This window comes from Gorilla gorilla, chromosome 4, assembly GCF_029281585.2.
Source record: "Gorilla gorilla gorilla isolate KB3781 chromosome 4, NHGRI_mGorGor1-v2.1_pri, whole genome shotgun sequence".
NCBI classification, from domain to species: Eukaryota; Metazoa; Chordata; class Mammalia; order Primates; family Hominidae; genus Gorilla; species Gorilla gorilla.
Genome location: NC_073228.2, coordinates 186406254 through 186478342, shown reverse-complemented (window position 1 = coordinate 186478342; position 72089 = coordinate 186406254).

The following is a 72089-nucleotide window of genomic DNA, read 5'->3' as shown; positions in this document are numbered from 1 at the left end:
AACATGGAAATATCTACACCGCTATCTGTATGAACATGGAAATATCTTCACCGCCATCTGTATGAAGATGGATATATCTACACAGCATTCTGGATGAACATGGAAATATCTACACCGCTATCTGTGTAAACATGCATATATTTTCACCGCTATCTGTATAAACATGGAAATATCTTCACCGCTACCTTTATGAACATGGAAATATCTAAACCGCTAACTGTTTGAACAGGGAAATATATACACCGCTATCTGCATAAAAATGGAAATATCTACACCGCTATCTGTATGAACATGGAAATACATACACCGCTATCTGTATGAACATGGAAATATCTACACCGCTATCTGTATGAAGATGGAAATATCTACACCGCTATCTGTATGAACATGGAAATATCTACACCGCCATCTGTATGAACATGGAAATATCTTCTCCACCATCTGTATGAACATGGATATATCTACACAGCCATCTGGAGGAACATGGAAATATCTAAACCGCTATCTGTATGAACATGGAAATATCTACACCGCCATCCGTATGAACATGGATATATCTACACAGCCATCTGTATAAACACGGAAATATGTACACCGCCACCTGTATAAACATGGAAGTTTCAGCACGGCTATCGGTATGAACATGGCAATATCTACACGGCTATCTGTATGAACATGGAAATATCTACACCGCTATCTGTATGTACATGGAAATATCTTCACCGCCATCTGTATGAACATGGATATATCTACTCAGCCATCTGGATGAACATGGAAATATCTACACCGCTATCTGTATGAACATGGAAATATCTACACCGCTATCTGTATGAACATGGAAATATCTACACAGCCATCTGGATTAACATGGAAATATCTACACCGCTATCTGTATGAACATGGAAATACATACACCGCTGTCTGTATGAACATGGAAATATCTACCCCGCTATCTGTATGAACATGGAAATATCTACACCGCTATCTGTATGAACATGGATATATCTTCACTGCCATCTGTGTGAACATGGATATATCTACACAGCCATCTGGATGAACATGGAAATATCTACACCGCTATCTGTGTAAACATGCATACATTTTCACCGCTATCTGTATAAACATGGAAATAACTACACCGCTATCTTTATGAACATGGAAATATCTACACCGCTAACTGTTTGAACATGGAAATATATACACCGATATCTGCTTGAAAATGGAAATATCTACACCGCTATCTGTATGAACATGGAAATACATACACCGCTATCTGTTTGAACATGGAAATATCTACACCGCTTTCTTTATGAACATGGAAATATCTACAACGCTATCTGTATGAACATGGAAATATCTTCACCGCCATCTGTATGAACATGGATATATCTACACAGCCATCTGGATGAACATGGAAATATCTGCACCGCTATCTGTATGAACATGGAAATATCTACACCGCTATCTGTATGAACATGGATATATCTACACAGCCATCTGGATGAACATGGAAATATCTACACCGCTATCTGTGTAAACATGCATATATCTTCACCGCTATCTGTATAAACATGGAAGTATCTACACCGCTATCTTTCTGAACATGGAAATATCTACACCGCTAACTGTTTGAACAGGGAAATATATACACCGCTATCTGCATGAAAATGGAAATATCTACACAGCTATCTGCATATACATGGAAATATCTACACAGCTATCTCTCTACACATGGAAATAACTACACCGCTATCTGTATGAACATGGAAATATCTACACCGCCATCTGTATGAAAATGGAAATCTCTGAACCGCCATCTGTATGAACATATAAATATCTACACCGCCATCTGTATTAAAATGGAGATATCTACACCGCTATCTGTATAAACATGGAAATATCTACACCGCTATCTGTATAAACATGGAAATATCTACACCGCTATCAGTATAAACATGGAAATAGCTTCAGCGCTACCTGTATAAACATGGAAATTTCAGCACCGCTATCTGTATGAACATGGAAATATCTACACCGCAATCTGTATGAACATGGAAATATCTACACCGCTCTCTGTATGAACATGGAAATATCTACACCGCTATCAGTTTGAACAGGGAAATATATACACCGCTGTCTGCATGAAAATGGAAATTGCTACACAGCTATCTGCATATACATGGAAATATCTACACAGGTATCTCTTTACACATGGAAATAACTACACCGCTATCTGTATGAACATGGAAATATCTACACCGCCATCTGTATGAACATGGAAATATCTGCACCGCCATCTGTATGAACAGATAAATATCTACACCGCCTTCTGTATTAAGATGGAGATATCTACACCGCTATCTGTATCAACATGGAAATATCTACACCGCTACCTGTATGAACATGGAAATATCAGCACCGCTATCTGTATGAACATGGAAATATCTACACCGCTATCTGTATGAACATGGAAATATCTTCACCGCCATCTGTATGAACATGGATATATCTACACAGCCATCTGGATGAACATGGAAATATGTACACGGCTATCTGTGTAAACATGCATACATCTTCACCGCTATCTGTATAAACATGGAAATATCTACACCGCTATCTTTATGAACATGGAAATATCTAAACCGCTAACTGTTTGAACAGGGAAATATATACACAGCAATCTGCATAAAAATGGAAATATCTACACCGCTATCTGTATGAACATGGAAATATCTACACCGCCATCTGTATGAACATGGAAATATCTTCTCCACCATCTGTATGAACATGGATATATCTACACAGCCATCTGGATGAACATGGAAATATCTAAACCGCTATCTGTATGAACATGGAAATATCTACACCGCCATCTGTATGAACATTGATATATCTACACAGCCATCTGTATAAACACGGAAATATGTACACCGCTACCTGTATAAACATGGAAGTTTCATCACGGCTATCGGTATGAACATGGCAATATCTACACGGCTATCTGTATGAACATGGAAATATCTACACCGCTATCTGTATGTACATGGAAATATCTTCACCGCCATCTGTATGAACATGGAAATAACTACACCGCTATCTGTATGAACATGGAAATAACTACACAGCCATCTGGATTAACATGGAAATATCTACTCCGCTATCTGTATGAACATGGAAATACATACACCGCTGTCTGTATGAACATGGAAATATCTACCCCGCTATCTGTATGAACATGGAAATATCTACACCGCTATCTGTATGAACATGGAAATATCTTCACCGCCATCTGTGTGAACATGGATATATCTACACAGCCATCTGGATGAACATGGAAATATCTACACCGCTATCTGTGTAAACATGCATACATTTTCACCGCTATCTGTATAAACATGGAAATAACTACACCGCTATCTTTATGAACATGGAAATATCTACACCGCTAACTGTTTGAACATGGAAATATATACACCGCTATCTGCTTGAAAATGGAAATATCTACACCGCTATCTGTATGAACATGGAAATACATACACCGCTATCTGTTTGAACACGGAATATCTACACCGCTTTCTTTATGAACATGGAAATATCTACAACGCTATCTGTATGAACATGGAAATATCTTCACCGCCATCTGTATGAACATGGATATATCTACACAGCCATCTGGATGAACATGGAAATATCTGCACCGCTATCTGTATGAACATGGAAATATCTACACCGCTATCTGTATGAACATGGATATATCTACACAGCCATCTGGATGAACATGGAAATATCTACACCGCTATCTGTGTAAACATGCATATATCTTCACCGCTATCTGTATAAACATGGAAGTATCTACACCGCTATCTTTCTGAACATGGAAATATCTACACCGCTAACTGTTTGAACAGGGAAATATATACACCGCTATCTGCATGAAAATGGAAATATCTACACAGCTATCTGCATATACATGGAAATATCTACACAGCTATCACTCTACACATGGAAATAACTACACCGCTATCTGTATGAACATGGAAATATCTACACCGCCATCTGTATGAAAATGGAAATCTCTGAACTGCCATCTGTATGAACATATAAATATCTACACCGCCATCTGTATTAAAATGGAGATATCTACACCGCTATCTGTATAAACATGGAAATATCTACACCGCTATCTGTATAAACATGGAAATATCTACACCGCTATCAGTATAAACATGGAAATAGCTTCACCGCTACCTGTATAAACATGGAAATTTCAGCACCGCTATCTGTATGAACATGGAAATATCTACACTGCAATCTGTATGAACATGGAAATATCTACACCGCTATCTGTATGAACATGGAAATATCTACACCGCTATCTGTTTGAACAGGGAAATATATACACCGCTGTCTGCATGAAAATGGAAATTGCTACACAGCTATCTGCATATACATGGAAATATCTACACAGGTATCTCTTTACACATGGAAATAACTACACCGCTATCTGTATGAACATGGAAATATCTACACCGCCATCTGTATGAACATGGAAATATATGCACCGCCATCTGTATGAACATATAAATATCTACACCGCCATCTGTATTAAGATGGAGATATCTACACCGCTATCTGTATCAACATGGAAATATCTACACCGCTACCTGTATGAACATGGAAATATCAGCACCGCTATCTGTATGAACATGGAAATATCTACACCGCTATCTGTATGAACATGGAAATATCTTCACCGCCATCTGTATGAACATGGATATATCTACACAGCCATCTGGATGAACATGGAAATATGTACACGGCAATCTGTGTAAACATGCATACATCTTCACCGCTCTCTGTATAAACATGGAAATATCTACACCGCTGTCTTTATGAACATGGAAATATCTAAACCGATAACTGTTTGAACAGGGAAATATATACACCGCTATCTGCATGAAAATGGAAATATCTACACCGCTATCTGTATGAACATGGAAATACATACACCGCTATCTGTATGAACATGGAAATATCTACACCGCTATCTGTATGAACATGGAAATACCTACACCGCTCTCTGTATGAACATGGAAATATCTACACCGCGATCTGTATGAACATGGAAATATCTTCTCCACCATCTGTATGAACATGGATATATCTGCACAGCCATCTGGATGAACATGGAAATATCTAAACCGCTATCTGTATGAACATGGAAATATCTACACCGCCATCTGTATGAACATGGATATATCTACACAGCCATCTTTATAAACACGGAAATATGTACACCGCTACCTGTATAAACATGGAAGTATCAGCACCGCTATCGGTATGTACATGGCAATATCTACACGGCTATCTGTATGAACATGGAAATATCTACACCGCTACCTGTATGTACATGGAAATATCTTCACCGCTATCTGTATGAACATGGAAATATCTACGCCGCTATCTGTATGAACATGGAAATACCTACACAGCCATCTGGATGAACATGGAAATATCTACACCGCTATCTGTATGAACATGGAAATACAAACACCGCTATCTGTATGAACATGGAAATATCTACACCGCTATCTGTATGAACATGGAAATATCTACACCGCTATCTGTATGAACATGGAAATATCTTAACCGCCATCTGTATGAACATGGAAATACCTACACAGCCATCTGGATGAACATGGAAATATCTACACCGCTATCTGTATGAACATGGAAATACAAACACCGCTATCTGTATGAACATGGAAATACAAACACCGCTATCTGTATGAACATGGAAATATCTACACCGCTATCTTTATGAACATGGAAATATCTACACCGCTAACTGTTTGAACTTGGAAATATATACACAGCTATCTGCTTGAAAATGGAAATATCTACACCGCTATCTGTATGAACATGGAAATACATACAGCGCTATCTGTTTGAACATGGAAATATCTACACCGCTTTCTGAATGAACATGGAAATATCTTCACCGTCATCAGTATGAACATGAATATATCTACACAGCCATCTGGATGAACATGGAAATATCTGCACCGCTATCTGTATGAACATGGAAATATCTACACCGGTATCTGTATGAACATGGATATATCTACACAGCCTTCTGGATGAACATGGAAATATCTACACCGCTATCTGTGTAAACATGCATACATCATCACCGGTATCTGTATAAACATGGAAATATCTACACCGCTATCTTTCTGAACATGGAAATATCAACACCGCTAACAGTTTGAACAGGGAAATATATACACCGCTATCTGCATGAGAATTGAAATATCTACACAGCTATCTGCATATACATGGAAATATCTACACAGCTATCTCTTTACACATGGAAATAACTACACCGCTATCTGTATGAACATGGAAATATCTACACCGCCATCTGTATGAAAATGGAAATATCTGAACCGCCATCTGTATGAACATATAAATATCTACACCGCCATCTGTATTAAGATGGAGATATCTACACCGCTATCTGTATAAACATGGAAATATCTACACCGCTATCTGTATAAACATGGAAATATCTACACCGCTATCAGTATAAACATGGAAATATCTTCACCGCTACCTGTAAAAACATGGAAATATCAGCACCGCTATCTGTATGAACATGGAAATATCTACACCGATATCTGTATGAACATGGAAATATCTACACCGCTATCTGTATGAACATGGAAATATCAACACCGCTATCAGTTTGAACAGGGAAATATATACACCGTTGTCTGCATGAAAATGGAAATTGCTACAAAGCTATCTGCATATACTTGGAAATATCTACACAGGTATCTCTTTACACATGGAAATAACTACACCGCTATCTGTATGAAAATGGAAATATCTACACCGCCATCTGTATGAACATGGAAATATCTACACCGCTATCTGTATGAACATGGAAATATCTACAACGCTATCTGTATGAACATGGAAATATCTACACAGCCATCTGGATGAACATGGAAATATCTACACCGCTATCTGTATGAACATGGAAATATCTACACCGCCATCTGTATGAACATGGAAATACCTACACCGCTACCTGTATGAACATGGAAATATTTTCACCGCCATCTATATGAACATGGATATATCTACACAGCCATCTGGATGAACATGGAAATATCTACACCGCTATCTGTGTAAACATGCCTACATTTTCACCGCTATCTGTATAAACATGGAAATATGTACACCGATATCTTTATGAACATGGAAATATCTACACCGCTAACTGTTTGAACATGGAAGTATATACACCGCTATCTGCTTGAAAATGGAAATATATACATCGCTAACTGTATGAACATGGAAATACATACACCGCTATCTGTTTGAACATGGAAATATCTACACCGCTTTCAGTATGAACATGGAAATATCTACACCGCTATCTGTATGAACATGGAAATATCTACACCGCTATCTGTTTGAACAGGGAAATATATACACCGCTGTCTGCATGAAAATGGAAATTGCTACACAGCTATCTGCATATACATGGAAATATCTACACAGGTATCTCTTTACACATGGAAATAACTACACCGCTATCTGTATGAACATGGAAATATCTACACCGCCATCTGTATGAACATGGAAATATATGCACCGCCATCTGTATGAACATATAAATATCTACACCGCCATCTGTATTAAGATGGAGATATCTACACCGCTATCTGTATCAACATGGAAATATCTACACCGCTACCTGTATGAACATGGAAATATCAGCACCGCTATCTGTATGAACATGGAAATATCTACACCGCTATCTGTATGAACATGGAAATATCTTCACCGCCATCTGTATGAACATGGATATATCTACACAGCCATCTGGATGAACATGGAAATATGTACACGGCAATCTGTGTAAACATGCATACATCTTCACCGCTCTCTGTATAAACATGGAAATATCTACACCGCTGTCTTTATGAACATGGAAATATCTAAACCGATAACTGTTTGAACAGGGAAATATATACACCGCTATCTGCATGAAAATGGAAATATCTACACCGCTATCTGTATGAACATGGAAATACATACACCGCTATCTGTATGAACATGGAAATATCTACACCGCTATCTGTATGAACATGGAAATACCTACACCGCTCTCTGTATGAACATGGAAATATCTACACCGCGATCTGTATGAACATGGAAATATCTTCTCCACCATCTGTATGAACATGGATATATCTGCACAGCCATCTGGATGAACATGGAAATATCTAAACCGCTATCTGTATGAACATGGAAATATCTACACCGCCATCTGTATGAACATGGATATATCTACACAGCCATCTTTATAAACACGGAAATATGTACACCGCTACCTGTATAAACATGGAAGTATCAGCACCGCTATCGGTATGTACATGGCAATATCTACACGGCTATCTGTATGAACATGGAAATATCTACACCGCTACCTGTATGTACATGGAAATATCTTCACCGCCATCAGTATGAACATGGATATATCTACGCAGCCATCTGGATGAACATGGAAATATCTACACCGCTATCTGTATGAACATGGAAATATCTACGCCGCTATCTGTATGAACATGGAAATACCTACACAGCCATCTGGATGAACATGGAAATATCTACACCGCTATCTGTATGAACATGGAAATACAAACACCGCTATCTGTATGAACATGGAAATATCTACACCGCTATCTGTATGAACATGGAAATATCTACACCGCTATCTGTATGAACATGGAAATATCTTAACCGCCATCTGTATGAACATGGAAATACCTACACAGCCATCTGGATGAACATGGAAATATCTACACCGCTATCTGTATGAACATGGAAATACAAACACCGCTATCTGTATGAACATGGAAATACAAACACCGCTATCTGTATGAACATGGAAATATCTACACCGCTATCTTTATGAACATGGAAATATCTACACCGCTAACTGTTTGAACTTGGAAATATATACACAGCTATCTGCTTGAAAATGGAAATATCTACACCGCTATCTGTATGAACATGGAAATACATACAGCGCTATCTGTTTGAACATGGAAATATCTACACCGCTTTCTGAATGAACATGGAAATATCTTCACCGTCATCAGTATGAACATGAATATATCTACACAGCCATCTGGATGAACATGGAAATATCTGCACCGCTATCTGTATGAACATGGAAATATCTACACCGGTATCTGTATGAACATGGATATATCTACACAGCCTTCTGGATGAACATGGAAATATCTACACCGCTATCTGTGTAAACATGCATACATCATCACCGGTATCTGTATAAACATGGAAATATCTACACCGCTATCTTTCTGAACATGGAAATATCAACACCGCTAACAGTTTGAACAGGGAAATATATACACCGCTATCTGCATGAGAATTGAAATATCTACACAGCTATCTGCATATACATGGAAATATCTACACAGCTATCTCTTTACACATGGAAATAACTACACCGCTATCTGTATGAACATGGAAATATCTACACCGCCATCTGTATGAAAATGGAAATATCTGAACCGCCATCTGTATGAACATATAAATATCTACACCGCCATCTGTATTAAGATGGAGATATCTACACCGCTATCTGTATAAACATGGAAATATCTACACCGCTATCTGTATAAACATGGAAATATCTACACCGCTATCAGTATAAACATGGAAATATCTTCACCGCTACCTGTAAAAACATGGAAATATCAGCACCGCTATCTGTATGAACATGGAAATATCTACACCGATATCTGTATGAACATGGAAATATCTACACCGCTATCTGTATGAACATGGAAATATCAACACCGCTATCAGTTTGAACAGGGAAATATATACACCGTTGTCTGCATGAAAATGGAAATTGCTACAAAGCTATCTGCATATACTTGGAAATATCTACACAGGTATCTCTTTACACATGGAAATAACTACACCGCTATCTGTATGAAAATGGAAATATCTACACTGCCATCTGTATGAACATGGAAATATCTACACCGCTATCTGTATGAACATGGAAATATCTACAACGCTATCTGTATGAACATGGAAATATCTACACAGCCATCTGGATGAACATGGAAATATCTACACCGCTATCTGTATGAACATGGAAATATCTACACCGCCATCTGTATGAACATGGAAATACCTACACCGCTACCTGTATGAACATGGAAATATTTTCACCGCCATCTATATGAACATGGATATATCTGCACAGCCATCTGGATGAACATGGAAATATCTACACCGCTATCTGTGTAAACATGCCTACATTTTCACCGCTATCTGTATAAACATGGAAATATGTACACCGATATCTTTATGAACATGGAAATATCTACACCGCTAACTGTTTGAACATGGAAGTATATACACCGCTATCTGCTTGAAAATGGAAATATATACATCGCTAACTGTATGAACATGGAAATACATACACCGCTATCTGTTTGAACATGGAAATATCTACACCGCTTTCAGTATGAACATGGAAATATCTACACCGCTATCTGTATGAACATGGAAATATCTTCACCGCCATCTGCATGAAGATGGATATATCTACACAGCATTCTGGATGAACATGGAAATTTCTACACCGCTATCTGTGTAAACATGCATACATTTTCACCGCTATCTGTATAAACATTGAAATATCTGCACCGCTATCTTTATGAACATGGAAATATCTAAACCGCTATCTGTATGAACATGGAAATATCTTCACCGCCATCTGTATGAACATGGATATATCTACACAGCCATCTGGATGAACATGGAAATATGTACACGGCTATCTGTGTAAACATGCATACATCTTCACCGCTATCTGTATAAACATGGAAATATCTACACCGCTATCTTTATGAACATGGAAATATCTAAACCGCTAACTGTTTGAAAAGGGAAATATATACACCGCTTTCTGCATAAAAATGGAAATATCTACACCGCTATCTGTATGAACATGGAAATACATACACCGCTATCTGTATGAACATGGAAATATCTACACCGCTATCTGTATGAACATGGAAATATCTACACCCCTATCTGTATGAACATGGAAATATCTACACCGCCATCTGTATGAACATGGAAATATCTTCTCCACCATCTGTATGAACATGGATATATCTACACAGCCATCTGGATGAACATGGAAATATCTACACTGCTATCTGTATGAACATGGAAATATCTACACCGCCATCTGTATGAACATGGAAATATCTTCTCCACCATCTGTATGAATATGGATATATCTACACAGCCATCTGTATAAACATGGAAATATCTACACCGCTATATGTATAAACATGGAAATATCTACACCGCTACATGTATGAACATGGAAATATCAGCACCGCTATCTGTATGAACATGGAAATATCTACACCGCTTTCTGTATGAACATGGAAGTATCTTCACCGCCATCTGTATGAACATGGATATATCTACACAGCCATCTGGATGGACATGGAAATATGTACATGGCTATCTGTGTAAACATGCATACTTCTTCACCGCTATCTGTATAAACATGGAAATATCTACACCGCTATCTTTATGAACATGGAAATATCTAAACCGATAACTGTTTGAACAGGGAAATATATACACTGCTATCTGCAAAAAATGGAAATATCTACACCGCTATCTGTATGAACATGGAAATACATACACCGCTATCTGTATGAACATGGAAATAATTACACCGCTATCTGTATGAACATGGAAATACCTACACCGCTATCTGTATGAATATGGAAATATCTACACCGCCATCTGTATGAACATGGAAATATCTTCTCCGCCATCTGTATGAACATGGATATATCTACACAGCCATCTGGATGAACATGGAAATATCTAAACCGCTATCTGTATGAACATGGAAATATCTACACCACCATCTGTATGAACATGGATATATCTACACAGCCATCTGTATAAACACGGAAATATGTACACCGCTACCTGTATAAACATGGAAGTATCAGCACCGCTATCGGTATGAACATGGCCATATCTACACGGCTATCTGTACGAACATGGAAATATCTACACCGCTATCTGTATGTACGTGGAAATATCTTCTCCGCCATCTGTATGAACATGGATATATCTACGCAGCCATCTGGATGAACATGGAAATATCTACACCGCTATCTGTATGAACATGGAAATATCTACACCGCTATCTGCATTAACATGGAAATATCCACACAGCCATCTGGATTAACTTGGAAATATCTACACCGCTATCTGTATGAACATGGAAATACATACACCGCTATCTGTATGAACATGGAAATATCTGCACCGCTATCTGTTTGAACATGGAAATATATACACCGCTATCTGCATGAAAATGGAAATATCTACACAGCTATCTGCATATACATGGAAATATCTACACAGCTATCACTTTACGCATGGAAATAACTACACCGCTATCTGTATGAACATGGAAATATCTACACCGCAATCTGTATGAAAATGGAAATATCTGAACCGCCATCTGTGTGAACATATAAATATCTACACCGCCATCTGTATTAAAATGAAGATATCTACACCGCTATCTGTATAAACATGGAAATATCTACACCGCTATCTGTATAAACATGGAAATATCTACACCGCTATCTGTATAAACATGGAAATATCTTCACCGCTACCTGTAAAAACATGGAAATATCAGCACCGCTATCTGTATGAACATGGAAATATCTACACCGCTATCTGTATGAACATGGAACTATCTACACCGCTATCTGTATGAACATGGAAATATCTACACCGCTATCGGTTTGAACAAGGAAATATATACAGCGCTGTCTGCATGAAAATGGAAATTGCTACACAGCAATCTGCATATACATGGAAATATCTACACAGGTATCTCTTTACACATGGAAATAACTACACAGCTATCTGTATGAAAATGGAAATATCTAAACCGCCATTTGTATGAACATGGAAATATCTACACCGCTATCTGTATGAACATGGAAATATCTACACCGCTATCTGTATTAACATGGAAATATCTACACAGCCATCTGGATGAACATGGAAATATCTACACCGCTATCTGTATGAACATGGAAATATCTACACCGCTATCTGTATGAACATGGAAATATCTACACCGCTATCTGTATGAACATGGAAATATTTTCACCGCCATCTACATGAACATGGATATATCTACACAGCCATCTGGATGAACATGGAAATATCTACACCGCTATCTGTGTAAACATGCCTACATTTTCACCGCTATCTGTATAAACATGGAAATATCTACACCGCTATCTTTATGAACATGGAAATATCTACACCGCTAAGTGTTTGAACATGGAAGTATATACACCGCTATCTGCTTGAAAATGGAAATATATACACCGCTAACTGTATGAACATGGAAATACATACACCGCTATCTGTTTGAACATGGAAATATCTACACCGCTTTCTGTATGAACATGGAAATATCTACACCGCTATCTGTATGAACATGGAAATATCTTCACCTCCATCTGTATGAAGATGGATATATCTACACAGCATTCTGGATGAACATGGAAATATCTACACCGCTATCTGTGTAAACATGCATATATTTTCACCGCTATCTGTATAAACATGGAAATATCTTCACCGCTACCTTTATGAACATGGAAATATCTAAACCGCTAACTGTTTGAACAGGGAAATATATACACCGCTATCTGCATAAAAATGGAAATATCTACACCGCTATCTGTATGAACATGGAAATACATACACCGCTATCTGTATGAACATGGAAATATCTACACCGCTATCTGTATGAAGATGGAAATATCTACACCGCTATCTGTATGAACATGGAAATATCTACACCGCCATCTGTATGAACATTGATATATCTACACAGCCATCTGTATAAACACGGAAATATGTACACCGCTACCTGTATAAACATGGAAGTTTCAGCACGGCTATCGGTATGAACATGGCAATATCTACACGGCTATCTGTATGAACATGGAAATATCTACACCGCTATCTGTATGTACATGGAAATATCTTCACCACCATCTGTATGAACATGGAAATAACTACACCGCTATCTGTATGAACATGGAAATAACTACACAGCCATCTGGATTAACATGGAAATATATACACCGCTATCTGTATGAACATGGAAATATCTACACCCCTATCTGTATGAACATGGAAATATCTACACCGCCATCTGTATGAACATGGAAATATCTTCTCCACCATCTGTATGAACATGGATATATCTACACAGCCATCTGGATGAACATGGAAATATCTACACTGCTATCTGTATGAACATGGAAATATCTACACCGCTATCTGTATGAACATGGAAATATCTACACCGCTATCTGTATGAACATGGAAGTATCTTCACCGCCATCTGTATGAACATGGATATATCTACACAGCCATCTGGATGAACATGGAAATATGTACATGGCTATCTGTGTAAACATGCATACTTCTTCACCGCTATCTGTATAAACATGGAAATATCTACACCGCTATCTTTATGAACATGGAAATATCTAAACCGATAACTGTTTGAACAGGGAAATATATACACTGTTATCTGCATAAAAATGGAAATATCTACACCGCTATCTGTATGAACATGGAAAGACATACACCGCTATCTGTATGAACATGGAAATATCTACACCGCTATCTGTATGAACATGGAAATACCTACACCGCTATCTGTATGAACATGGAAATATCTACACCGCCATCTGTATGAACATGGAAATATCTTCTCCGCCATCTGTATGAACATGGATATATCTACACAGCCATCTGGATGAACATGGAAATATCTAAACCGCTATCTGTATGAACATGGAAATATCTACACCATCATCTGTATGAACATGGATATAACTACACAGCCATCTGTATAAACACGGAAATATGTAAACCGCTACCTGTATAAACATGGAAGTATCAGCACCGCTATCGGTATGAACATGGCCATATCTACACGGCTATCTGTACGAACATGGAAATATCTACACCGCTATCTGTATGTACGTGGAAATATCTTCTCCGCCATCTGTATGAACATGGATATATCTACGCAGCCATCTGGATGAACATGGAAATATCTACACCGCTATCTGCATTAACATGGAAATATCCACACAGCCGTCTGGATTAACTTGGAAATATCTACACCGCTAGCTGTATGAACATGGAAATACATACACCGCTATCTGTATGAACATGGAAATATCTACACCGCTATCTGTTTGAACATGGAAATATATACACCGCTATCTGCATGAAAATGGAAATATCTACACAGCTATCTGCATATACATGGAAATATCTACACAGCTATCACTTTACGCATGGAAATAACTACACCGCTATCTGTATGAACATGGAAATATCTACACCGCTATCTGTATGAACATGGAAATATCTACACCGCTATCTGTATGAACATGGAAATATCTACACCGCTATCGGTTTGAACAAGGAAATATATACACCGCTGTCTGCATGAAAATGGAAATTGCTACACAGCTATCTGCATATACATGGAAATATCTACACAGGTATCTCTTTACACTTGGAAATAACTACACAGCTATCTGTATGAAAATGGAAATATCTAAACCGCCATCTGTATGAACATGGAAATATCTACACCGCTATCTGTATGAACATGGAAATATCTACACCGCTATCTGTATGAACATGGAAATATCTACACAGCCATCTGGATGAACATGGAAATATCTACACCGCTATCTGTATGAACATGGAAATATCTACACCGCTATCTGTATGAACACGGAAATATCTACACCGCAATCTGTATGAACATGGAAATATTTTCACCGCCATCTATATGAACATGGATATATCTACACAGCCATCTGGATGAACATGGAAATATCTACACCGCTATCTGTGTAAACATGCCTACATTTTCACCGCTATCTGTATAAACATGGAAATATCTACACCGCTATCTTTATGAACATGGAAATATCTACACCGCTAACTGTTTGAACATGGAAGTATATACACCGCTATCTGCTTGAAAATGGAAATATATTCAACGCTAACTGTATGAACATGGAAATACATACACCGCTATCTGTTTGAACATGGAAATATCTACACCGCTTTCTGTATGAACATGGAAATATCTACACCGCTATCTGTATGAACATGGAAATATCTACACCGCCATCTGTATGAACATGGAAATATCTTCTCCACCATCTGTATGAACATGGATATATCTACACAGCCATCTGGATGAACATGGAAATATCTAAACCGCTATCTGTATGAACATGGAAATATCTACACCGCCATCTGTATGAACATGGAAATATCTACACAGCCATCTGTATAAACACGGAAATATGTACACCGCCACCTGTATAAACATGGAAGTTTCAGCACGGCTATCGGTATGAACATGGCAATATCTACACGGCTATCTGTATGAACATGGAAATATCTACACCGCTATCTGTATGTACATGGAAATATCTTCACCGCCATCTGTATGAACATGGATATATCTACTCAGCCATCTGGATGAACATGGAAATATTTACACCGCTATCTGTATGAGCATGGAAATATCTACACCGCTATCTGTATGAACATGGAAATATCTACACAGCCATCTGGATTAACATGGAAATATCTACACCGCTATCTGTATGAACATGGAAATACATACACCGCTGTCTGTATGAACATGGAAATATCTACCCCGCAATCTGTATGAACATGGAAATATCTACACCGCTATCTGTATGAACATGGATATATCTTCACCGCCATCTGTGTGAACATGGATATATCTACAGAGCCATCTGGATGAACATGGACATATCTACTCCGCTATCTGTGTAAACATGCATACATTTTCACCGCTATCTGTATAAACATGGAAATAACTACACCGCTATCTTTATGAACATGGAAATATCTACACCGCTAACTGTTTGAACATGGAAATATATACACCGCTATCTGCTTGAAAATGGAAATATCTACACCGCTATCTGTATGAAAATGGAAATACATACACCGCTATCTGTTTGAACATGGAAATATCTACACCGCTTTCTTTATGAACATGGAAATATCTACAACGCTATCTGTATGAACATGGAAATATCTTCACCGCCATCTGTATGAACATGGATATATCTACACAGCCATCTGGATGAACATGGAAATATCTGCACCGCTATCTGTATGAACATGGAAATATCTACACCGCTATCTGTATGAACATGGATATATCTACACAGCCATCTGGATGAACATGGAAATATCTACACCGCTATCTGTGTAAACATGCATATATCTTCACCGCTATCTGTATAAACATGGAAGTATCTACACCGCTATCTTTCTGAACATGGAAATATCTACACCGCTAACTGTTTGAACAGGGAAATATATACACCGCTATCTGCATGAAAATGGAAATATCTACACAGCTATCTGCATATACATGGAAATATCTACACAGCTATCTCTCTACACATGGAAATAACTACACCGCTACCTGTATGAACATGGAAATATCTACACCGCCATCTGTATGAAAATGGAAATCTCTGAACCGCCATCTGTATGAACTTATAAATATCTACACCGCCATCTGTATTAAAATGGAGATATCTACACCGCTATCTGTATAAACATGGAAATATCTACACCGCTATCTGTATAAACATGGAAATATCTACACCGCTATCAGTATAAACATGGAAATAGCTTCACCGCTACCTGTATAAACATGGAAATTTCAGCACCGCTATCTGTATGAACATGGAAATATCTACACCGCAATCTGTATGAACATGGAAATATCTACACCGCTATCTGTATGAACATGGAAATATCTACACCGCTATCTGTTTGAACAGGGAAATATATACACCGCTGTCTGCATGAAAATGGAAATTGCTACACAGCTATCTGCATATACATGGAAATATCTACACAGGTATCTCTTTACACATGGAAATAACTACACCGCTATCTGTATGAACATGGAAACATCTACACCGCCATCTGTATGAACATGGAAATATCTGCACCGCCATCTGTATGAACATATAAATATCTACACCGCCATCTGTATTAAGATGGAGATATCTACACTGCTATCTGTATCAACATGGAAATATCTACACCGCTACCTGTATGAACATGGAAATATCAGCACCGCTATCTGTATGAACATGGAAATATCTACACCGCTATCTGTATGAACATGGAAATATCTTCACCGCCATCTGTATGAACATGGATATATCTACACAGCCATCTGGATGAACATGGAAATATGTACACGGCTATCTGTGTAAACATGCATACATCTTCACCGCTATCTGTATAAACATGGAAATATCTACACCGCTATCTTTATGAACATGGAAATATCTAAACCGCTAACTGTTTGAACAGGGAAATATATACACCGCTATCTGCATAAAAATGGAAATATCTACACCGCTATCTGTATGAACATGGAAATACATACACCGCTATCTGTATGAACATGGAAATATCTACAACGCTATCTGTATGAACATGGAAATAACTACCCCGCTATCTGTATGAACATGGAAATATCTACACCGCCATCTGTATGAACATGGAAATATCTTCTCCACCATCTGTATGAACATGGATATATCTACACAGCCATCTGGATGAACATGGAAATATCTAAACCGCTATCTGTATGAACATGGAAATATCTACACCGCCATCTGTATGAACATGGATATATCTACACAGCCATCTGTATAAACACGGAAATATGTACACCGCTACCTGTATAAACATGGAAGTTTCAGCACGGCTATCGGTATGAACATGGCAATATCTACACGGCTATCTGTATGAACATGGAAATATCTACACCGCTATCTGTATGTACATGGAAATATCTTCACCGCCATCTGTATGAACATGGATATATCTACTCAGCCATCTGGATGAACATGGAAATATCTACAGCGCTATCTGTATGAACATGGAAATATCTACACCGCTATCTGTATGAACATGGAAATATCTACACAGCCATCTGGATTAACATGGAAATATCTACACCGCTATCTGTATGAACATGGAAATACATACACCGCTGTCTGTATGAACATGGAAATATCTACACCGCTATCTGTATGAACATGGAAATATCTACACCGCTATCTGTATGAACATGGAAATATCTTCACTGCCATCTGTATGAACATGGATATATCTACGCAGCCATCTGGATGAACATGGAAATATCTACACCGCTATCTGTATGAACATGGAAATATCTACACCGCTATCTGCATTAACATGGAAATATCCACACAGCCATCTGGATTAACTTGGAAATATCTACACCGCTATCTGTATGAACATGGAAATACATACACCGCGATCTGTATGAACATGTAAATATCTACACCGCTATCTGTTTGAACATGGAAATATATACACCGCTATCTGCATGAAAATGGAAATATCTACACAGCTATCTGCATATACATGGAAATATCTACACAGCTATCACTTTACGCATGGAAATAACTACACTGCTATCTGTATGAACATGGAAATATCTACACCGCCATCTGTATGAAAATGGAAATATCTGAACCGCCATCTGTATGAACATATAAATATCTACACCGCCATCTGTATTAAAATGAAGATATCTACACCGCTATCTGTATAAACATGGAAATATCTACACCGCTATCTGTATAAACATGGAAATATCTACACCGCTATCTGTATAAACATGGAAATATCTTCACCGCTACTTGTAAAAACATGGAAATATCAGCACCGCTATCTGTATGAACATGGAAATATCTACACCGCTATCTGTATGAACATGGAAATATCTACACCGCTATCTGTATGAACATGGAAATATCTACACCGCTATCGGTTTGAAGAAGGAAATATATACACCGCTGTCTGCATGAAAATGGAAATTGCTACACAGCAATCTGCATATACATGGAAATATCTACACAGGTATCTCTTTACACATGGAAATAACTACACAGCTATCTGTATGAAAATGGAAATATCTAAACCGCCATCTGTATGAACATGGAAATATCTACACCGCTATCTGTATGAACATGGAAATATCTGCACCGCCATCTGTATGAACATATAAATATCTACACCGCCATCTGTATTAAGATGGAGATATCTGCACTGCTATCTGTATCAACATGGAAATATCTACACCGCTACCTGTATGAACATGGAAATTTCAGCACCGCTATCTGTATGAACATGGAAATATCTACACCGCAATCTGTATGAACATGGAAATATCTACACCGCTATCTGTATGAACATGGAAATATCTACACCGCTATCTGTTTGAACAGGGAAATATATACACCGCTGTCTGCATGAAAATGGAAATTGCTACACAGCTATCTGCATATACATGGAAATATCTACACAGGTATCTCTTTACACATGGAAATAACTACACCGCTATCTGTATGAACATGGAAATATCTACACCGCCATCTGTATGAACATGGAAATATCTGCACCGCCATCTGTATGAACATATAAATATCTACACCGCCATCTGTATTAAGATGGAGATATCTACACTGCTATCTGTATCAACATGGAAATATCTACACCGCTACCTGTATGAACATGGAAATATCAGCACCGCTATCTGTATGAACATGGAAATATCTACACCGCTATCTGTATGAACATGGAAATATCTTCACCGCCATCTGTATGAACATGGATATATCTACACAGCCATCTGGATGAACATGGAAATATGTACACGGCTATCTGTGTAAACATGCATACATCTTCACCGCTATCTGTATAAACATGGAAATATCTACACCGCTATCTTTATGAACATGGAAATATCTAAACCGCTAACTGTTTGAACAGGGAAATATATACACCGCTATCTGCATAAAAATGGAAATATCTACACCGCTATCTGTATGAACATGGAAATACATACACCGCTATCTGTATGAACATGGAAATATCTACAACGCTATCTGTATGAACATGGAAATAACTACCCCGCTATCTCTATGAACATGGAAATATCTACACCGCCATCTGTATGAACATGGAAATATCTTCTCCACCATCTGTATGAACATGGATATATCTACACAGCCATCTGGATGAACATGGAAATATCTAAACCGCTATCTGTATGAACATGGAAATATCTACACCGCCATCTGTATGAACATGGATATATCTACACAGCCATCTGTATAAACACGGAAATATGTACACCGCTACCTGTATAAACATGGAAGTTTCAGCACGGCTATCGGTATGAGCATGGCAATATCTACACGGCTATCTGTATGAACATGGAAATATCTACACCGCTATCTGTATGTACATGGAAATATCTTCACCGCCATCTGTATGAACATGGATATATCTACTCAGCCATCTGGATGAACATGGAAATATCTACAGCGCTATCTGTATGAACATGGAAATATCTACACCGCTATCTGTATGAACATGGAAATATCTACACAGCCATCTGGATTAACATGGAAATATCTACACCGCTATCTGTATGAACATGGAAATACATACACCGCTGTCTGTATGAACATGGAAATATCTACACCGCTATCTGTATGAACATGGAAATATCTACACCGCTATCTGTATGAACATGGAAATATCTTCACTGCCATCTGTATGAACATGGATATATCTACGCAGCCATCTGGATGAACATGGAAATATCTACACCGCTATCTGTATGAACATGGAAATATCTACACCGCTATCTGCATTAACATGGAAATATCCACACAGCCATCTGGATTAACTTGGAAATATCTACACCGCTATCTGTATGAACATGGAAATACATACACCGCTATCTGTATGAACATGTAAATATCTACACCGCTATCTGTTTGAACATGGAAATATATACACCGCTATCTGCATGAAAATGGAAATATCTACACAGCTATCTGCATATACATGGAAATATCTACACAGCTATCACTTTACGCATGGAAATAACTACACTGCTATCTGTATGAACATGGAAATATCTACACCGCCATCTGTATGAAAATGGAAATATCTGAACCGCCATCTGTATGAACATATAAATATCTACACCGCCATCTGTATTAAAATGAAGATATCTACACCGCTATCTGTATAAACATGGAAATATCTACACCGCTATCTGTATAAACATGGAAATATCTACACCGCTATCTGTATAAACATGGAAATATCTTCACCGCTACTTGTAAAAACATGGAAATATCAGCACCGCTATCTGTATGAACATGGAAATATCTACACCGCTATCTGTATGAACATGGAAATATCTACACCGCTATCTGTATGAACATGGAAATATCTACACCGCTATCGGTTTGAACAAGGAAATATATACACCGCTGTCTGCATGAAAATGGAAATTGCTACACAGCAATCTGCATATACATGGAAATATCTACACAGGTATCTCTTTACACATGGAAATAACTACACAGCTATCAGTATGAAAATGGAAATATCTAAACCGCCATCTGTATGAACATGGAAATATCTACACCGCTATCTGTATGAACATGGAAATATCTGCACCGCCATCTGTATGAACATATAAATATCTACACCGCCATCTGTATTAAGATGGAGATATCTGCACTGCTATCTGTATCAACATGGAAATATCTACACCGCTACCTGTATGAACATGGAAATTTCAGCACCGCTATCTGTATGAACATGGAAATATCTACACCGCAATCTGTATGAACATGGAAATATCTACACCGCTATCTGTATGAACATGGAAATATCTACACCGCTATCTGTTTGAACAGGGAAATATATACACCGCTGTCTGCATGAAAATGGAAATTGCTACACAGCTATCTGCATATACATGGAAATATCTACACAGGTATCTCTTTACACATGGAAATAACTACACCGCTATCTGTATGAACATGGAAATATCTACACCGCCATCTGTATGAACATGGAAATATCTGCACCGCCATCTGTATGAACATATAAATATCTACACCGCCATCTGTATTAAGATGGAGATATCTACACTGCTATCTGTATCAACATGGAAATATCTACACCGCTACCTGTATGAACATGGAAATATCAGCACCGCTATCTGTATGAACATGGAAATATCTACACCGCTATCTGTATGAACATGGAAATATCTTCACCGCCATCTGTATGAACATGGATATATCTACACAGCCATCTGGATGAACATGGAAATATGTACACGGCTATCTGTGTAAACATGCATACATCTTCACCGCTATCTGTATAAACATGGAAATATCTACACCGCTATCTTTATGAACATGGAAATATCTAAACCGCTAACTGTTTGAACAGGGAAATATATACACCGCTATCTGCATAAAAATGGAAATATCTACACCGCTATCTGTATGAACATGGAAATACATACACCGCTATCTGTATGAACATGGAAATATCTACAACGCTATCTGTATGAACATGGAAATAACTACCCCGCTATCTCTATGAACATGGAAATATCTACACCGCCATCTGTATGAACATGGAAATATCTTCTCCACCATCTGTATGAACATGGATATATCTACACAGCCATCTGGATGAACATGGAAATATCTAAACCGCTATCTGTATGAACATGGAAATATCTACACCGCCATCTGTATGAACATGGATATATCTACACAGCCATCTGTATAAACACGGAAATATGTACACCGCTACCTGTATAAACATGGAAGTTTCAGCACGGCTATCGGTATGAACATGGCAATATCTACACGGCTATCTGTATGAACATGGAAATATCTACACCGCTATCTGTATGTACATGGAAATATCTTCACCGCCATCTGTATGAACATGGATATATCTACTCAGCCATCTGGATGAACATGGAAATATCTACAGCGCTATCTGTATGAACATGGAAATATCTACACCGCTATCTGTATGAACATGGAAATATCTACACAGCCATCTGGATTAACATGGAAATATCTACACCGCTATCTGTATGAACATGGAAATACATACACCGCTGTCTGTATGAACATGGAAATATCTACACCGCTATCTGTATGAACATGGAAATATCTACACCGCTATCTGTATGAACATGGAAATATCTTCACTGCCATCTGTATGAACATGGATATATCTACGCAGCCATCTGGATGAACATGGAATTATCTACACCGCTATCTGTATGAACATGGAAATATCTACACCGCTATCTGCATTAACATGGAAATATCCACACAGCCATCTGGATTAACTTGGAAATATCTACACCGCTATCTGTATGAACATGGAAATACATACACCGCTATCTGTATGAACATGTAAATATCTACACCGCTATCTGTTTGAACATGGAAATATATACACCGCTATCTGCATGAAAATGGAAATATCTACACAGCTATCTGCATATACATGGAAATATCTACACAGCTATCACTTTACGCATGGAAATAACTACACCGCTATCTGTATGAACATGGAAATATCTACACCGCAATCTGTATGAAAATGGAAATATCTGAACCGCCATCTGTATGAACATATAAATATCTACACCGCCATCTGTATTAAAATGAAGATATCTACACCGCTATCTGTATAAACATGGAAATATCTACACCGCTATCTGTATAAACATGGAAATATCTACACCGCTATCTGTATAAACATGGAAATATCTTCACCGCTACCTGTAAAAACATGGAAATATCAGCACCGCTATCTGTATGAACATGGAAATATCTACACCGCTATCTGTATGAACATGGAAATATCTACACCGCTATCTGTATGAACATGGAAATATCTACACCGCTATCGGTTTGAACAAGGAAATATATACACCGCTGTCTGCATGAAAATGGAAATTGCTACACAGCAATCTGCATATACATGGAAATATCTACACAGGTATCTCTTTACACATGGAAATAACTACACAGCTATCTGTATGAAAATGGAAATATCTAAACCGCCATCTGTATGAACATGGAAATATCTACACCGCTTTCTGTATGAACATGGAAATATCTGCACGCCATCTGTATGAACATATAAATATCTACACCGCCATCTGTATTAAGATGGAGATATCTACACTGCTATCTGTATCAACATGGAAATATCTACACCGCTACCTGTATGAACATGGAAATTTCAGCACCGCTATCTGTATGAACATGGATATATCTACACCGCAATCTGTATGAACATGGAAATATCTACACCGCTATCTGTATGAACATGGAAATATCTACACCGCTATCTGTTTGAACAGGGAAATATATACACCGCTGTCTGCATGAAAATGGAAATTGCTACACAGCTATCTGCATATACATGGAAATATCTACACAGGTATCTCTTTACACATGGAAATAACTACACCGCTATCTGTATGAACATGGAAATATCTACACCGCCATCTGTATGAACATGGAAATATCTGCACCGCCATCTGTATGAACATATAAATACCTACACCGCCATCTGTATTAAGATGGAGATATCTACACTGCTATCTGTATCAACATGGAAATATCTACACCGCTACCTGTATGAACATGGAAATATCAGCACCGCTATCTGTATGAACATGGAAATATCTACACCGCTATCTGTATGAACATGGAAATATCTTCACCGCCATCTGGATGAACATGGATATATCTACACAGCCATCTGGATGAACATGGAAATATGTACACGGCTATCTGTGTAAACATGCATACATCTTCACCGCTATCTGTATAAACATGGAAATATCTACACCGCTATCTTTATGAACATGGAAATATCTAAACCGCTAACTGTTTGAACAGGGAAATATATACACCGCTATCTGCATAAAAATGGAAATATCTACACCGCTATCTGTATGAACATGGAAATACATACACCGCTATCTGTATGAACATGGAAATATCTACAACGCTATCTGTATGAACATGGAAATAACTACCCCGCTATCTGTATGAACATGGAAATATCTACACCGCCATCTGTATGAACATGGAAATATCTTCTCCACCATCTGTATGAACATGGATATATCTACACAGCCATCTGGATGAACATGGAAATATCTAAACCGCTATCTGTATGAACATGGAAATATCTACACCGCCATCTGTATGAACATGGATATATCTACACAGCCATCTGTATAAACACGGAAATATGTACACCGCTACCTGTATAAACATGGAAGTTTCAGCACGGCTATCGGTATGAACATGGCAATATCTACACGGCTATCTGTATGAACATGGAAATATCTACACCGCTATCTGTATGTACATGGAAATACCTTCACCGCCATCTGTATGAACATGGATATATCTACTCAGCCATCTGGATGAACATGGAAATATCTACAGCGCTATCTGTATGAACATGGAAATATCTACACAGCCATCTGGATTAACATGGAAATATCTACACCGCTATCTGTATGAACATGGAAATACATACACCGCTGTCTGTATGAACATGGAAATATCTACACCGCTATCTGTATGAACATGGAAATATCTACACCGCTATCTGTATGAACATGGAAATATCTTCACTGCCATCTGTATGAACATGGATATATCTACGCAGCCATCTGGATGAACATGGAAATATCTACACCGCTATCTGTATGAACATGGAAATATCTACACCGCTATCTGCATTAACATGGAAATATCCACACAGCCATCTGGATTAACTTGGAAATATCTACACCGCTATCTGTATGAACATGGAAATACATACACCGCTATCTGTATGAACATGGAAATATCTACACCGCTATCTGTTTGAACATGGAAATATATACACCGCTATCTGCATGAAAATGGAAATATCTACACAGCTATCTGCATATACATGGAAATATCTACACAGCTATCACTTTACGCATGGAAATAACTACACCGCTATCTGTATGAACATGGAAATATCTACACCGCCATCTGTATGAAAATGGAAATCTCTGAACCGCCATCTGTATGAACATATAAATATCTACACCGCCATCTGTATTAAAATGAAGATATCTACACCGCTATCTGTATAAACATGGAAATATCTACACCGCTATCTGTATAAACATGGAAATATCTACACCGCTATCTGTATAAACATGGAAATATCTTCACCGCTACCTGTAAAAACATGGAAATATCAGCACCGCTATCTGTATGAACATGGAAATATCTACACCGCTATCTGTAAAAACATGGAAATATCTACACCGCTATCTGTATGAACATGGAAATATCTACACCGCTATCGGTTTGAACAAGGAAATATATACACCGCTGTCTGCATGAAAATTGAAATTGCTACACAGCAATCTGCATATACATGGAAATATCTACACAGGTATCTCTTTACACATGGAAATAACTACACAGCTATCTGTATGAAAATGGAAATATCTAAACCGCCATCTGTATGAACATGGAAATATCTACACCGCTATCTGTATGAACATGGAAATATCTGCACCGCCATCTGTATGAACATATAAATATCTACACCGCCATCTGTATTAAGATGGAGATATCTACACTGCTATCTGTATCAACATGGAAATATCTACACCGCTACCTGTATGAACATGGAAATTTCAGCACCGCTATCTGTATGAACATGAAAATATCTACACCGCAATCTGTATGAACATGGAAATATCTACACCGCTATCTGTATGAACATGGAAATATCTACACCGCTATCTGTTTGAACAGGGAAATATATACACCGCTGTCTGCATGAAAATGGAAATTGCTACACAGCTATCTGCATGTACATGGAAATATCTACACAGGTATCTCTTTACACATGGAAATAACTACACCGCTATCTGTATGAACATGGAAATATCTACACCGCCATCTGTATGAACATGGAAATATCTGCACCGCCATCTGTATGAACATATAAATATCTACACCGCCATCTGTATTAAGATGGAGATATCTACACTGCTATCTGTATCAACATGGAAATATCTACACCGCTACCTGTATGAACATGGAAATATCAGCACCACTATCTGTATGAACATGGAAATATCTACACCGCTATATGTATGAACATGGAAATATCTTCACCGCCATCTGTATGAACATGGATATATCTACACAGCCATCTGGATGAACATGGAAATATGTACACGGCTATCTGTGTAAACATGCATACATCTTCACCGCTATCTGTATAAACATGGAAATATCTACACCGCTATCTTTATGAACATGGAAATATCTAAACCGCTAACTGTTTGAACAGGGAAATATATACACCGCTATCTGCATAAAAATGGAAATATCTACACGGCTATCTGTATGAACATGGAAATACATACACCGCTATCTGTATGAACATGGAAATATCTACAACGCTATCTGTATGAACATGGAAATAACTACCCCGCTATCTGTATGAACATGGAAATATCTACACCGCCATCTGTATGAACATGGAAATATCTTCTCCACCATCTGTATGAACATGGATATATCTACACAGCCATCTGGATGAACATGGAAATATCTAAACCGCTATCTGTATGAACATGGAAATATCTACACCGCCATCTGTATGAACATGGATATATCTACACAGCCATCTGTATAAACACGGAAATATGTACACCGCTACCTGTATAAACATGGAAGTTTCAGCACGGCTATCGGTATGAACATGGCAATATCTACACGGCTATCTGTATGAACATGGAAATATCTACACCGCTATCTGTATGTACATGGAAATATCTTCACCGCCATCTGTATGAACATGGATATATCTACTCAGCCATCTGGATGAACATGGAAATATCTACAGCGCTATCTGTATGAACATGGAAATATCTACACCGCTATCTGTATGAACATGGAAATATCTACACAGCCATCTGGATTAACATGGAAATATCTACACCGCTATCTGTATGAACATGGAAATACATACACCGCTGTCTGTATGAACATGGAAATATCTACACCGCTATCTGTATGAACATGGAAATATCTACACCGCTATCTGTATGAACATGGAAATATCTTCACTGCCATCTGTATGAACATGGATATATCTACGCAGCCATCTGGATGAACATGGAAATATCTACACCGCTATCTGTATGAACATGGAAATATCTACACCGCTATCTGCATTAACATGGAAATATCCACACAGCCATCTGGATTAACTTGGAAATATCTACACCGCTATCTGTATGAACATGGAAATACATACACCGCTATCTGTATGAACATGTAAATATGTACACCGCTATCTGTTTGAACATGGAAATATATACACCGCTATCTGCATGAAAATGGAAATATCTACACAGCTATCTGCATATACATGGAAATATCTACACAGCTATCACTTTACGCATGGAAATAACTACACCGCTATCTGTATGAACATGGAAATATCTACACCGCAATCTGTATGAAAATGGAAATATCTGAACCGCCATCTGTATGAACATATAAATATCTACACCGCCATCTGTATTAAAATGAAGATATCTACACCGCTATCTGTATAAACATGGACATATCTACACCGCTATCTGTATAAACATGGAAATATCTACACCGCTATCTGTATGAACATGGAAATATCTACACCGCTATCGGTTTGAACAAGGAAATATATACACCGCTGTCTGCATGAAAATGGAAATTGCTACACAGCAATCTGCATATACATGGAAATATCTACACAGGTATCTCTTTACACATGGAAATAACTACACAGCTATCTGTATGAAAATGGAAATATCTAAACCGCCATCTGTATGAACATGGAAATATCTACACCGCTATCTGTATGAACATGGAAATATCTACACCGCTATCTGTATGAACATGGAAATATCTACACCGCTATCTGTATGAACATGGAAATATTTTCACCGCCATCTATATGAACATGGATATATCTACACAGCCATCTGGATGAACATGGAAATATCTACACCGCTATCTGTGTAAACATGCCTACATTTTCACCGCTATCTGTATGAACATGGAAATACATACACCGCTATCTGTTTGAATATGGAAATATCTACACCGCTTTCTGTATGAACATGGAAATATCTACACCGCTATCTGTATGAACATGGAAATATCTTCACCGCCATCTGTATGAAGATGGATATATCTACACAGCATTCTGGATGAACATGGAAATATCTACACCGCTATCTGTGTAAACATGCATATATTTTCACCGCTATCTGTATAAACATGGAAATATCTTCACCGCTACCTTTATGAACATGGAAATATCTAAACCGCTAACTGTTTGAACATTGAAATATATACACCGCTATCTGCATAAAAATGGAAATATCTACACCGCTATCTGTATGAACATGGAAATACATACACCGCTATCTGTATGAACATGGAAATATCTACACCGCTATCTGTATGAAGATGGAAATATCTACACCGCTATCTGTATGAACATGGAAATATCTACACCGCCATCTGCATGAACATGGAAATATCTTCTCCACTATCTGTATGAACATGGATATATCTACACAGCCATCTGGATGAACATGGAAATATCTAAACCGCTATCTGTATGAACATGGAAATATCTACACCGCCATCTGTATGAACATGGATATATCTACACAGCCATCTGTATAAACACGGAAATATGTACACCGCCACCTGTATAAACATGGAAGTTTCAGCACGGCTATCGGTATGAACATGGCAATATCTACACGGCTATCTGTATGAACATGGAAATATCTACACCGCTATCTGTATGTACATGGAAATATCTTCACCGCCATCTGTATGAACATGGATATATCTACTCAGCCATCTGGATGAACATGGAAATATCTACACCGCTATCTGTATGAGCATGGAAATATCTACACCGCTATCTGTATGAACATGGAAATATCTACACAGCCATCTGGATTAACATGGAAATATCTACACCGCTATCTGTATGAACATGGAAATACATACACCGCTGTCTGTATGAACATGGAAATATCTACCCCGCTATCTGTATGAACATGGAAATATCTACACCGCTATCTGTATGAACATGGATATATCTTCACCGCCATCTGTGTGAACATGGATATATCTACACAGCCATCTGGATGAACATGGAAATATCTACACCGCTATCTGTGTAAACATGCATACATTTTCACCGCTATCTGTATAAACATGGAAATAACTACACCGCTATCTTTATGAACATGGAAATATCTACACCGCTAACTGTTTGAACATGGAAATATATACACCGCTATCTGCTTGAAAATGGAAATATCTACACCGCTATCTGTATGAACATGGAAATACATACACCGCTATCTGTTTGAACATGGAAATATCTACACCGCTTTCTTTATGAACATGGAAATATCTACAACGCTATCTGTATGAACATGGAAATATCTTCACCGCCATCTGTATGAACATGGATATATCTACACAGCCATCTGGATGAACATGGAAATATCTGCACCGCTATCTGTATGAACATGGAAATATCTACACCGCTATCTGTATGAACATGGATATATCTACACAGCCATCTGGATGAACATGGAAATATCTACACCGCTATCTGTGTAAACATGCATATATCTTCACCGCTATCTGTATAAACATGGAAGTATCTACACCGCTATCTTTCTGAACATGGAAATATCTACACCGCTAACTGTTTGAACAGGGAAATATATACACCGCTATCTGCATGAAAATGGAAATATCTACACAGCTATCTGCATATACATGGAAATATCTACACAGCTATCTCTCTACACATGGAAATAACTACACCGCTATCTGTATGAACATGGAAATATCTACACCGCCATCTGTATGAAAATGGAAATCTCTGAACCGCCATCTGTATGAACATATAAATATCTACACCGCCATCTGTATTAAAATGGAGATATCTACACCGCTATCTGTATAAACATGGAAATATCTACACCGCTATCTGTATAAACATGGAAATATCTACACCGCTATCAGTATAAACATGGAAATAGCTTCACCGCTACCTGTATAAACATGGAAATTTCAGCACCGCTATCTGTATGAACATGGAAATATCTACACCGCAATCTGTATGAACATGGAAATATCTACACCGCTATCTGTATGAACATGGAAATATCTACACCGCTATCTGTTTGAAAAGGGAAATATATACACCGCTGTCTGCATGAAAATGGAAATTGCTACACAGCTATCTGCATATACATGGAAATATCTACACAGGTATCTCTTTACACATGGAAATAACTACACCGCTATCTGTATGAACATGGAAATATCTACACCGCCATCTGTATGAACATGGATATATCTGCACCGCCATCTGTATGAACAGATAAATATCTACACCGCCATCTGTATTAAGATGGAGATATCTACACCGCTATCTGATTCAACATGGAAATATCTACACCGCTACCTGTATGAACATGGAAATATCAGCACCGCTATCTGTATGAACATGGAAATATCTACACCGCTATCTGTATGAACATGGAAATATCTTCACCGCCATCTGTATGAACATGGATATATCTACACAGACATCTGGATGAACATGGAAATATGTACACGGCTATCTGTGTAAACATGCATACATCTTCACCGCTATCTGTATAAACATGGAAATATCTACACCGCTATCTTTATGAACATGGAAATATCTAAACCGCTAACTGTTTGAACAGGGAAATATATACACCGCTATCTGCATAAAAATGGAAATATCTACACAGCTATCTGTATGAACATGGAAATACATACACCGCTATATGTATGAACATGGAAATATCTACAACGCTATCTGTATGAACATGGAAATATCTACACCGCTATCTGTATGAACATGGAAATATCTACACCGCCATCTGTATGAACATGGAAATATCTTCTCCACCATCTGTATGAACATGGATATATCTACACAGCCATCTGGATGAACATGGAAATATCTAAACCGCTATCTGTATGAACATGGAAATATCTACACCACCATCTGTATGAACATTGATATATCTACACAGCCATCTGTATAAACACGGAAATATGTACACCGCTACCTGTATAAACATGGAAGTTTCAGCACGGCTATCGGTATGAACATGGCAATATCTACACGGCTATCTGTATGAACATGGAAATATCTACACCGCTATCTGTATGTACATGGAAATATCTTCACCGCCATCTGTATGAACATGGAAATAACTACACCGCTATCTGTATGAACATGGAAATAACTACACAGCCATCTGGATTAACATGGAAATATATACACCGCCATCTGTATGAACATGGATATATCTACACAGCCATCTGTATAAACACGGAAATATGTACACCGCCACCTGTATAAACATGGAAGTTTCAGCACGGCTATCGGTATGAACATGGCAATATCTACACGGCTATCTGTATGAACATGGAAATATCTACACCGCTATCTGTATGTACATGGAAATATCTTCACCGCCATCTGTATGAACATGGATATATCTACTCAGCCATCTGGATGAACATGGAAATATCTACACCACTATCTGTATGAACATGGAAATATCTACACCGCTATCTGTATGAACATGGAAATATCTACACAGCCATCTGGATTAACATGGAAATATCTACACCGCTATCTGTATGAACATGGAAATACATACACCGCTGTCTGTATGAACATGGAAATATCTACCCCGCTATCTGTATGAACATGGAAATATCTACACCGCTATCTGTATGAACATGGAAATATCTTCACCGCCATCTGTGTGAACATGGATATATCTACACAGCCATCTGGATGAACATGGAAATATCTACACCGCTATCTGTATAAACATGGAAATATCTACACCGCTATCAGTATAAACATGGAAATAGCTTCACCGCTACCTGTATAAACATGGAAATTTCAGCACCGCTATCTGTATGAACATGGAAATATCTACACCGCAATCTGTATGAACATGGAAATATCTACACCGCTATCTGTATGAACATGGAAATATCTACACCGCTATCTGTTTGAACAGGGAAATATATACACCGCTGTCTGCATGAAAATGGAAATTGCTACACAGCTATCTGCATATACATGGAAATATCTACACAGGTATCTCTTTACACATGGAAATAACTACACCGCTATCTGTATGAACATGGAAATATCTACACCGCCATCTGTATGAACATGGAAATATCTGCACCGCCATCTGTATGAACAGATAAATATCTACACCGCCATCTGTATTAAGATGGAGATATCTACACCGCTATCTGATTCAACATGGAAATATATACACCGCTACCTGTATGAACATGGAAATATCAGCACCGCTATCTGTATGAACATGGAAATATCTACACCGCTATCTGTATGAACATGGAAATATCTTCACCGCCATCTGTATGAACATGGATATATCTACACAGCCATCTGGATGAACATGGAAATATCTAAACCGCTATCTGTATGAACATGGAAATATCTACACCACCATCTGTATGAACATTGATATATCTACACAGCCATCTGTATAAACACGGAAATATGTACACCGCTACCTGTATAAACATGGAAGTTTCAGCACGGCTATCGGTATGAACATGGCAATATCTACACGGCTATCTGTATGAACATGGAAATATCTACACCGCTATCTGTATGTACATGGAAATATCTTCACCCTCATCTGTATGAACATGGAAATAACTACACCGCTATCTGTATGAACATGGAAATAACTACACAGCCATCTGGATTAACATGGAAATATATACACCGCCATCTGTATGAACATGGATATATCTACACAGCCATCTGTATAAACACGGAAATATGTACACCGCCACCTGTATAAACATGGAAGTTTCAGCACGGCTATCGGTATGAACATGGCAATATCTACACGGCTATCTGTATGAACATGGAAATATCTACACCGCTATCTGTATGTACATGGAAATATCTTCACCGCCATCTGTATGAACATGGATATATCTACTCAGCCATCTGGATGAACATGGAAATATCTACACCACTATCTGTATGAACATGGAAATATCTACACCGCTATCTGTATGAACATGGAAATATCTACACAGCCATCTGGATTAACATGGAAATATCTACACCGCTATCTGTATGAACATGGAAATACATACACCGCTGTCTGTATGAACATGGAAATATCTACCCCGCTATCTGTATGAACATGGAAATATCTACACCGCTATCTGTATGAACATGGAAATATCTTCACCGCCATCTGTGTGAACATGGATATATCTACACAGCCATCTGTATAAACACGGAAATATGTACACCGCTACCTGTATAAACATGGAAGTTTCAGCACGGCTATCGGTATGAACATGGCAATACCTACACGGCTATCTGTATGAACATGGAAATATCTACACCGCTATCTGTATGTACATGGAAATATCTTCACCGCCATCTGTATGAACATGGATATATCTACTCAGCCATCTGGATGAACATGGAAATATCTACAGCGCTATCTGTATGAACATGGAAATATCTACACCGCTATCTGTATGAACATGGAAATATCTACACAGCCATCTGGATTAACATGGAAATATCTACACCGCTATCTGTATGAACATGGAAATACATACACCGCTATCTGTATGAACATGGAAATATCTACACCGCTATCTGTATGAACATGGAAATATCTACACCGCTATCTGTATGAACATGGAAATATCTTCACCGCCATCTGTATGAACATGGATATATCTACGCAGCCATCTGGATGAACATGGAAATATCTACACCGCTATCTGTATGAACATGGAAATATCTACACCGCTATCTGCATTAACATGGAAATATCCGCACAGCCATCTGGATTAACTTGGAAATATCTACACCGCTATCTGTATGAACATGGAAATACATACACCGCTATCTGTATGAACATGTAAATATCTACACCGCTATCTGTTTGAACATGGAAATATATACACCGCTATCTGCATGAAAATGGAAATATCTACACAGCTATCTGCATATACATGGAAATATCTACACAGCTATCACTTTACGCATGGAAATAACTACACCGCTATCTGTATGAACATGGAAATAACTACACCGCAATCTGTATGAAAATGGAAATATCTGAACCGCCATCTGTATGAACATATAAATATCTACACCGCCATCTGTATTAAAATGAAGATATCTACACCGCTATCTGTATAAACATGGAAATATCTACACCGCTATCTGTATAAACATGGAAATATCTACACCGCTATCTGTATAAACATGGAAATATCTTCACCGCTACCTGTAAAAACATGGAAATATCAGCACCGCTATCTGTATGAACATGGAAATATCTACACCGCTATCTGTATGAACATGGAAATATCTACACCGCTATCTGTATGAACATGGAAATATCTACACCGCTATCGGTTTGAACAAGGAAATATATACACCGCTGTCTGCATGAAAATGGAAATTGCTACACAGCAATCTGCATATACATGGAAATATCTACACAGGTATCTCTTTACACATGGAAATAACTACACAGCTATCTGTATGAAAATGGAAATATCTAAACCGCCATCTGTATGAACATGGAAATATCTACACCGCTATCTGTATGAACATGGAAATATCTACACCGCTATCTGTATGAACATGGAAATATCTACACAGCCATCTGGATGAACATGGAAATATCTACACCGCTATCTGTATGAACATGGAAATACATACACCGCTATCTGTATGAACATGTAAATATCTACACCGCTATCTGTTTGAACATGGAAATATATACACCGCTATCTGCATGAAAATGGAAATATCTACACAGCTATCTGCATATACATGGAAATATCTACACAGCTATCACTTTACGCATGGAAATAACTACACCGCTATCTGTATGAACATGGAAATATCTACACCGCCATCTGTATGAAAATGGAAATATCTGAACCGCCATCTGTATGAACATATAAATATCTACACCGCCATCTGTATTAAAATGAAGATATCTACACCGCTATCTGTATAAACATGGAAATATCTACACCGCTATCTGTATGAACATGGAAATATCTACACCGCTATCGGTTTGAACAAGGAAATATATACACCGCTGTCTGCATGAAAATGGAAATTGCTACACAGCAATCTGCATATACATGGAAATATCTACACAGGTATCTCTTTACACATGGAAATAACTACACAGCTATCTGTATGAAAATGGAAATATCTAAACCGCCATCTGTATGAACATGGAAATATCTACACCGCTATCTGTATGAACATGGAAATATCTACACCGCTATCTGTATGAACATGCAAATATCTACACAGCCATCTGGATGAACATGGAAATATCTACACCGCTATCTGTATGAACATGGAAATATCTACACCGCTATCTGTATGAACATGGAAATATCTACACCGCTATCTGTATGAACATGGAAATATTTTCACCGCCATCTATATGAACATGGATATATCTACACAGCCATCTGGATGAACATGGAAATATCTACACCGCTATCTGTGTAAACATGCCTACATTTTCACCGCTATGTGTATAAACATGGAAATTTCTACACCGCTATCTTTATGAACATGGAAATATCTACACCGCTAACTGTTTGAACATGGAAGTATATACACCGCTATCTGCTTGAAAATGGAAATATATACACCGCTAACTGTATGAACATGGAAATACATACACCGCTATCTGTTTGAATATGGAAATATCTACACCGCTTTCTGTATGAACATGGAAATATCTACACCGCTATCTGTATGAACATGGAAATATCTTCACCGCCATCTGTATGAAGATGGATATATCTACACAGCATTCTGGATGAACATGGAAATATCTACACCGCTATCTGTGTAAACATGCATATATTTTCACCGCTATCTGTATAAACATGGAAATATATTCACCGCTACCTTTATGAACATGGAAATATCTAAACCGCTAACTGTTTGAACAGGGAAATATATACACCGCTATCTGCATAAAAATGGAAATATCTACACCGCTATCTGTATGAACATGGAAATACATACACCGCTATCTGTATGAACATGGAAATATCTACACCGCTATCTGTATGAAGATGGAAATATCTACACCGCTATCTGTATGAACATGGAAATATCTACACCGCCATCTGTATGAACATGGAAATATCTTCTCCACCATCTGTATGAACATGGATATATCTACACAGCCATCTGGATGAACATGGAAATATCTAAACTGCTATCTGTATGAACATGGAAATATCTACACCGCCATCTGTATGAACATGGATATATCTACACAGCCATCTGTATAAACACGGAAATATGTACACCGCCACCTGTATAAACATGGAAGTTTCAGCACGGCTATCGGTATGAACATGGCAATATCTACACGGCTATCTGTATGAACATGGAAATATCTACACCGCTATCTGTATGTACATGGAAATATCTTCACCACCATCTGTATGAACATGGATATATCTACTCAGCCATCTGGATGAACATGGAAATATCTACACCGCTATCTGTATGAGCATGGAAATATCAACACCGCTATCTGTATGAACATGGAAATATCTACACAGCCATCTGGATTAACATGGAAATATCTACACCGCTATCTGTATGAACATGGAAATACATACACCGCTGTCTGTATGAACATGGAAATATCTACCCCGCTATCTGTATGAACATGGAAATATCTACACCGCTATCTGTATGAACATGGATATATCTTCACCGCCATCTGTGTGAACATGGATATATCTACACAGCCATCTGGATGAACATGGAAATATCTACACCGCTATCTGTGTAAACATGCATACATTTTCACCGCTATCTGTATAAAGATGGAAATAACTACACCGCTATCTTTATGAACATGGAAATATCTACACCGCTAACTGTTTGAACATGGAAATATATACACCGCTATCTGCTTGAAAATGGAAATATCTACACCGCTATCTGTATGAACATGGAAATACATACACCGCTATCTGTTTGAACATGGAAATATCTACACCGGTTTCTTTATGAACATGGAAATATCTACAACGCTATCTGTATGAACATGGAAATATCTTCACCGCCATCTGTATGAACATGGATATATCTACACAGCCATCTGGATGAACATGGAAATATCTGCACCGCTATCTGTATGAACATGGAAATATCTACACCGCTATCTGTATGAACATGGATATATCTACACAGCCATCTGGATGAACATGGAAATATCTACACCGCTATCTGTGTAAACATGCATATATCTTCACCGCTATCTGTATAAACATGGAAGTATCTACACCGCTATCTTTCTGAACATGGAAATATCTACACCGCTAACTGTTTGAACAGGGAAATATATACACCGCTATCTGCATGAAAATGGAAATATCTACACAGCTATCTGCATATACATGGAAATATCTACACAGCTATCTCTCTACACATGGAAATAACTACACCGCTATCTGTATGAACATGGAAATATCTACACCGCCATCTGTATGAAAATGGAAATCTCTGAACCGCCATCTGTATGAACATATAAATATCTACACCGCCATCTGTATTAAAATGGAGATATCTACACCGCTATCTGTATAAACATGGAAATATCTACACCGCTATCTGTATGAACATGGAAATATCTACACCGCTATCAGTATAAACATGGAAATAGCTTCACCGCTACCTGTATAAACATGGAAATTTCAGCACCGCTATCTGTATGAACATGGAAATATCTACACCGCAATCTGTATGAACATGGAAATATCTACACCGCTATCTGTATGAACATGGAAATATCTACACCGCTATCTGTTTGAACAGGGAAATATATACACCGCTGTCTGCATGAAAATGGAAATTGCTACACAGCTATCTGCATATACATGGAAATATCTACACAGGTATCTCTTTACACATGGAAATAACTACACCGCTATCTGTATGAACATGGAAATATCTACACCGCCATCTGTATGAACATGGAAATATCTGCACCGCCATCTGTATGAACAGATAAATATCTACACCGCCATCTGTATTAAGATGGAGATATCTACACCGCTATCTGTATCAACATGGAAATATCTACACCGCTACCTGTATGAACATGGAAATATCAGCACCGCTATCTGTATGAACATGGAAATATCTACACCGCTATCTGTATGAACATGGAAATATCTTCACCGCCATTTGTATGAACATGGATATATCTACACAGCCATCTGGATGAACATGGAAATATGTACACGGCTATCTGTGTAAACATGCATACATCTTCACCGCTATCTGTATAAACATGGAAATATCTACACCGCTATCTTTATTAACATGGAAATATCTAAACCGCTAACTGTTTGAACAGGGAAATATATACACCGCTATCTGCATAAAAATGGAAATATCTACACCGCTATCTGTATGAACATGGAAATACATACACCGCTATCTGTATGAACATGGAAATATCTACAACGCTATCTGTATGAACATGGAAATATCTACACCGCTATCTGTATGAACATGGAAATATCTACACCGCCATCTGTATGAACATGGAAATATCTTCTCCACCATCTGTATGAACATGGATATATCTACACAGCCATCTGGATGAACATGGAAATATCTAAACCGCTATCTGTATGAACACGGAAATATCTACACCGCCATCTGTATGAACATTGATATATCTACACAGCCATCTGTATAAACACGGAAATATGTACACCGCTACCTGTATAAACATGGAAGTTTCAGCACGGCTATCGGTATGAACATGGCAATATCTACACGGCTATCTGTATGAACATGGAAATATCTACACCGCTATCTGTATGTACATGGAAATATCTTCACCGCCATCTGTATGAACATGGAAATAACTACACCGCTATCTGTATGAACATGGAAATAACTACACAGCCATCTGGATTAACATGGAAATATATACACCGCCATCTGTATGAACATGGATATATCTACACAGCCATCTGTATAAACACGGAAATATGTACACCGCCACCTGTATAAACATGGAAGTTTCAGCACGGCTATCGGTATGAACATGGCAATATCTACACGGCTATCTGTATGAACATGGAAATATCTACACCGCTATCTGTATGTACATGGAAATATCTTCACCGCCATCTGTATGAACATGGATATATCTACTCAGCCATCTGGATGAACATGGAAATATCTACACCACTATCTGTATGAACATGGAAATATCTACACCGCTATCTGTATGAACATGGAAATATCTACACAGCCATCTGGATGAACATGGAAATATCTACACCGCTATCTGTATGAACATGGAAATACATACACCGCTGTCTGTATGAACATGGAAATATCTACCCCGCTATCTGTATGAACATGGAAATATCTACACCGCTATCTGAACATGGAAATATATTCACCGCCATCTGTGTGAACATGGATATATCTACACAGCCATCTGGATGAACATGGAAATATCTACACCGCTATCTGTGTAAACATGCATACATTTTCACCGCTATCTGTATAAACAAGGAAATAACTACACCGCTATCTTTATGAACATGGAAATATCTACACCGCTAACTGTTTGAACATGGAAATATATACACCGCTATCTGCTTGAAAATGGAAATATCTACACCGCTATCTGTATGAACATGGAAATACATACACCGCTATCTGTTTGAACATGGAAATATCTACACCGGTTTCTTTATGAACATGGAAATATCTACAACGCTATCTGTATGAACATGGAAATATCTTCACCGCCATCTGTATGAACATGGATATATCTACACAGCCATCTGGATGAACATGGAAATATCTGCACCGCTATCTGTATGAACATGGAAATATCTACACCGCTATCTGTATGAACATGGATATATCTACACAGCCATCTGGATGAACATGGAAATATCTACACCGCTATCTGTGTAAACATGCATATATCTTCACCGCTATCTGTATAAACATGGAAGTATCTACACCGCTATCTTTCTGAACATGGAAATATCTACACCGCTAACTGTTTGAACAGGGAAATATATACACCGCTATCTGCATGAAAATGGAAATATCTACACAGCTATCTGCATATACATTGAAATATCTACACAGCTATCTCTCTACACATGGAAATAACCACACCGCTATCTGTATGAACATGGAAATATCTACACTGCCATCTGTATGAAAATGGAAATCTCTGAACCGCCATCTGTATGAACATATAAATATCTACACCGTCATCTGTATTAAAATGGAGATATCTACACCGCTATCTGTATAAACATGGAAATATCTACACCGCTATCTGTATAAACATGGAAATATCTACACCGCTGTCAGTATAAACATGGAAATAGCTTCACCGCTACCTGTATAAACATGGAAATTTCAGCACCGCTATCTGTATGAACATGGAAATATCTACACCGCAATCTGTATGAACATGGAAATATCTACACCGCTATCTGTATGAACATGGAAATATCTACACCGCTATCTGTTTGAACAGGGAAATATATACACCGCTGTCTGCATGAAAATGGAAATTGCTACACAGCTATCTGCATATACATGGAAATATCTACACAGGTATCTCTTTACACATGGAAATAACTACACCGCTATCTGTATGAACATGGAAATATCTACACCGCCATCTGTATGAACATGGAAATATCTGCACCGCCATCTGTATGAACATATAAATATCTACACCGCCATCTGTATTAAGATGGAGATATCTACACTGCTATCTGTATCAACATGGAAATATCTACACCGCTACCTGTATGAACATGGAAATATCAGCAACGCTATCTGTATGAACATGGAAATATCTACACCGCTATCTGTATGAACATGGAAATATCTTCACCGCCATCTGTATGAACATGGATATATCTACACAGCCATCTGGATGAACATGGAAATATGTACACGGCTATCTGTGTAAACATGCATACATCTTCACCGCTATCTGTATAAACATGGAAATATCTACACCGCTATCTTTATGAACATGGAAATATCTAAACCGCTAACTGTTTGAACAGGGAAATATATACACCGCTATCTGCATAAAAATGGAAATATCTACACCGCTATCTGTATGAACATGGAAATACATACACCGCTATCTGCATGAACATGGAAATATCTACAACGCTATCTGTATGAACATGGAAATAACTACCCCGCTATCTGTATGAACATGGAAATATCTACACCGCCATCTGTATGAACATGGAAATATCTTCTCCACCATCTGTATGAACATGGATATATCTACACAGCCATCTGGATGAACATGGAAATATCTAAACCGCTATCTGTATGAACATGGAAATATCTACACCGCCATCTGTATGAACATGGATATATCTACACAGCCATCTGTATAAACACGGAAATATGTACACCGCTACCTGTATAAACATGGAAGTTTCAGCACGGCTATCGGTATGAACATGGCAATATCTACACGGCTATCTGTATGAACATGGAAATATCTACACCGCTATCTGTATGTACATGGAAATATCTTCACCGCCATCTGTATGAACATGGATATATCTACTCAGCCATCTGGATGAACATGGAAATATCTATAGCGCTATGTGTATGAACATGGAAATATCTACACCGCTATCTGTATGAACATGGAAATATCTACACAGCCATCTGGATTAACATGGAAATATCTACACCGCTATCTGTATGAACATGGAAATACATACACCGCTGTCTGTATGAACATGGAAATATCTACACCGCTATCTGCATGAACATGGAAATATCTACACCGCTATCTGTATGAACATGGAAATATCTTCACCGCCATCTGTATGAACATGGATATATCTACGCAGCCATCTGGATGAACATGGAAATATCTACACCGCTATCTGTATGAACATGGAAATATCTACACCGCTATCTGCATTAACATGGAAATATCCACACAGCCATCTGGATTAACTTGGAAATATCTACACCGCTATCTGTATGAACATGGAAATACATACACCGCTATCTGTATGAACATGGAAATATCTACACCGCTATCTGTTTGAACATGGAAATATATACACCGCTATCTGCATGAAAATGTAAATATCTACACAGCTATCTGCATATACATGGAAATATCTACACAGCTATCACTTTACGCATGGAAATAACTACACCGCTATCTGTATGAACATGGAAATATCTACACCGCAATCTGTATGAAAATGGAAATATCTGAACCGCCATCTGTATGAACATATAAATATCTACACCGCCATCTGTATTAAAATGAAGATATCTACACCGCTATCTGTATAAACATGGAAATATCTACACCACTATCTGTATAAACATGGAAATATCTACACCGCTATCTGTATAAACATGGAAATATCTTCACCGCTACCTGTAAAAACATGGAAATATCAGCACCGCTATCTGTATGAACATGGAAATATCTACACCGCTATCTGTATGAACATGGAAATATCTACACCGCTATCTGTATGAACATGGAAATATCTACACCGCTATCGGTTTGAACAAGGAAATATATACACCGCTGTCTGCATGAAAATGGAAATTGCTACACAGCAATCTGCATATACATGGAAATATCTACACAGGTATCTCTTTACACATGGAAATAACTACACAGCTATCTGTATGAAAATGGAAATATCTAAACCGCCATCTGTATGAACATGGAAATATCTACACCGCTATCTGTATGAACATGGAAATATCTACACCGCTATCTGTATGAACATGGAAATATCTACACAGCCATCTGGATGAACTTGGAAATATCTACACCGCTATCTGTATGAACATGGAAATATCTACACCGCTATCTGTATGAACATGGAAATATCTACACCGCTATCTGTATGAACATGGAAATATTTTCACCGCCATCTATATGAACATGGATATATCTACACAGCCATCTGGATGAACATGGAAATATCTACACCGCTATCTGTGTAAACATGCCTACATTTTCACCGCTATCTGTATAAACATGGAAATATCTACACCGCTATCTTTATGAACATGGAAATATCTACACCGCTAACTGTTTGAACATGGAAGTATATACACCGCTATCTGCTTGAAAATGGAAATATATACACCACTAACTGTATGAACATGGAAATACATACACCGCTATCTGTTTGAACATGGAAATATCTACACCGCTTTCTGTATGAACATGGAAATATCTACACCGCTATCTGTATGAACATGGAAATATCTTCACCGCCATCTGTATGAAGATGGATATATCTACACAGCATTCTGGATGAACATGGAAATATCTACACCGCTATCTGTGTAAACATGCATATATTTTCACCGCTATCTGTATAAACATGGAAATATCTTCACCGCTACCTTTATGAACATGGAAATATCTAAACCGCTAACTGTTTGAACAGGGAAATATATACACCGCTATCTGCATAAAAATGGAAATATCTACACCGCTATCTGTATGAACATGGAAATACATACACCGCTATCTGTATGAACATGGAAATATCTACACCGCTATCTGTATGAAGATGGAAATATCTACACCGCTATCTGTATGAACATGGAAATATCTACACCGCCATCTGTATGAACATGGAAATATCTTCTCCACCATCTGTATGAACATGGATATATCTACACAGCCATCTGGATGAACATGGAAATATCTAAACTGCTATCTGTATGAACATGGAAATATCTACACCGCCATCTGTATGAACATGGATATATCTACACAGCCATCTGTATAAACACGGAAATATGTACACCGCCACCTGTATAAACATGGAAGTTTCAGCACGGCTATCGGTATGAACATGGCAATATCTACACGGCTATCTGTATGAACATGGAAATATCTACACCGCTATCTGTATGTACATGGAAATATCTTCACCGCCATCTGTATGAACATGGATATATCTACTCAGCCATCTGGATGAACATGGAAATATCTACACCGCTATCTGTATGAGCATGGAAATATCTACACCGCTATCTGTATGAACATGGAAATATCTACACAGCCATCTGGATTAACATGGAAATATCTACACCGCTATCTGTATGAACATGGAAATACATACACCGCTGTCTGTATGAACATGGAAATATCTACCCCGCTATCTGTATGAACATGGAAATATCTACACCGCTATCTGTATGAACATGGATATATCTTCACCGCCATCTGTGTGAACATGGATATATCTACACAGCCATCTGGATGAACATGGAAATATCTACACCGCTATCTGTGTAAACATGCATACATTTTCACCGCTATCTGTATAAACATGGAAATAACTACACCGCTATCTTTATGAACATGGAAATATCTACACCGCTAACTGTTTGAACATGGAAATATATACACCGCTATCTGCTTGAAAATGGAAATATCTACACCGCTATCTGTATGAACATGGAAATATCTACACCGCTATCTGTTTGAACAGGGAAATATATACACCGCTGTCTGCATGAAAATGGAAATTGCTACACAGATATCTGCATATACATGGAAATATCTACACAGGTATCTCTTTACACATGGAAATAACTACACCGCTATCTGTATGAACATGGAAATATCTACACCGCCATCTGTATGAACATGGAAATATCTGCACCGCCATCTGTATGAACATATAAATATCTACACCGCCATCTGTATTAAGATGGAGATATCTACACCGCTATCTGTATCAACATGGAAATATCTACACCGCTACCTGTATGAACATGGAAATATCAGCACCGCTATCTGTATGAACATGGAAATATCTACACCGCTATCTGTATGAACATGGAAATATCTTCACCGCCATCTGTATGAACATGGATATATCTACACAGCCATCTGGATGAACATGGAAATATGTACACGGCTATCTGTGTAAACATGCATACATCTTCACCGCTATCTGTATAAACATGGAAATATCTACACCGCTATCTTTATGAACATGGAAATATCTAAACCGCTAACTGTTTGAACAGGGAAATATATACACCGCTATCTGCAAAAAAATGGAAATATCTACACCGCTATCTGTATGAACATGGAAATACATACACCGCTATCTGTATGAACATGGAAATATCTACAACGCTATCTGTATGAACATGGAAATATCTACACCGCTATCTGTATGAACATGGAAATATCTACACCGCCATCTGTATGAACATTGATATATCTACACAGCCATCTGTATAAACACGGAAATATGTACACCGCTACCTGTATAAACATGGAAGTTTCAGCACGGCTATCGGTATGAACATGGCAATATCTACACGGCTATCTGTATGAACATGGAAATATCTACACCGCTATCTGTATGTACATGGAAATATCTTCACCGCCATCTGTATGAACATGGAAATAACTACACCGCTATCTGTATGAACATGGAAATAACTACACAGCCATCTGGATTAACATGGAAATATATACACCGCCATCTGTATGAACATGGATATATCTACACAGCCATCTGTATAAACACGGAAATATGTACACCGCCACCTGTATAAACATGGAAGTTTCAGCACGGCTATCGGTATGAACATGGCAATATCTACACGGCTATCTGTATGAACCTGGAAATATCTACACCGCTATCTGTATGTACATGGAAATATCTTCACCGCCATCTGTATGAACATGGATATATCTACTCAGCCATCTGGATGAACATGGAAATATCTACACCGCTATCTGTATGAACATGGAAATATCTACACAGCCATCTGGATTAACATGGAAATATCTACACCGCTATCTGTATGAACATGGAAATACATACACCGCTGTCTGTATGAACATGGAAATATCTACCCCGCTATCTGTATGAACATGGAAATATCTACACCGCTATCTGAACATGGAAATATCTTCACCGCCATCTGTGTGAACATGGATATATCTACACAGCCATCTGGATGAACATGGAAATATCTACACCGCTATCTGTGTAAACATGCATACATTTTCACCGCTATCTGTATAAACAAGGAAATAACTACACCGCTATCTTTATGAACATGGAAATATCTACACCGCTAACTGTTTGAACATGGAAATATATACACCGCTATCTGCTTGAAAATGGAAATATCTACACCGCTATCTGTATGAACATGGAAAAACATACACCGCTATCTGTTTGAACATGGAAATATCTACACCGCTTTCTTTATGAACATGGAAATATCTACAACGCTATCTGTATGAACATGGAAATATCTTCACCGCCATCTGTATGAACATGGATATATCTACACAGCCATCTGGATGAACATGGAAATATCTGCACCGCTATCTGTATGAACATGGAAATATCTACACCGTTATCTGTATGAACATGGATATATCTACACAGCCATCTGGATGAACATGGAAATATCTACACCGCTATCTGTGTAAACATGCATATATCTTCACCGCTATCTGTATAAACATGGAAGTATCTACACCGCTATCTTTCTGAACATGGAAATATCTACACCGCTAACTGTTTGAACAGGGAAATATATACACCGCTATCTGCATGAAAATTGAAATATCTACACAGCTATCTGCATATACATGGAAATATCTACACAGCTATCTCTCTACACATGGAAATAACCACACCGCTATCTGTATGAACATGGAAATATCTACACCGCCATCTGTATGAAAATGGAAATCTCTGAACCGCCATCTGTATGAACATATAAATATCTACACCGTCATCTGTATTAAAATGGAGATATCTACACCGCTATCTGTATAAACATGGAAATATCTACACCGCTATCTGTATAAACATGGAAATATCTACACCGCTATCAGTATAAACATGTAAATAGCTTCACCGCTACCTGTATAAACATGGAAATTTCAGCACCGCTATCTGTATGAACATGGAAATATCTACACCGCAATCTGTATGAACATGGAAATATCTACACCGCTATCTGTATGAACATGGAAATATCTACACCGCTATCTGTTTGAACAGGGAAATATATACACCGCTGTCTGCATGAAAATGGAAATTGCTACACAGCTATCTGCATATACATGGAAATATCTACACAGGTATCTCTTTACACATGGAAATAACTACACCGCTATCTGTATGAACATGGAAATATCTACACCGCCATCTGTATGAACATGGAAATATCTGCACCGCCATCTGTATGAACATATAAATATCTACACCGCCATCTGTATTAAGATGGAGATATCTACACTGCTATCTGTATCAACATGGAAATATCTACACCGCTACCTGTATGAACATGGAAATATCAGCAACGCTATCTGTATGAACATGGAAATATCTACACCGCTATCTGTATGAACATGGAAATATCTTCACCGCCATCTGTATGAACATGGATATATCTACACAGCCATCTGGATGAACATGGAAATATGTACACGGCTATCTGTGTAAACATGCATACATCTTCACCGCTATCTGTATAAACATGGAAATATCTACACCGCTATCTTTATGAACATGGAAATATCTAAACCGCTAACTGTTTGAACAGGGAAATATATACACCGCTATCTGCATAAAAATGGAAATATCTACACCGCTATCTGTATGAACATGGAAATACATACACCGCTATCTGTATGAACACGGAAATATCTACAACGCTATCTGTATGAACATGGAAATAACTACCCCGCTATCTGTATGAACATGGAAATATCTACACCGCCATCTGTATGAACATGGAAATATCTTCTCCACCATCTGTATGAACATGGATATATCTACACAGCCATCTGGATGAACATGGAAATATCTAAACCACTATCTGTATGAACATGGAAATAACTACACCGCCATCTGTATGAACATGGATATATCTACACAGCCATCTGTATAAACACGGAAATATGTACACCGCTACCTGTATAAACATGGAAGTTTCAGCACGGCTATCGGTATGAACATGGCAATATCTACACGGCTATCTGTATGAACATGGAAATATCTACACCGCTATCTGTATGTACATGGAAATATCTTCACCGCCATCTGTATGAACATGGATATATCTACTCAGCCATCTGGATGAACATGGAAATATCTACAGCGCTATCTGTATGAACATGGAAATATCTACACCGCTATCTGTATGAACATGGAAATATCTACACAGCCATCTGGATTAACATGGAAATATCTACACCGCTATCTGTATGAACATGGAAATACATACACCGCTGTCTGTATGAACATGGAAATATCTACACCGCTATCTGCATGAACATGGAAATATCTACACCGCTATCTGTATGAACATGGAAATATCTTCACCGCCATCTGCATGAACATGGATATATCTACGCAGCCATCTGGATGAACATGGAAATATCTACACCGCTATCTGTATGAACATGGAAATATCTACGCCGCTATCTGCATTAACATGGAAATATCCACACAGCCATCTGGATTAACTTGGAAATATCTACACCGCTATCTGTATGAACATGGAAATACATACACCGCTATCTGTATGAACATGTAAATATCTACACCGCTATCTGTTTGAACATGGAAATATATACACCGCTATCTGCATGAAAATGGAAATATCTACACAGCTATCTGCATATACATGGAAATATCTACACAGCTATCACTTTACGCATGGAAATAACTACACCGCTATCTGTATGAACATGGAAATATCTACACCGCCATCTGTATGAAAATGGAAATATCTGAACCGCCATCTGTATGAACATATAAATATCTACACCGCCATCTGTATTAAAATGAAGATATCTACACCGCTATCTGTATAAACATGGAAATATCTACACCGCTATCTGTATAAACATGGAAATATCTACACCGCTATCTGTATAAACATGGAAATATCTTCACCGCTACCTGTAAAAACATGGAAATATCAGCACCGCTATCTGTATGAACATGGAAATATCTACACCGCTATCTGTATGAACATGGAAATATCTACACCGCTATCTGTATGAACATGGAAATATCTACACCGCTATCGGTTTGAACAAGGAAATATATACACCGCTCTCTGCATGAAAATGGAAATTGCTACACAGCAATCTGCATATACATGGAAATATCTACACAGGTATCTCTTTACACATGGAAATAACTACACAGCTATCTGTATGAAAATGGAAATATCTAAACCGCCATCTGTATGAACATGGAAATATCTACACCGCTATCTGTATGAACATGGAAATATCTACACCACTATCTGTATGAACATGGAAATATCTACACAGCCATCTGGATGAACTTGGAAATATCTACACCGCTATCTGTATGAACATGGAAATATCTACACCGCTATCTGTATGAACATGGAAATATCTACACCGCTATCTGTATGAACATGGAAATATTTTCACCGCCATCTATATGAACATGGATATATCTACACAGCCATCTGGATGAACATGGAAATATCTACACCGCTATCTGTGTAAACATGCCTACATTTTTACCGCTATCTGTATAAACATGGAAATATCTAAACCGCTATCTTTATGAACATGGAAATATCTACACCGCTAACTGTTTGAACATGGAAGTATATACACCGCTATCTGCTTGAAAATGGAAATATATACACCACTAACTGTATGAACATGGAAATACATACACCGCTATCTGTTTGAACATGGAAATATCTACACCGCTTTCTGTATGAACATGGAAATATCTACACCGCTATCTGTATGAACATGGAAATATCTTCACCGCCATCTGTATGAAGATGGATATATCTACACAGCCATCTGGATGAACATGGAAATATCTACACCGCTATCTGTATGAACATGGAAATACATACACCGCTATCTGTATGAACATGTAAATATCTACACCGCTATCTGTTTGAACATGGAAATATATACACCGCTATCTGCATGAAAATGGAAATATCTACACAGCTATCTGCATATACATGGAAATATCTACACAGCTATCACTTTACGCATGGAAATAACTACACCGCTATCTGTATGAACATGGAAATATCTACACCGCAATCTGTATGAAAATGGAAATATCTGAACCGCCATCTGTATGAACATATAAATATCTACACCGCCATCTGTATTAAAATGAAGATATCTACACCGCTATCTGTATAAACATGGAAATATCTACACCGCTATCTGTATAAACATGGAAATATCTACACCGCTATCTGTATAAACATGGAAATATCTTCACCGCTACCTGTAAAAACATGGAAATATCAGCACCGCTATCTGTATGAACATGGAAATATCTACACCGCTATCTGTATGAACATGGAAATATCTACACCGCTATCTGTATGAACATGGAAATATCTACACCGCTATCGGTTTGAACAAGGAAATATATACACCGCTCTCTGCATGAAAATGGAAATTGCTACACAGCAATCTGCATATACATGGAAATATCTACACAGGTATCTCTTTACACATGGAAATAACTACACAGCTATCTGTATGAAAATGGAAATATCTAAACCGCCATCTGTATGAACATGGAAATATCTACACCGCTATCTGTATGAACATGGAAATATCTACACCGCTATCTGTATGAACATGGAAATATCTACACAGCCATCTGGATGAACTTGGAAATATCTACACCGCTATCTGTATGAACATGGAAATATCTACACCGCTATCTGTATGAACATGGAAATATCTACACCGCTATCTGTATGAACATGGAAATATTTTCACCGCCATCTATATGAACATGGATATATCTACACAGCCATCTGGATGAACATGGAAATATCTACACCGCTATCTGTGTAAACATGCCTACATTTTTACCGCTATCTGTATAAACATGGAAATATCTAAACCGCTATCTTTATGAACATGGAAATATCTACACCGCTAACTGTTTGAACATGGAAGTATATACACCGCTATCTGCTTGAAAATGGAAATATATACACCACTAACTGTATGAACATGGAAATACATACACCGCTATCTGTTTGAACATGGAAATATCTACACCGCTTTCTGTATGAACATGGAAATATCTACACCGCTATTTGTATGAACATGGAAATATCTTCACCGCCATCTGTATGAAGATGGATATATCTACACAGCATTCTGGATGAACATGGAAATATCTACACCGCTATCTGTGTAAACATGCATATATTTTCACCGCTATCTGTATAAACATGGAAATATCTTCACCGCTACCTTTATGAACATGGAAATATCTAAACCGCTAACTGTTTGAACAGGGAAATATATACACCGCTATCTGCATAAAAATGGAAATATCTACACCGCTATCTGTATGAACATGGAAATACATACACCGCTATCTGTATGAACATGGAAATATCTACACCGCTATCTGTATGAAGATGGAAATATCTACACCGCTATCTGTATGAACATGGAAATATCTACACCGCCATCTGTATGAACATGGAAATATCTTCTCCACCATCTGTATGAACATGGATATATCTACACAGCCATCTGGAGGAACATGGAAATATCTAAACCGCTATCTGTATGAACATGGAAATATCTACACCGCCATCCGTATGAACATGGATATATCTACACAGCCATCTGTATAAACACGGAAATATGTACACCGCCACCTGTATAAACATGGAAGTTTCAGCACGGCTATCGGTATGAACATGGCAATATCTACACGGCTATCTGTATGAACATGGAAATATCTACACCGCTATCTGTATGTACATGGAAATATCTTCACCGCCATCTGTATGAACATGGATATATCTACTCAGCCATCTGGATGAACATGGAAATATCTACACCGCTATCTGTATGAACATGGAAATATCTACACCGCTATCTGTATGAACATGGAAATATCTACACAGCCATCTGGATTAACATGGAAATATCTACACCGCTATCTGTATGAACATGGAAATACATACACCGCTGTCTGTATGAACATGGAAATATCTACCCCGCTATCTGTATGAACATGGAAATATCTACACCGCTATCTGTATGAACATGGATATATCTTCACCGCCATCTGTGTGAACATGGATATATCTACACAGCCATCTGGATGAACATGGAAATATCTACACCGCTATCTGTGTAAACATGCATACATTTTCACCGCTATCTGTATAAACATGGAAATAACTACACCGCTATCTTTATGAACATGGAAATATCTACACCGCTAACTGTTTGAACATGGAAATATATACACCGCTATCTGCTTGAAAATGGAAATATCTACACCGCTATCTGTATGAACATGGAAATACATACACCGCTATCTGTTTGAACATGGAAATATCTACACCGCTTTCTTTATGAACATGGAAATATCTACAACGCTATCTGTATGAACATGGAAATATCTTCACCGCCATCTGTATGAACATGGATATATCTACACAGCCATCTGGATGAACATGGAAATATCTGCACCGCTATCTGTATGAACATGGAAATATCTACACCGCTATCTGTATGAACATGGATATATCTACACAGCCATCTGGATGAACATGGAAATATCTACACCGCTATCTGTGTAAACATGCATATATCTTCACCGCTATCTGTATAAACATGGAAGTATCTACACCGCTATCTTTCTGAACATGGAAATATCTACACCGCTAACTGTTTGAACAGGGAAATATATACACCGCTATCTGCATGAAAATGGAAATATCTACACAGCTATCTGCATATACATGGAAATATCTACACAGCTATCTCTCTACACATGGAAATAACTACACCGCTATCTGTATGAACATGGAAATATCTACACCGCCATCTGTATGAAAATGGAAATCTCTGAACCGCCATCTGTATGAACATATAAATATCTACACCGCCATCTGTATTAAAATGGAGATATCTACACCGCTATCTGTATAAACATGGAAATATCTACACCGCTATCTGTATAAACATGGAAATATCTACACCGCTATCAGTATAAACATGGAAATAGCTTCAGCGCTACCTGTATAAACATGGAAATTTCAGCACCGCTATCTGTATGAACATGGAAATATCTACACCGCAATCTGTATGAACATGGAAATATCTACACCGCTCTCTGTATGAACATGGAAATATCTACACCGCTATCAGTTTGAACAGGGAAATATATACACCGCTGTCTGCATGAAAATGGAAATTGCTACACAGCTATCTGCATATACATGGAAATATCTACACAGGTATCTCTTTACACATGGAAATAACTACACCGCTATCTGTATGAACATGGAAATATCTACACCGCCATATGTATGAACATGGAAATATCTGCACCGCCATCTGTATGAACAGATAAATATCTACACCGCCTTCTGTATTAAGATGGAGATATCTACACCACTATCTGTATCAACATGGAAATATCTACACCGCTACCTGTATGAACATGGAAATATCAGCACCGCTATCTGTATGAACATGGAAATATCTACACCGCTATCTGTATGAACATGGAAATATCTTCACCGCCATCTGTATGAACATGGATATATCTACACAGCCATCTGGATGAACATGGAAATATGTACACGGCTATCTGTGTAAACATGCATACATCTTCACCGCTATCTGTATAAACATGGAAATATCTACACCGCTATCTTTATGAACATGGAAATATCTAAACCGCTAACTGTTTGAACAGGGAAATATATACACCGCTATCTGCATAAAAATGGAAATATCTACACCGCTATCTGTATGAACATGGAAATATCTACACCGCCATCTGTATGAACATGGAAATATCTTCTCCACCATCTGTATGAACATGGATATATCTACACAGCCATCTGGATGAACATGGAAATATCTAAACCGCTATCTGTATGAACATGGAAATATCTACACCGCCATCTGTATGAACATTGATATATCTACACAGCCATCTGTATAAACACGGAAATATGTACACCGCTACCTGTATAAACATGGAAGTTTCATCACGGCTATCGGTATGAACATGGCAATATCTACACGGCTATCTGTATGAACATGGAAATATCTACACCGCTATCTGTATGTACATGGAAATATCTTCACCGCCATCTGTATGAACATGGAAATAACTACACCGCTATCTGTATGAACATGGAAATAACTACACAGCCATCAGGATTAACATGGAAATATCTACTCCGCTATCTGTATGAACATGGAAATACATACACCGCTGTCTGTATGAACATGGAAATATCTACCCCGCTATCTGTATGAACATGGAAATATCTACACCGCTATCTGTATGAACATGGAAATATCTTCACCGCCATCTGTGTGAACATGGATATATCTACACAGCCATCTGGATGAACATGGAAATATCTACACCGCTATCTGTGTAAACATGCATACATTTTCACCGCTATCTGTATAAACATGGAAATAACTACACCGCTATCTTTATGAACATGGAAATATCTACACCGCTAACTGTTTGAACATGGAAATATATACACCGCTATCTGCTTGAAAATGGAAATATCTACACCGCTATCTGTATGAACATGGAAATACATACACCGCTATCTGTTTGAACACGGAATATCTACACCGCTTTCTTTATGAACATGGAAATATCTACAACGCTATCTGTATGAACATGGAAATATCTTCACCGCCATCTGTATGAACATGGATATATCTACACAGCCATCTGGATGAACATGGAAATACCTGCACCGCTATCTGTATGAACATGGAAATATCTACACCGCTATCTGTATGAACATGGATATATCTACACAGCCATCTGGATGAACATGGAAATATCTACACCGCTATCTGTGTAAACATGCATATATCTTCACCGCTATCTGTATAAACATGGAAGTATCTACACCGCTATCTTTCTGAACATGGAAATATCTACACCGCTAACTGTTTGAACAGGGAAATATATACACCGCTATCTGCATGAAAATGGAAATATCTACACAGCTATCTGCATATACATGGAAATATCTACACAGCTATCACTCTACACATGGAAATAACTACACCGCTATCTGTATGAACATGGAAATATCTACACCGCCATCTGTATGAAAATGGAGATATCTACACCGCTATCTGTATAAACATGGAAATATCTACACCGCTATCTGTATAAACATGGAAATATCTACACCGCTATCAGTATAAACATGGAAATAGCTTCACCGCTACCTGTATAAACATGGAAATTTCAGCACCGCTATCTGTATGAACATGGAAATATCTACACTGCAATCTGTATGAACATGGAAATATCTACACCGCTATCTGTATGAACATGGAAATATCTACACCGCTATCTGTTTGAACAGGGAAATATATACACCGCTGTCTGCATGAAAATGGAAATTGCTACACAGCTATCTGCATATACATGGAAATATCTACACAGGTATCTCTTTACACATGGAAATAACTACACCGCTATCTGTATGAACATGGAAATATCTACACCGCCATCTGTATGAACATGGAAATATATGCACCGCCATCTGTATGAACATATAAATATCTACACCGCCATCTGTATTAAGATGGAGATATCTACACCGCTATCTGTATCAACATGGAAATATCTACACCGCTACCTGTATGAACATGGAAATATCAGCACCGCTATCTGTATGAACATGGAAATATCTACACCGCTATCTGTATGAACATGGAAATATCTTCACCGCCATCTGTATGAACATGGATATATCTACACAGCCATCTGGATGAACATGGAAATATGTACACGGCAATCTGTGTAAACATGCATACATCTTCACCGCTCTCTGTATAAACATGGAAATATCTACACCGCTGTCTTTATGAACATGGAAATATCTAAACCGATAACTGTTTGAACAGGGAAATATATACACCGCTATCTGCATGAAAATGGAAATATCTACACCGCTATCTGTATGAACATGGAAATACATACACCGCTATCTGTATGAACATGGAAATATCTACACCGCTATCTGTATGAACATGGAAATACCTACACCGCTCTCTGTATGAACATGGAAATATCTACACCGCGATCTGTATGAACATGGAAATATCTTCTCCACCATCTGTATGAACATGGATATATCTGCACAGCCATCTGGATGAACATGGAAATATCTAAACCGCTATCTGTATGAACATGGAAATATCTACACCGCCATCTGTATGAACATGGATATATCTACACAGCCATCTTTATAAACACGGAAATATGTACACCGCTACCTGTATAAACATGGAAGTATCAGCACCGCTATCGGTATGTACATGGCAATATCTACACGGCTATCTGTATGAACATGGAAATATCTACACCGCTACCTGTATGTACATGGAAATATCTTCACCGCCATCAGTATGAACATGGATATATCTACGCAGCCATCTGGATGAACATGGAAATATCTACACCGCTATCTGTATGAACATGGAAATATCTACGCCGCTATCTGTATGAACATGGAAATACCTACACAGCCATCTGGATGAACATGGAAATATCTACACCGCTATCTGTATGAACATGGAAATACAAACACCGCTATCTGTATGAACATGGAAATATCTACACCGCTATCTGTATGAACATGGAAATATCTACACCGCTATCTGTATGAACATGGAAATATCTTAACCGCCATCTGTATGAACATGGAAATACCTACACAGCCATCTGGATGAACATGGAAATATCTACACCGCTATCTGTATGAACATGGAAATACAAACACCGCTATCTGTATGAACATGGAAATACAAACACCGCTATCTGTATGAACATGGAAATATCTACACCGCTATCTTTATGAACATGGAAATATCTACACCGCTAACTGTTTGAACTTGGAAATATATACACAGCTATCTGCTTGAAAATGGAAATATCTACACCGCTATCTGTATGAACATGGAAATACATACAGCGCTATCTGTTTGAACATGGAAATATCTACACCGCTTTCTGAATGAACATGGAAATATCTTCACCGTCATCAGTATGAACATGAATATATCTACACAGCCATCTGGATGAACATGGAAATATCTGCACCGCTATCTGTATGAACATGGAAATATCTACACCGGTATCTGTATGAACATGGATATATCTACACAGCCTTCTGGATGAACATGGAAATATCTACACCGCTATCTGTGTAAACATGCATACATCATCACCGGTATCTGTATAAACATGGAAATATCTACACCGCTATCTTTCTGAACATGGAAATATCAACACCGCTAACTGTTTGAACAGGGAAATATATACACCGCTATCTGCATGAGAATTGAAATATCTACACAGCTATCTGCATATACATGGAAATATCTACACAGCTATCTCTTTACACATGGAAATAACTACACCGCTATCTGTATGAACATGGAAATATCTACACCGCCATCTGTATGAAAACGGAAATATCTGAACCGCCATCTGTATGAACATATAAATATCTACACCGCCATCTGTATTAAGATGGAGATATCTACACCGCTATCTGTATAAACATGGAAATATCTACACCGCTATCTGTATAAACATGGAAATATCTACACCGCTATCAGTATAAACATGGAAATATCTTCACCGCTACCTGTAAAAACATGGAAATATCAGCACCGCTATCTGTATGAACATGGAAATATCTACACCGATATCTGTATGAACATGGAAATATCTACACCGCTATCTGTATGAACATGGAAATATCAACACCGCTATCAGTTTGAACAGGGAAATATATACACCGTTGTCTGCATGAAAATGGAAATTGCTACAAAGCTATCTGCATATACTTGGAAATATCTACACAGGTATCTCTTTACACATGGAAATAACTACACCGCTATCTGTATGAAAATGGAAATATCTACACCGCCATCTGTATGAACATGGAAATATCTACACCGCTATCTGTATGAACATGGAAATATCTACAACGCTATCTGTATGAACATGGAAATATCTACACAGCCATCTGGATGAACATGGAAATATCTACACCGCTATCTGTATGAACATGGAAATATCTACACCGCCATCTGTATGAACATGGAAATACCTACACCGCTACCTGTATGAACATGGAAATATTTTCACCGCCATCTATATGAACATGGATATATCTACACAGCCATATGGATGAACATGGAAATATCTACACCGCTATCTGTGTAAACATGCCTACATTTTCACCGCTATCTGTATAAACATGGAAATATGTACACCGATATCTTTATGAACATGGAAATATCTACACCGCTAACTGTTTGAACATGGAAGTATATACACCGCTATCTGCTTGAAAATGGAAATATATACATCGCTAACTGTATGAACATGGAAATACATACACCGCTATCTGTTTGAACATGGAAATATCTACACCGCTTTCAGTATGAACATGGAAATATCTACACCGCTATCTGTATGAACATGGAAATATCTTCACCGCCATCTGCATGAAGATGGATATATCTACACAGCATTCTGGATGAACATGGAAATTTCTACACCGCTATCTGTGTAAACATGCATACATTTTCACCGCTATCTGTATAAACATTGAAATATCTGCACCGCTATCTTTATGAACATGGAAATATCTAAACCGCTATCTGTATGAACATGGAAATATCTTCACCGCCATCTGTATGAACATGGATATATCTACACAGCCATCTGGATGAACATGGAAATATGTACACGGCTATCTGTGTAAACATGCATACATCTTCACCGCTATCTGTATAAACATGGAAATATCTACACCGCTATCTTTATGAACATGGAAATATCTAAACCGCTAACTGTTTGAAAAGGGAAATATATACACCGCTTTCTGCATAAAAATGGAAATATCTACACCGCTATCTGTATGAACATGGAAATACATACACCGCTATCTGTATGAACATGGAAATATCTACACCGCTATCTGTATGAACATGGAAATATCTACACCCCTATCTGTATGAACATGGAAATATCTACACCGCCATCTGTATGAACATGGAAATATCTTCTCCACCATCTGTATGAACATGGATATATCTACACAGCCATCTGGATGAACATGGAAATATCTACACTGCTATCTGTATGAACATGGAAATATCTACACCGCCATCTGTATGAACATGGAAATATCTTCTCCACCATCTGTATGAATATGGATATATCTACACAGCCATCTGTATAAACATGGAAATATCTACACCGCTATATGTATAAACATGGAAATATCTACACCGCTACATGTATGAACATGGAAATATCAGCACCGCTATCTGTATGAACATGGAAATATCTACACCGCTATCTGTATGAACATGGAAGTATCTTCACCGCCATCTGTATGAACATGGATATATCTACACAGCCATCTGGATGGACATGGAAATATGTACATGGCTATCTGTGTAAACATGCATACTTCTTCACCGCTATCTGTATAAACATGGAAATATCTACACCGCTATCTTTATGAACATGGAAATATCTAAACCGATAACTGTTTGAACAGGGAAATATATACACTGCTATCTGCAAAAAATGGAAATATCTACACCGCTATCTGTATGAACATGGAAATACATACACCGCTATCTGTATGAACATGGAAATAATTACACCGCTATCTGTATGAACATGGAAATACCTACACCGCTATCTGTATGAATATGGAAATATCTACACCGCCATCTGTATGAACATGGAAATATCTTCTCCGCCATCTGTATGAACATGGATATATCTACACAGCCATCTGGATGAACATGGAAATATCTAAACCGCTATCTGTATGAACATGGAAATATCTACACCACCATCTGTATGAACATGGATATATCTACACAGCCATCTGTATAAACACGGAAATATGTACACCGCTACCTGTATAAACATGGAAGTATCAGCACCGCTATCGGTATGAACATGGCCATATCTACACGGCTATCTGTACGAACATGGAAATATCTACACCGCTATCTGTATGTACGTGGAAATATCTTCTCCGCCATCTGTATGAACATGGATATATCTACGCAGCCATCTGGATGAACATGGAAATATCTACACCGCTATCTGTATGAACATGGAAATATCTACACCGCTATCTGCATTAACATGGAAATATCCACACAGCCATCTGGATTAACTTGGAAATATCTACACCGCTATCTGTATGAACATGGAAATACATACACCGCTATCTGTATGAACATGGAAATATCTACACCGCTATCTGTTTGAACATGGAAATATATACACCGCTATCTGCATGAAAATGGAAATATCTACACAGCTATCTGCATATACATGGAAATATCTACACAGCTATCACTTTACGCATGGAAATAACTACACCGCTATCTGTATGAACATGGAAATATCTACACCGCAATCTGTATGAAAATGGAAATATCTGAACCGCCATCTGTGTGAACATATAAATATCTACACCGCCATCTGTATTAAAATGAAGATATCTACACCGCTATCTGTATAAACATGGAAATATCTACACCGCTATCTGTATAAACATGGAAATATCTACACCGCTATCTGTATAAACATGGAAATATCTTCACCGCTACCTGTAAAAACATGGAAATATCAGCACCGCTATCTGTATGAACATGGAAATATCTACACCGCTATCTGTATGAACATGGAACTATCTACACCGCTATCTGTATGAACATGGAAATATCTACACCGCTATCGGTTTGAACAAGGAAATATATACAGCGCTGTCTGCATGAAAATGGAAATTGCTACACAGCAATCTGCATATACATGGAAATATCTACACAGGTATCTCTTTACACATGGAAATAACTACACAGCTATCTGTATGAAAATGGAAATATCTAAACCGCCATTTGTATGAACATGGAAATATCTACACCGCTATCTGTATGAACATGGAAATATCTACACCGCTATCTGTATTAACATGGAAATATCTACACAGCCATCTGGATGAACATGGAAATATCTACACCGCTATCTGTATGAACATGGAAATATCTACACCGCTATCTGTATGAACATGGAAATATCTACACCGCTATCTGTATGAACATGGAAATATTTTCACCGCCATCTATATGAACATGGATATATCTACACAGCCATCTGGATGAACATGGAAATATCTACACCGCTATCTGTGTAAACATGCCTACATTTTCACCGCTATCTGTATAAACATGGAAATATCTACACCGCTATCTTTATGAACATGGAAATATCTACACCGCTAAGTGTTTGAACATGGAAGTATATACACCGCTATCTGCTTGAAAATGGAAATATATACACCGCTAACTGTATGAACATGGAAATACATACACCGCTATCTGTTTGAACATGGAAATATCTACACCGCTTTCTGTATGAACATGGAAATATCTACACCGCTATCTGTATGAACATGGAAATATCTTCACCTCCATCTGTATGAAGATGGATATATCTACACAGCATTCTGGATGAACATGGAAATATCTACACCGCTATCTGTGTAAACATGCATATATTTTCACCGCTATCTGTATAAACATGGAAATATCTTCACCGCTACCTTTATGAACATGGAAATATCTAAACCGCTAACTGTTTGAACAGGGAAATATATACACCGCTATCTGCATAAAAATGGAAATATCTACACCGCTATCTGTATGAACATGGAAATACATACACCGCTATCTGTATGAACATGGAAATATCTACACCGCTATCTGTATGAAGATGGAAATATCTACACCGCTATCTGTATGAACATGGAAATATCTACACCGCCATCTGTATGAACATGGATATATCTACACAGCCATCTGGATGAACATGGAAATATCTAAACCGCTATCTGTATGAACATGGAAATATCTACACCACCATCTGTATGAACATGGATATATCTACACAGCCATCTGTATAAACACGGAAATATGTACACCGCTACCTGTATAAACATGGAAGTATCAGCACCGCTATCGGTATGAACATGGCCATATCTACACGGCTATCTGTACGAACATGGAAATATCTACACCGCTATCTGTATGTACGTGGAAATATCTTCTCCGCCATCTGTATGAACATGGATATATCTACGCAGCCATCTGGATGAACATGGAAATATCTGCACTGCTATCTGTATGAACATGGAAATATCTACACCGCTATCTGCATTAACATGGAAATATCCACACAGCCATCTGGATTAACTTGGAAATATCTACACCGCTATCTGTATGAACATGGAAATACATACACCGCTATCTGTATGAACATGGAAATATCTACACCGCTATCTGTTTGAACATGGAAATATATACACCGCTATCTGCATGAAAATGGAAATATCTACACAGCTATCTGCATATACATGGAAATATCTACACAGCTATCACTTTACGCATGGAAATAACTACACCGCTATCTGTATGAACATGGAAATATCTACACCACAATCTGTATGAAAATGGAAATATCAGAACCGCCATCTGTATGAACATAGAAATATCTACACCGCCATCTCTATTAAAATGAAGATATCTACACCGCTATCTGTATAAACATGGAAATATCTACACCGCTATCTGTATAAACATGGAAATATCTACACCGCTATCTGTATAAACATGGAAATATCTTCACCGCTACCTGTAAAAACATGGAAATATCAGCACCGCTATCTGTATGAACATGGAAATATCTACACCGCTATCTGTATGAACATGGAAATATCTACACCGCTATCTGTATGAACATGGAAATATCTACACCGCTATCGGTTTGAACAAGGAAATATATACACTGCTGTCTGCATGAAAATGGAAATTGCTACACAGCAATCTGCATATACATGGAAATATCTACACAGGTATCTCTTTACACATGGAAATAACTACACAGCTATCTGTATGAAAATGGAAATATCTAAACCGCCATCTGTATGAACATGGAAATATCTACACCGCTATCTGTATGAACATGGAAATATCTACACCGCCATCTGTATGAACATGGAAATATCTACACAGCCATCTGGATGAACATGGAAATATCTACACCGCTATCTGTATGAACATGGAAATATCTACACCGCTATCTGTATGAACATGGAAATATCTACACCGCTATCTGTATGAACATGGAAATATTTTCACCGCCATCTATATGAACATGGATATATCTACACAGCCATCTGGATGAACATGGAAATATCTACACCGCTATCTGTGTAAACATGCCTACATTTTCACCGCTATCTGTATAAACATGGAAATATCTACACCGCTATCTTTATGAACATGGAAATATCTACACCGCTAACTGTTTGAACATGGAAGTATATACACCGCTATCTGCTTGAAAATGGAAATATATACACCGCTAACTGTATGAACATGGAAATACATACACCACTATCTGTTGGAACATGGAAATATCTACACCGCTTTCTGTATGAACATGGAAATATCTACACCGCTCTCTGTATGAACATGGAAATATCTTCACCGCCATCTGTATGATGATGGATATATCTACACAGCATTCTGGATGAACATGGAAATATCTACACCGCTATCTGTGTAAACATGCATATATTTTCACCGCTATCTGTATAAACATGGAAATATCTTCACCGCTACCTTCATGAACATGGAAATATCTAAACCGCTAACTGTTTGAACAGGGAAATATATACACCGCTATCTGCATAAAAATGGAAATATCTACACCGCTATCTGTATGAACATGGAAATACATACACCGCTATCTGTATGAACATGGAAATATCTACACCGCTATCTGTATGAACATGGAAATATCTACACCGCTATCTGTATGAACACGGAAATATCTACACCGCCATCTGTATGAACATGGAAATATCTTCTCCACCATCTGTATGAACATGGATATATCTACACAGCCATCTGGATGAACATGGAAATATCTAAATCGCTATCTGTATGAACATGGAAATATCTACACCCCCATCTGTATGAACATGGATATATCTACACAGCCATCTGTATAAACACGGAAATATGTACACCGCCACCTGTATAAACATGGAAGTTTCAGCACGGCTATCGGTATGAACATGGCAATATCTACACGGCTATCTGTATGAACATGGAAATATCTACACCGCTATCTGTATGTACATGGAAATATCTTCACCGCCATCTGTATGAACATGGATATATCTACTCAGCCATCTGGATGAACATGGAAATATCTACTCCACTATCTGTATGAACATGGAAATATCTACACCGCTATCTGTATGAACATGGAAATATCTACACAGCCATCTGGATTAACATGGAAATATCTACACCGCTATCTGTATGAACATGGAAATACATACACCGCTGTCTGTATGAACATGGAAATATCTACCCCGCTATCTGTATGAACATGGAAATATCTACACCGCTATCTGTATGAACATGGAAATATCTTCACCGCCATCTGTGTGAACATGGATATATCTACACAGCCATCTGGATGAACATGGAAATATCTACACCGCTATCTGTGTAAACATGCATACATTTTCACCGCTATCTGTATAAACATGGAAATATCTACACCGCTATCTTTATGAAAATGGAAATATCTACACCGCTAACTGTTTGAACTTGGAAACATATACACCGCTATCTGCTTGAAAATGGAAATATCTACACCGCTATCTGTATGAACATGGAAATACATACACCGCTATCTGTTTGAACATGGAAATATCTACACCGCTTTCTGTATGAACATGGAAATATCTACACCGCTATCTGTATGAACATGTAAATATCTTCACCGTCATCTGTATGAACATGGATATATCTACACAGCCATCTGGATGAACAGGGAAATATCTGCACCGCTATCTATATGAACATGGAAATACCTACACCTCTATCTGTATGAACATGGATATATCTACACAGCCATCTGGATGAACATGGAAATATCTACACCGCTATCTGTGTAAACATGCATACATCTTCACCGCTATCTGTATAAACATGGAAATATCTACACCGCTATCTTTCTGAACAAGGAAATATCAACACCGCTAACTGTTTGAACAGGGAAATATATACACTGCTATCCGCATGAGAATTGAAATATCTACACAGCTATCTGCATATACATGGAAATATCTACACAGCTATCTCTTTACACATGGAAATAACTACACCGCTATCTGTATGAACATGGAAATATCTACACCGCCATCTGTATGAAAATGGAAATATCTGAACCGCCATCTGTATGAACATATAAATATCTACACCGCCATCTGTATAAAGATGGAGATATCTACACCGTTATCTGTATAAACATGGAAATATCTGCACCGCTATCTGTATAAACATGGAAATATCTACACCGCTATCTGTATAAACATGGAAATAGCTTCACCGCTACTGTAAAAACATGGAAATATCAGCACCGCTATCTGTATGAACATGGAAATATCTACACCGCAATCTGTATGTACATGGAAATATCTACACCGCTATCTGTATGAACATGGAAATATCTACACCGCTATCTGTTTGAACAGGGAAATCTATACACCGCTATCTGCATGAAAATGTAAATTGCTACACAGCTATCTGCATATACATGGAAATATCTACACAGGTATCTCTTTACACATGGAAATAACTACACCGCTATCTGTATGAAAATGGAAATATCTACACCGCCATCTGCATGAACATGGAAATATCTGTAACGCCATCTGTATGAACATATAAATATCTACACCGCCATCTGTATTAAGATGGGGATATCTACACCGCTATCTGTATCAACATGGAAATATCTACACCGCTATCTGAATACACATGGAAATATCAGCACCGCTATCTGTGTGAACATGGAAATATCTACACCGCTACCTGTATGAACATGGAAATATCTACACCGCTATCTGTATGAGCATGGAAATATCTTCACCGCCATCTGTATGAACATGGATATATCTACACAGCCATCTTGATGATCATGGAAATATGTACACGGCTATCTGTGTAAACATGCATACATCTTCACCACTATCTGTATAAACATGGAAATATCTACACCGCTATCTTTATGAACATGGAAATATCTACACCGCTATCTGTATGAACATGGAAATATCTGCAACGCTATCTGTATGAACATGGAAATACATACACCGCTATCTGTATGAACATGGAAATATCTACACCGCTATCTGTATGAACATGGAAATATCTGCACCGCTATCTGTATGAACATGGAAATCTCTACACCGCCATCTGTATGAACATGGAAATATCTTCTCCGCCATCTGTATGAACATGGATATATCTACACAGCCATCTGGATGAACATGGAAATATCTAAACCGCTATCTGTATGAACATGGAAATATCTACACCGCCATCTGTATGAACATGGATATATCTACACAGCCATCTTTATAAACACGGAAATATGTACACCGCTACCTGTATAAACATGGAAGTATCAGCACCGCTATCGGTATGTACATGGCAATATCTACACCGCTATCTGTATGTACATGGAAATATCTTCACCGCCATCTGTATGAACATGGATATATCTACGCAGCCATCTGGATGAACATGGAAATATCTACACCGCTATCTGTATGAACATGGAAATATCTACTCAGCCATCTGGATGAACATGGAAATATCTACACCGCTATCTGTATGAACATGGAAATATCTGCACCGCCATCTGTATGAACATGGATATATCTACACAGCCATCTGGATGAACCTGGAAATATCTACACCGCTATCTGTGTAAACATGCATACAATTTCACCGCTATCTGTATAAACATGGAAATATCTACACCGCTATCTTTATGAACATGGAAATATCTACACCGCTAACTGTTTGAACATGGAAACATATACACCGCTATCTGCTTGAAAATGGAAATATCTACACCGCTATCTGTATGAACATGGAAATACATACACCGCTATCTGTTTGAACATGGAAATATCTACACCGCTTTCTGTATGAACATGGAAATATCTACACAGCTATCTGCATATACATGGAAATATCTACACAGCTATCTCTCCACACATGGAAATAACTACACCGCTATCTGTATGAACATGGAAATATCTACACCGCTATCTGTATGAAAATGGAAATCTCTGAACCGCCATCTGTATGAACATATAAATATCTACACCGCCATCTGTATTAAAATGGAGATATCTACACCGCTATCTGTATAAACATGGAAATATCTACACCGCTATCTGTATAAACATGGAAATATCTACACCGCTATCTGTATAAACATGGAAATAGCTTCACCGCTACCTGTATAAACATGGAAATTTCAGCACCGCTATCTGTATGAACATGGAAATATCTACACCGCAATCTGTATAAACATGGAAATATCTACACCGCTATCTGTATGAACATGGAAATATCTACACCGCTACCTGTTTGAACAGGGAAATATATACACCGCTGTCTGCATGAAAATGGAAATTGCTACACAGCTATCTGCATATACATGGAAATATCTACACAGGTATCTCTTTACACATGGAAATAACTACACCGCTATCTGTATGAACATGGAAATATCTACAGCGCCATCTGTATGAACATGGAAATATCTGCACTGCCATATGTATGAACATATAAATATCTACACCGCCATCTGTATTAAGATGGAGATATCTACACCGCTATCTGTATCAAGATGGAAATATCTACACCGCTATCTGTATAAACATGGAAATATCTACACCGCTACCTGTATGAACATGGAAATATCTACACCGCTATCTGTATGAGCATGGAAATATCTTCACCGCCATCTGTATGAACATGGATATATCTACACAGCCATCTTGATGATCATGGAAATATGTACACGGCTATCTGTGTAAACATGCATACATCTTCACCACTATCTGTATAAACATGGAAATATCTACACCGCTATCTTTATGAACATGGAAATATCTACACCGCTATCTGTATGAACATGGAAATATCTGCAACGCTATCTGTATGAACATGGAAATACATACACCGCTATCTGTATGAACATGGAAATATCTACACCGCTATCTGTATGAACATGGAAATATCTGCACCGCTATCTGTATGAACATGGAAATCTCTACACCGCCATCTGTATGAACATGGAAATATCTTCTCCGCCATCTGTATGAACATGGATATATCTACACAGCCATCTGGATGAACATGGAAATATCTAAACCGCTATCTGTATGAACATGGAAATATCTACACCGCCATCTGTATGAACATGGATATATCTACACAGCCATCTTTATAAACACGGAAATATGTACACCGCTACCTGTATAAACATGGAAGTATCAGCACCGCTATCGGTATGTACATGGCAATATCTACACCGCTATCTGTATGTACATGGAAATATCTTCACCGCCATCTGTATGAACATGGATATATCTACGCAGCCATCTGGATGAACATGGAAATATCTACACCGCTATCTGTATGAACATGGAAATATCTACTCAGCCATCTGGATGAACATGGAAATATCTACACCGCTATCTGTATGAACATGGAAATATCTGCACCGCCATCTGTATGAACATGGATATATCTACACAGCCATCTGGATGAACCTGGAAATATCTACACCGCTATCTGTGTAAACATGCATACAATTTCACCGCTATCTGTATAAACATGGAAATATCTACACCGCTATCTTTATGAACATGGAAATATCTACACCGCAAACTGTTTGAACATGGAAACATATACACCGCTATCTGCTTGAAAATGGAAATATCTACACCGCTATCTGTATGAACATGGAAATACATACACCGCTATCTGTTTGAACATGGAAATATCTACACCGCTTTCTGTATGAACATGGAAATATCTACACAGCTATCTGCATATACATGGAAATATCTACACAGCTATCTCTCCACACATGGAAATAACTACACCGCTATCTGTATGAACATGGAAATATCTACACCGCTATCTGTATGAAAATGGAAATCTCTGAACCGCCATCTGTATGAACATATAAATATCTACACCGCCATCTGTATTAAAATGGAGATATCTACACCGCTATCTGTATAAACATGGAAATATCTACACCGCTATCTGTATAAACATGGAAATATCTACACCGCTATCTGTATAAACATGGAAATAGCTTCACCGCTACCTGTATAAACATGGAAATTTCAGCACCGCTATCTGTATGAACATGGAAATATCTACACCGCAATCTGTATAAACATGGAAATATCTACACCGCTATCTGTATGAACATGGAAATATCTACACCGCTACCTGTTTGAACAGGGAAATATATACACCGCTGTCTGCATGAAAATGG